The sequence below is a fragment of the Ranitomeya imitator genome, chromosome 3 (assembly GCF_032444005.1).
Source record: "Ranitomeya imitator isolate aRanImi1 chromosome 3, aRanImi1.pri, whole genome shotgun sequence".
In the NCBI taxonomy this organism is placed as follows: Eukaryota; Metazoa; Chordata; class Amphibia; order Anura; family Dendrobatidae; genus Ranitomeya; species Ranitomeya imitator.
This window is the reverse complement of record NC_091284.1, coordinates 25,271,980-25,344,068: the sequence shown is the minus strand read 5'-3', so window position 1 is coordinate 25,344,068 and position 72,089 is coordinate 25,271,980. Positions and strand designations below refer to the sequence as shown.

At 47.2% G+C, this 72,089-nt stretch overlaps 1 protein-coding gene across 1 annotated transcript; it reads right to left on the bottom strand.

The window, feature by feature from the left end:
- Positions 1-28,859: 28,859 nt before the first annotated feature.
- On the bottom strand, positions 28,860-69,673 carry TMEM39A (transmembrane protein 39A). Its single transcript, XM_069760585.1, has 9 exons — positions 69,444-69,673; positions 51,688-51,873; positions 49,634-49,856; positions 36,585-36,668; positions 35,864-36,018; positions 33,567-33,915; positions 33,218-33,405; positions 33,015-33,135; positions 28,860-29,577 (listed from the first exon to the last, which is right to left on the bottom strand). The coding sequence occupies exons 2-9, from the start codon at positions 51,798-51,800 to the stop codon at positions 29,344-29,346; spliced, it is 1,467 nt and encodes a 488-aa protein (XP_069616686.1). The 5' UTR covers positions 51,801-51,873; positions 69,444-69,673; the 3' UTR covers positions 28,860-29,343.
- Between the last annotated feature and the right edge of the window lie 2,416 nt (positions 69,674-72,089).

Genomic DNA, 72,089 nt, shown 5'->3' with positions numbered 1-72,089 from the left:
GCAGAGCAGCAACCGCTCAGTATGAATCCTAACATGCAAGATCCTTCCCCCCAGGAAAAAAGATAAGGGATTTCTCCCCCATCCCCACTCCATTCTTTGCAGACTGTATAAAGGGCATCCACATCAGGGGTCACCATGAGCCCTCTGCCTGCTCTGCACAACCCTATACTCTGCAACCTGCAAAGCTCTGTGTGTCCTGATGCAGAAAAGATATTTATCTTGGTCCCGTGTTGGCCAGTAGATAGAAAAATATTTAGAATTGAGAGTCCTCGGTGGTTGATACCTTTTTAATGGCTAACTGAAAAGATTGTAACAAGTCGCAGCTTTCAAGACCACTCCGGTCCCTTCATCAGGCATAGACATACAAAATCTGAGGAATCACATATTTATTCACAACACAACACAGAACTGTCATTATGGGAGAGTGATAAACAGTTGTGTCCATAAATATTGGAACAGTTCATAGATAAGGAGAGTGAAAGTTTTAGGGTATGTGCACACGATTTGGTGAAATTTGGATCAGAGGTCACAGACAGGTCAGCTATGTTTTTTTTTTTTTTTTTTTTCCCATTGCATGTGGTTTTTTTTCACTTAAAATAAAGCTAATTGAAAGTTGCCTTCTGGGATGGAAAACAATGATTTCCTGATTGCAGATATTTTGGGGTATGTTCCCACGGACAGTAAATGCTGCGGGTTGGACGCTGCGTACATTCCCAGCGACCAACCTGCAGCATCCAGCTGTTGCAAGAAATCCCATACCCACTGTGCGTGCATCGGCGGCCACAGCTCACCTGCAGAGACGGGCATGCGGCTCATCTCTCCAGTCCGCAGCATATCAATTTATGTAGTGGAGATGCTTCGTCTCCGCTGTGTAAATTACCCATACACTTTCGTTAGATGCGGTAATGCAGTTTTATCTTCAAAGTCACAAGCGTATTAAGTGCAGGAACGCAGATTTCTCCACCTGTGTAGTAATTTAAATAATGGTGAATCTTGTGACACAGCCAGAATTACACGACACAGGAAATGGAGGAAAGCACAGAGGGGGACCCCTCCTTTTTACTTTTTAAAAAGTAGCGTTGGGTCTATATATGTCAACCAGCCAGAGTAAAGCAGACTACTGGAACTGGTATTTCAGGCTGGTAAGGATCCAATATCCATGAACCTTACCAGCCTGATAACACCAGACCGCAGCAGTCTACTTACCTTGGCTGATTAGCAAAAATAGTGGGATTCCCTCCAACAACAAAAAAAATAATGGGGGATCCCCCCCTTTTTTTTTTTTAACCAGCCAAGGAAAAAGCAGACAGCTGCGCCCTGGTATTCTCAGGCTGGTGAGGCCCATGGATTTTGCCCCTCACCAGCCTAAAAATAGCAGCCTGCAGCCACCCTACAATTGGCACAGCCAAAGATATGCCAATTGTGGCACTTTACCCGGATCTTCCCACGTGCCTGGAGCCGTGGTAAGCGCGGTAATATTTGTGGGGTTGATGTCACCTGTGTCTTATCCGGTGACATCAAGCCCACATCTTAGTAATAGAGAAGTGTCTAGAAGACACCTATCCATTACAAATCCTATAGTTATATGGTAAATAAACACAGCCAGAGTAAAGTATTTTAATTGAAATATTGACACAGATTCCTCTAATAGATCTTAATTAAGCCATACTTACTGCATTTCCTATTCTATCGATGCTCTCGTTCTCCTGTAAGAGGATTAATATGAAAAAAGCAACATTATCCTTACCTATCCACCGAGAAGATAAACATACCGTCCCATGACATGCCCCGCTCTGCTACATCTGCATGCCGTTGGCTGAACAGTGGCATTATGCCACCATCCAGCCTGACACAATGGAACTTGTAGATGACACCGGAGATGTCCCCGGCGGTCTCGTGCTGAAACAAGGTACACCATTATTTAAATTAGTGCACATGCGTAGTAAGCTGCGTTCTCGCACTTAATATGAATGTGATTAGGAAGATAATGCGGTTTTACCGCATCTAATGAAAGTGTATGGGTAATGTACACAGCAGAGACGGAGCGCCTCCGCTACATAAACAGACATGCTGCAGTCTGGAAAGACGCGCCGCACGTGCATCTCCGCAGGTGGGCATGGGGATTCTAGAAATCCCATCTCCAATATGCTGTAACATCTGGCTGCTGTGGATGTACCGTGGGACCATACCCTTATTGTCAGGATTACAGCACGTCCCAAACATCAGAAAAATGACGCCCCAACCAGGACCATTCATTATTTCCATGTATTGGACGCAGGGAACACATGCGGATTCACCTGCATTCAATCTAATATATAAAGCTGAATGTGTGTATATCCGGGATTGGCATCTGCACCATCGCAGCTACAGCCACAAAATTTTGCACAGTCACACGTCTGGACCCCGAGAGCGTCATAGGCTATGTTGTGAGGTGAAATTTTAACCCCGCGCGTTCCAATTCACCAAACAATTTTGCCCCTATCTACATAATGGGGAAAAAGTGAAAGGAAAAGTGTTGGAGGCAAATTGACAGCTGCCAGATGTGAACAAGGGGGACTTAAAGAGTGAAAGCGATGGCGCCAAAGAGTATATACCGTACAGTTGCTAAGGTGGGGCCTCGACATGGGATACTCACCACACACGGGGATATGAACACACACACAAAATGCGCCACACACTACCACATGCTTGAACACATATCACCCTCAGCACACATTTCACCACACATAGACCAACCTCGCCACATAAAAGTCGAAACACAAGTCGCCGCTCAAAACTCGCCATGCGCAAAACTTGCCACACGCAAAACTTGGCTCACGCAAAACTCGCCACACGTGCAAAACTCACCTCATGGAAAACTCGCCACACGCAAAACTTGCACACGCGGAAAAATTGCCACATGCACAAAAGTTGCAACACATGCAAAAGTTGCCTCACACAAAACTTGCACATACGCAAAACGCACCACAAATGAAACTCGCCACGCACAAAACTCGCCATGCGCAAAACTTGCACACAACTTGCTACACTAACCTGTCACATGCAACTCGACACGAAAAGTTGCTACACGCATGTCGCCACACAAAACTCAACACACACAACTTGACACATGAAACTCGCCCTAAAACACACACAAGTCTGGTATTATCCTTCAAAACTAAACATCTGATTAATAAGCAGACAAACTACAAGAGCAACAACTGTACCATATAGGAAATACGGCAGCTGTCAGTCACATGACCTCTCTATTATGTGTATGTGTGAGCTAATATATACTGCCATGGGGAGGGCTTCCTGTTGGCTGGGGATTTATCAGGCTGCCAATTTAGCTTACAAATACTGAGGTAAAAATACTGACCAAATAACGTGTGAACAAGGCCTAATACAGGAGGAGATGACATACAGATATATACTATATACAGGAGAGATGACACACATGTATGTACTATATACAGAGGAGATGACACAGGTATATACTATATACAGGAGGAGATGACACACAGGTATATACTATATACAGGAGGAGATGACAGGTATATACGGGAGCAGATGACTGACAGGTATATACTATATACAGGAGGAAACAGACAATTAAAAATAGCCAACAGTGCTACAAGTGAGCCAAGAAAACAAAAAAGGCATCACCAATGGATGGGCAAAATAGATCACTACAGGTATATAAGCTACAAATAGATTCCTCAATGCATAAATAACAAGTGCCAGGGAATAGGAACACAGGCTAAGGGTTAGGTTAATAAGGGTCAAGTGAATAAGTAAGTACAAATGAATAATAAACTATAGGCATATAATAACGCCAAGCGATAGGATCACAAAGGATCCATAATCTCAAGAACCCCAAGACCTTTAGTGTAAACCTAAGGAGGAATCATCTAAAAGTAGTAACATAGTATAGTACGCTACTCACCGGCATGGTGATGCCGGTGAGTAGCGTACTATACTATGTTACTACTTTTAGATGATTCCTCCTTAGGTTTACACTAAAGGTCTTGGGGTTCTTGAGATTATGGATCCTTTGTGATCCTATCGCTTGGCGTTATTATATGCCTATAGTTTATTATTCATTTGTACTTACTTATTCACTTGACCCTTATTTACCTAACCCTTAGCCTGTGTTCCTATTCCCTGGCACTTGTTATTTATGCATTGAGGAATCTATTTGTAGCTTATATACCTGTAGTGATCTATTTTGCCCATCCATTGGTGATGCCTTTTTTGTTTTCTTGGCTCACTTGTAGCACTGTTGGCTATTTTTAATTGTCTGTTTTTTACCAATAAATAAAGTTTGTTCTTTGTTCATAAATACGCGTTTCTTCTATTAGCTTAAACTGATTCTTTGCGTAGAACTACGTTTTTTCTTTTGATTTGGGCATAGTTGGACTGCTTTTGAGTTGTTCTATTACCATTTTATAATTATATATATATATGCCCTGTAGCAAGAATTATTTATTACTATATACAGGAGGAGATGACAACCTGGTATATACTATATACAGGAGATGACAACCTGGTATATACTATTTACAGGAGGAGATGACATACAGGTATATACTATATACAGGAGGAGATTACACACAGGTATATACTAATATACGGGAGCAGATGACACACGTATATACTATATACAGGAGGAGTTAATATACAAGTATATACTATATACTGGAGGAGATGATACACAGGTATATACTATATACAGAAGGAGATGACTTACAGGTACATACTATATACAGGAGGAGATGACACGTATATACTATATACTGGAGAAGATGACATACAGGTATATACTATATAAAAGAGATGACATGGGTATATAGAGATGACATACAGCAGGTATATACTATATACAGGAGATGACACATGTATATACTATATATAGGAGGAGATGACACAGGTATATAGTATATACAGAAGAGATGACATACAGGTATATAATATATACAGGAGGAGATGACACATGGGTATATACAATATACAGGAGGAGATGACATACAGCAGGTATATACTATTTACAGGGGAGATGACATACAGGTATATACACTATACAAGAGAAGACATACAGGTATATACTATATATAAGGGAGATGACAAACATGTATATACTGAGGTGAAAATGAGAGGTGTGAGGTGAAAATGAAAAGGTGTGAGTGCAAAATGAGAGGAGTGAGGGAAAATAGTGGAGTGATCAGAAAATGACAGATGTGAGGTCGAAATGACAAGTGTTAGGGGGGAATGAGAGGCGTGATGGGAAAATAAGAGAAGTGAGGTGCTATAACTAACCACAGATATTTACTATGCCCGGGCAACGCCGGGCTCTTCAGCTAGTAGACAATAAAACATTCACACTCCTTATCTATGAACTGTTCCAATCTTTATGGACATTACTGTTTATCCCTCTCCCCTAATGGCAGTTCTGCTTCACGTCACCTGTCTTATCTATCACATTATTTCTCTGCTGTGTTGTGTATAAATATGTGATTCTTCACATTTTGTATTATACACAACACAGCAATGAAATAATGCATAAGATACCGAAGCTGTTCTGCTTCTGATGGCCCCTTGTTACCGGGCTGGACAGCTAATATTGACTGACAGGTGGGCGACAGGAACAAAGAAAAATAGAATAAAATTTTATGCAATAATTTTTTTTATAATTTAGATATTGTTGCTTTATGAACTAAAAAAAAAAGCCATTCTGACGTTGCAATTTATATATAACTATATGGAGTAGAAACCCAGAATCTGACTACACAGGGTCTGTTTGTAGTCTGTAGCCATGGAGACATAGGTCAATCCATCAATTGTGTGTCCTGTGCGCCACCTAGTGGAGAGTCTAAGAAGACATCAGTTTTTCTCATTCCTGGTAGATGTGTAACAGCTGGCGCCTGAATTTTTAGCGGTGGTGACTCTCCTGTAACTTAAATAGCTGCTAATCGTTATTCTCCCGGAGAAAGGAAAACCTTAAATCTATACTTTTTTTTGTGTGTGTGTGTGTGTGTGTATGGGGGAGGGAAACCTTGCAATAGGATATGCCATAAATGTCTGACGAACTGAATATTTACAGCACTGGTGACAGGTACCGAAAGCAGAGGATGGCACCGAGGGGTTAACGACTGATTCTCATGATGTACGCCTTTCCAGCAGCGCCACCTAGTGCTCATCTGCAATTACAGCAAGTCCCAAACTTACAAAAATCAGAAACTGACGCCCCAACCAGAATCCTATGTGCCCCATTCATTATTAGTCCATGGAAGTGCATTGAACAGCAAGGTGGATTGCAGCTGAGGGGAATGAGAAAAAAAAATTCATTAAATCTTCAGTTTCCAAGGGAGGAATTGCTGTCTGTGTTTTATTAATATTTTGTATTTATGTTTTTATTATTTAACTTTTCTGTCTGGTGCAATCCCCATTAGGAAATGTGCTCCACTCTTGTTAATGCCATCCAGTGCACATCTTGCCACATGTAAGCAGTCCTTGATCAGCCGGTCAAGGGTACATACTGCTGTGCGAGATGTGAGCATGTTGTGCAGCTGGCAACACTGAGATCCATAGACAATATGGAGAGGAGTCTTCTGCTCACTGAGCAGGCGCTCAATGGGATAGATGAGGGGGGGGATGGTAGGATGGAGCTGCAGGAGGATGAAGTAGCAAGCTGGGTGACAGAATACCAGGTAGAGGGAAGAGTGCCAGGGAGGCTAGTCCTGATCTGGAACACCCCAATAAGTTTGCTAAGTTGGCAGATGAGGGGGGTGCCAGTACAGGGGTAGCACTGCTGCAGCCAGGCATGTCCTCTGAAAGCCGGAGGAGTGACTGCTCCAGTAAGGAGGGAAATAGGAGAGCAGGGCAGGCCAGACAGGTGCTGGTAGTGGGGGACTCAATTATTAGGGGAACAGATAGGGCAATCTGTCACAAAGACAGGGATCGTCGAACGGTGTGCTGCCTACCTGGCGCTCGAGTCCGACACATCGCTGATCGGGTGGACAGATTACTGGGAGGGGCTGGTGAGGACCCAGCGGTCATGGTGCACATTGGCACAAATGACAAAGTTAGAGGCAGGTGGAAGGTCCTTAAAGATGATTTCAGGGAATTAGGCTGCAAGCTGAAAGCAAGGACCTCCAACGTGGTATTCTCCAAAATACTGCCGGTGCCACGCCAGAGAGGCAACGGGAGATTAGGGAGGTTAATAAGTGGCTCAAGAATTGGTGTAGGAAGGAGGGGTTTGGGTTCCTGCAGAACTGGGCCGACATCTCAGTTGGCTACAGGCTCTACACTAGGGACGGGCTGCACCTCAATGGGGAAGGTGCAGCTGTGCTGGGGGAGAAAATGGCTAGAAGATTGGAGGAGTGTTTAAACTAGGGATTGGGGGGGAGGGTATTCATTTTATAGGAGGGGAAGATAGTGCAGACAGAGACCTGGGCACAAATAAGGAAGTTGGGGGTGACGGTGGCATGGGGGGTGGGGTTAGAACAGTTAATAATTTAAGAAAGAATAGAGGTGCAGAGAGGAACATCAAGTGCATGTATACTAATCCCAGAAGCCTCGCCAACAAAATGGACGAATTAGAATTAATGGTGTTGGAGCATAATTATGACATGTTGGGGATATCTGAGACATGGCTGGATGAGAGCCATGACTGGGCTGTTCAGAAATGACCGTACAGATAAGCGAGGGGGTGGGTGTGTCTATAAGTAAAATCATCCTTAAAACCCATCCTGCGTAATAATATAGGTGAATTTAATGAAACTGTAGAGTCCCTGTGGGTGGAGATAAGGGGAGGGGGGAAAAAATAATAAATTACTGATAGGGGTTTGTTATAAATCTCCAAAAATAATGGAAGCCATGGAGAAGATCCTCGTAAAGCAAATAGATGAAGCTGCGACTCAAGGAGAAGTCATTATTATGGGGGACTTCAACTACCCTGAAATAGATTGGGGAACAGAAACCTGCAGTTCCAGCAAAGGTAATCGGTGTCTGACAACTATGAGAGACAATTACCTCTGACAACTGGTTCAGGACCCAACAAGAAGGGGGGCACTGCTAGACCTAATATTAACCAACAGGCCAGACTGCATATCAAATATAAGGGTTGGGGGTCACTTGGGAAATAGCGATCACAAAACAATAAGTTTTCATGTCTCCTTTAATAAGATTTGTAGTAGAGGGGTGACAAGGACACTAAACTTCAGGAGGGCAAATTTCCAATGGATGAGAGAGGATCTTGGTGCAATTAACTGAGACGATATCCTGAGACACAAAAATACACAAAGAGAATGGGAGATGTTTATTAGCATCCTGGATAGGACCTGTGCACAGTATATACCGTATGGGAACCTGTGCACAGTATATACCGTATGGGAATAAACATGCTAGAAATAGGAGGAAACCAATATGGCTAAATAGAGCTGTAAGGGGCGCAATAAGTGACATAAAGAAAGCATTTAGAGAATTAAAGGAAGTAGGGAGTGATGAGACATTAAATACAGAAAATTAAATAAATTCTGTAAAAGCAAATCAAGGCAGCAAAGATTGAGACAGAGAGACTCATTGCCAGGGAGAGTAAAAATAATCCCAAAATATTCTTTAACTACGTAATTAGTAAGAAACTAAAAAATTATAGTGTTGTCCCCCTTAAAAATAGTCTGGGTGAAATGGTGGATGAGGAAAAAGCCAATATGCTAAATGATTTTTTTTCATCAGTGTCACGGATCCCTTCTCCGTGGTGTCACTTATTCGTCACGTGCCTGCTCTCACACGTGACTTGGGGTTGTGCCTGCAAGGGTTAATCTATCTCCCCACTCTCAGTCCAGCATTCAACCTCTGTCCTATGCTGTAATGGGAGCATAAATCACACACCGACCCAGGCCACACACCCGCTCATACGTGCTGCCACCACTCATCGAATACACGGGCGATGAGTCCCGGAACTAGCAATAATACTTATAAAAACATGTCTATCACTCATAAGGCTCACACACCTTTAGGCTATGGATTCTTTAGAACATTCAAGGTTCAACTTGTTAAAGTTTTATACTTTAATAGCAAAAAGTTCAATGCTTACAATAAGAAAAAGGTATAAAAATGATAATAAAAAGACATACAACTTATGCAAAACAGTGTCAAAATAAACAGGAGAAAACTTACAGAAATCATCTAACTGGTAGTTTGCTTTCTGCTCCCTGAGCTTCTCAGGCTGCCCTCACATGTGAACACAATTCTCTGTCTGCAGCCTAAATTTATAACTATGGTCTGATGTCAGGTTTCTAGACCGGCCCCTCAGGCCAATATCATAACTGCTGCCTGTTTGATTGGGCCACGGCCGCGCCCCCAATGAATTTATTATTTTCTCTTGTGGAGAGGTTCTCAGGGATAGATTCCCTCAGGCCACAATTTAGCATCTCCCCTCCAAGACCTCAGAGGTGTCAAGTGTTCCTTTGTTCTTGGCCTTAGCCAGACCACCTGGTGAGATTTGGAGACAGAGGCCTTACTCATCCCAAGGAAGTACCTATTAACACCTAGGTGCGACTTGCCTTCTGGACAGATGTTACATTATCACTAGTCACACATATAACCCTAGACATATGTCATTACATTATATATATATATATATATATATATATATACACAGTGGGGCAAAAAAGTATTTAGTCAGTCAGCAATAGTGCAAGTTCCACCACTTAAATAGATGAGAGGCGTCTGTAATTTACATCATAGGTAGACCTCAACTATGGGAGACAAACTGAGAAAAAAAAATCCAGAAAATCACATTGTCTGCTTTTTTAACATTTTATTTGCATATTATGGTGGAAAATAAGTATTTGGTCAGAAACAAAATTTCATCTCAATACTTTGTAATATATCCTTTGTTGGCAATGACAGAGGTCAAACATTTTCTGTAAGTCTTCACAAGGTTGCCACACACTGTTGTTGGTATGTTGGCCCATTCCTCCATGCAGATCTCCTCTAGAGCAGTGATGTTTTTGGCTTTTCGCTTGGCAACACGGACTTTCAACTCCCTCCAAAGGTTTTCTATAGGGTTGAGATCTGGAGACTGGCTAGGCCACTCCAGGACCTTGAAATGCTTCTTACGAAGCCACTCCTTCGTTGCCCTGGCGGTGTGCTTTGGATCATTGTCATGTTGAAAGACCCAGCCACGTTTCATCTTCAATGCCCTTGCTGATGGAAGGAGGTTTGCACTCAAAATCTCACGATACATGGCCCCATTCATTCTTTCATGTACCCGGATCAGTCGTCCTGGCCCCTTTGCAGAGAAACAGCCCCAAAGCATGATGTTTCCACCACCATGCTTTACAGTAGGTATGGTGTTTGATGGATGCAACTCAGTATTCTTTTTCCTCCAAACACGACAAGTTGTGTTTCTACCAAACAGTTCCAGTTTGGTTTCATCAGACCATAGGACATTCTCCCAAAACTCCTCTGGATCATCCAAATGCTCTCTAGCAAACTTCAGACGGGCCCGGACATGTACTGGCTTAAGCAGTGGGACACGTCTGGCACTGCAGGATCTGAGTCCATGGTGGCGTAGTGTGTTACTTATGGTAGGCCTTGTTACATTGGTCCCAGTTCTCTGCAGTTCATTCACTAGGTCCCCCCGCGTGGTTCTGGGATTTTTGCTCACCGTTCTTGTGTTCATTCTGACCCCATGGGGTGGGATTTTGCGTGGAGCCCCAGATCGAGGGAGATTATCAGTGGTCTTGTATGTCTTCCATTTTCTAATTATTGCTCCCACTGTTGATTTCTTCACTCCGAGCTGGTTGGCTATTGCAGATTCAGTCTTCCCAGCCTGGTGCAGGGCTACAATTTTGTTTCTGGTGTCCTTTGACAGCTCTTTGGTCTTCACCATAGTGGAGTTTGGAGTCAGACTGTTTGAGGGTGTGCACAGGTGTCTTTTTATACTGATAACAAGTTTAAACAGGTGCCATTACTACAGGTAATGAGAGGAGGAAAGAGGAGACTCTTAAAGAAGAAGTTACAGGTCTGTGAGAGCCAGAAATCTTGATTGTTTGTTTCTGACCAAATACTTATTTTCCACCATAATATGCAAATAAAATGTTAAAAAAACAGACAATGTGATTTTCTGGATTTTTTTTTCTCAGTTTGTCTCCCATAGTTGAGGTCTACCTATGATGTAAATTACAGACGCCTCTCATCTTTTTAAGTGGTGGAACTTGCACTATTGCTGACTGACTAAATACTTTTTTGCCCCACTGTATATATACAGGTCCTTCTCAAAAAATTAGCATATAGTGTTAAATTTCATTATTTACCATAATGTAATGATTACAATTAAATTTTCATATATTATAGATTCATTATCCACCAACTGAAATTTGTCAGGTCTTTTATTGTTTTAATACTGATGATTTTGGCATACAACTCCTGATAACCCAAAAAACCTGTCTCAATAAATTAGCATATTTCACCCATCCAATCAAATAAAAGTGTTTTTTAATAACAAACAAAAAAACCATCAAATAATAATGTTCAGTTATGCACTCAATACTTGGTCGGGAATCCTTTGGCAGAAATGACTGCTTCAATTCGGCGTGGCATGGAGGCAATCAGCCTGTGACACTGCTGAGATGTTATGGAGGCCCAGGATGCTTCAATAGCGGCCTTAAGCTCATCCAGAGTGTTGGGTCTTGCGTCTCTCAACTTTCTCTTCACAATATCCCACAGATTCTCTATGGGGTTCAGGTCAGGAGAGTTGGCAGGCCAATTGAGCACAGTAATACCATGGTCAGTAAACCATTTACCAGTGGTTTTGGCACTGTGAGCAGGTGCCAGGTCGTGCTGAAAAATGAAATCTTCATCTCCATAAAGCATTTCAGCCGATGGAAGCATGAAGTGCTCCAAAATCTCCTGATAGCTAGCTGCATTGAACCTGCCCTTGATGAAACACAGTGGACCAACACCAGCAGCTGACATGGCACCCCACACCATCACTGACTGTGGGTACTTGACACTGGACTTCAGGCATTTTGGCATTTCCTTCTCCCCAGTCTTCCTCCAGACTCTGGCACCTTGATTTCCGAATGACATGCAAAATTTGCTTTCATCAGAAAAAAGTACTTGGGACCACTTAGCAACAGTCCAGTGCTGCTTCTCTGTAGCCCATTTCGGCACCTGTAGCCCATTTCCTGCACACGCCTGTGCACGGTGGCTCTGGATGTTTCCACACCAGACTCAGTCCACTGCTTCCTCAGGTTCCCCAAGGTCTGGAATCGGTCCTTCTCCACAATCTTCCTCAGGGTCCGGTCTCCTCTTCTCGTTGTACAGCGTTTTCTGCCACATTGTTTCCTTCCAACAGACTTACCATTGAGGTGCCTTGATACAGCACTCTGGGAACAGCCTATTTGTTGAGAAATTTCTTTCTGGGTCTTACCCTCTTGCTTGAGGGTGTCAATGATGGCCTTCTTGACATCTGTCAGGTCGCTAGTCTTACCCATGATGGGGGTTTTGAGTAATGAACCAGGCAGGGAGTTTATAAAAGCCTCAGGTATCTTTTGCATGTGTTTAGAGTTAATTAGTTGATTCAGAAGATTAGGGTAATAGGTCGTTTAGAGAACCTTTTCTTGATATGCTAATTTATTGAGACAGGTTTTTTGGGTTATCAGGAGTTGTATGCCAAAATCATCAGTATTAAAACAATAAAAGACGTGACAAATTTCAGTTGGTGGATAATGAATCTATAATATATGAAAGTTTAATTGTAATCATTACATTATGGTAAATAATGAAATTTAACACTATATGCTAATTTTTTGAGAAGGACCTGTATATATATCGGCCTCCCTCTTGCAAAACTCTCCCCGCTCCAATCTGTCCTGAATGCTGCAGCCAGGATCATATTCCTCACCAACCATTACACCGATGCCTCTACCCTGTGCCAGTCATTACACTGGCTACCCATCCACTCCAGAATCCAGTACAAAACTACTACCCTCATCCACAAAGCACTCCATGGCTCAGCACCACCCTACATCTCCTCCCTGGTATCAGTCTACCACCCTACCCGTGCCCTCCGCTCCGCTAATGACCTCAGATTAGCATCCTCAATAATCAGAACCTCCCACTCCCGTCTCCAAGACTTTACACGTGCTGCGCCGATTCTTTGGAATGCACTACCTAGGTTAATACGATTAATCCCCAATCCCCACAGTTTTAAGCGTGCCCTAAAAACTCATTTGTTCAGACTGGCCTACCGCCTCAATGCATTAACCTAACGATCCCTGTGTGGCCTATTTATAATAAAAAAAAAAAACAGGTTCCTCGCATCATGTTCTCATACACTTTATGCAGTATTAGCCCTCTGTGTCTGTACTGCTACATACTCAGGCAGATAACTGGTTCATGCAGCTTTACATGAACACCTGAGCCTTACACTATGGCCGGTCCGAATAACTAAAGCAATTGTTACCATCCACCTCTCGTGTCTCCCCTTTTCCCCATAGTTTGTAGCCTGCGAGCAGCAGGGCCCTCACTCCTCCTGGTATCTGTTTTGAACTGTATTTCTGTTATGCTGTAATGTCTATTGTCTGTACAAGTCCCCTCTATAATTTGTAAAGCGCTGCGGAATATGTTGGCGCTATATAAATAAAAATTATTATTATTATTATTTATATCTATATATATATATATATATATATATATATATATATATATATATATATATATATATATATATATATATATATATAAAGAAAAAAATTAGAACAGCATCATATTACCAAACTTGCGGTGCAAAGCTTTCCAAACCAAAGTCCAAATGGTTCCAAACATATGAGAAAAAAAGGAAAACAGCACACAAAGAAAATAATAGAAAAAAGTGGGCTTTAATGCCTGGACGGCGTGGCAACGTTTCGGATTTCCAATCCTTTTTCAAGCAATGAGTATACAAATGAAGTGGGTATATATAGCTAATACATATGTTTCTTATTAACCATCAATAAAACAGTATTCATTTTTCTAACATTAGTGCTAACATACTCTGAATCCTAATAAAGTGCATCAGTGTCCATGTGCATATTTATACAATTACACCGTAAAACAATATCCAGCATACACAGTAGGCTGCAAATATCACGCAAATATGGTAATGAGCAATTAGAACTAAACAGATGTCCCAATCTAGTATGTAATTAAACAAAAGATACACTTACAGGCATATCGCCGTTTGTGTGCAAATCTCGGCGTCTTCCTGGAGTCACTGCGCATGTCTATAGCTTCTGACCTAAGACGCATAGCATTGTGGTCAGCGCCTGCGCATTCAGGCTCCGAATACAACAACGCCATATTGGAAAAGGGAATGACCTTAATTCCTAATGGAAATGTCGAAAAAACTCTGCAAATTTATAGCGAAACTTTATGTTTAATTCAGCGCTAGCCACATAAGTGTCATATTACCGAAAGACCTTAATAATAATTCAATGGGCTAATTAAGGCGCTAGCAGAAATAGGACGCACTCATACATGTCTAAATGCTACATTATATCATATTAGTATAATGGTCCGGACACTAGCCCATACGGGTCTAGCAAACACAGCCCAACTACGTGGGTATTACGAAACAGGGCTGGAGTACCAAAGAAATAAGAACTCCCCAAAATTCCTGTGTGCCCTTAATAAATGAGACCATATTAAACTTCCATAATGATACTGTAGAGCAAATAACATATAAAGACAAATGAGTGCCATCCAAATATTTATTTCAGCAGAGTATTTATTTCCAAAAACATATTGAGGAAGGAGGACACCATTTTCCATACAAGGAATATCTTTCGCTTTATAGATTGGGACATCTGAAAAAAATGTATATACAAAAAATTAAAAACATATTCCCACATATATATGAAAAGAGGAAAGATACCAAATTCTATAAAACTTGATTAGTTTTGAAATCTACATTTAGTCCATGTGGTTTTAATGTATTCAATTTCACTATCCACTCTAATTCCCTTCTTTTGAGCAGTCGCACACGATCTCCCCCTCTTCTCTGGGGAGGAACCATGTCAATGATACGAAATCGTAATTGTTTTTCTGTATGCGATTTCTCTACAAAGTGCTTGGAGACAGGCAGATCCATACGTCCCTTCCTTATGGTATGTCGGTGTTGGTTAATTCGAGTTTTGAAGTCACAAGTTGTTTCACCGACATACCATAAGGAACAGGGGCACTGTAACAAATACACAGCAAATTCAGAATTACAAGTCAAAAAATGTTGTATCTTAAATTTTTCTTGAGTAGTAGGGTGAACAAAACTAGAACCTTTGAGCATCATGGGACAATTTACGCATGATAAACAGGGGAAACATCCCTTTCTGTTTTGACCAGACATAGTTGTTTGACTGGACCTTTTGAAGGGTCCAATATCAGATTTAATTATAGTGGAACCAATAGTACGGTTACGTTTGTATGAAAACATTGGAGGATTAGAGAATTCTGTCACATATGGTAGACATTTAGACAACATACCCCAATGTTTACAGACAATTTTTGAAATTTTGCTACTCTCCTCACAAAAAGATGTCACAAAAGGTATACGATTCAATTCTTTTTTATAAGGCTTTTTTTGAAGAAGATCATCTCTTTTTAATAAATCCACCTTATTTTTTTGTGTTTTTAGAAGATTTTTAGGATAGCCTCTGTCTGAAATTTTTTTTAGGGTATTTTCCATGGATTCTTTTAAAGAGTCTTCCCTACTCTCAATTCTTTTGACTCTGATTAACTTTTTTTTTTTTTTTTTTTTTTCTCATATGTTTGGAACCATTTGGACTTTGGTTTGGAAAGCTTTGCACCGCAAGTTTGGTAATATGATGCTGTTCTAATTTTTTTCTTTATAACATGTTCTGTGGAAATTTGCATCGGACTATTTTTTCTCCCATTCCTATTTTTGTATTATTCTTTTGGATTTATTTTTTGTGCAACTTTTACTTTATATATTTTGTCTGTGTTTTCACATGGCCTAGATTCATATACATGTGCTGCTGTGTTTCTTTATATCTGATACAGCTTGCAGCTTGCATGTGTTCACATTGGGAGTGCTGGTTGTTTTTTATATATATATATATATATATATATATATATATATATATTAGAATTATTCTTACCGTTAATTCGGTTTCTAGGAACCTTCCACGACAGCTGTACTGGAGGATGTCTCCCCGCCCTAATGGGGGACAGGAAACACAAAGAGGTTAAATACCCTCCCCTTCCTGCCACCTCCAGTGTTTTTTTCTGGACACAGTAGTATGTATAGTTACCACTTAAGTGCAGGAATCATCCAATAAAATTATCAGATAGGGAGGGAAATTAGTGCTGTCGTGGAAGGTTCCTAGAAACCGAATTAACGGTAAGAATAATTCTATTTTCTCCAGTCACCTTCCACGACAGCGGTACTGGAGTAGTACCAACAAATAATTTCTAGGGGGGGATAACCGCCTGCAGAACTGTTCTGCCGAAAGTTAAATCCCGGTTGAAATCAAGCCTGTAGTGCCTGGTGAACGTATGTACTGATGACCAGGTGGCAGCTCTGCAAATCTGCTCCGTAGAAGCGTCACCTCTCTCTGCCCATTATGTTGACACCGACCGTGTAGAATGGGCCTTCAGTGATGGAGGAGGTGGTAGATTCTGGGATGAGTATGCCAGAGATATGGCTTGTTTAATCCAGTTGGCGATAGTATTTTTTGTCGCCTTTCTACCTTTGTTCTTTCCGGAGAGTTGAATAAAGAGATTTTGATCAATCCTCCAACTCTCTGTTTGTGAAAGATAATATAGAACCACTCTGCGGACATCCAGAGTGTGGAAGGACTCTTCTCTCACATTAGAAGGATCCGGGTAGAATGAGGGCAACACTATGTCCTGACCTCTATGAAAGTCTGATGTTACTTTAGGTAAGAAGGTAGGGTCTAGACGAAGGATTATACTATCCGATGTTACCCTCAAGTAAGGCTCTTTTATGGATAGGGCATGTAGTTCTCCTATCCGTCTGGCAGAGGTAATAGCCACTAAAAAGACCGTTTTTAGGGTAAGAACCTTTAATGAAGACTGAGATAAAGGTTCGAAAGGGTCCCGAGTTAGACTATTAAGGACCAAATTAAGGTCCCAAGGAGGAGTATTGTTGAGAACTCTGGGACGGATTCTACTTGCGGAAGTTATAAAACGCCTGATCCACCGATGTTTGGCTAGTTCTTGGTCAAAATAGGAGCTAAGTGCTGAAATTTGTACTTTTAAGGTATTGGGCCTAAGACCCAACTCTAGACCCCTTTGCAGAAAGTCCAGAATTTTGGCAATATTTGGATAAAATGGGTCTGGAATATCTGGAAGATACCATGAAGAAAACTTCTTCCAGATTTTGGCATAAATGGCATTTGTTACGGGTTTTCTACTGTTTTGGAGAGTATGAATTACTTCATCTGAGAGACCTCTTGCCTTTAGTATTTCGGCCTCAGAAGCCATGCTGAAAGATTTAACCTGTGAAGGTTTGGATGCAGCAAAGGTCCTTGATGAAGAAGATTCTCCTTCTGAGGTAGACATACTGGACCTTCCTGAGCCATGTCTAACAGGGCGCTGTACCAACTCCTCCCCAGCCATGTTGGCGCGATTAGAATCGCCGTAACTCGCTCCGATCGGATCTTCTGTAGAGTTTTTGATAGCAATGGGATCGGAGGAAAGGCATAGACGAGGTTGAACCTCCACAGGTGAGAGAACGCATCCATGCCCAGTGCTCTGTCTGCCATATTTAGGGAGAAATAAGTTTGCAGCTTGGCATTCTGACTGTTGGCAAAAAGGTCCACTTCTGGGATCCCCCATCTGGAAATCAGGGAGAGGAAGACCTCCTGGTCCAGACACCATTCCCCTGGATGTACATCCCTTCTGCTCAGGAAATCTGCCTGGGTATTGGCTGACCCCTTCAGGTGAACTGCCGAAATAGAGAGGAGATGCCTCTCTGCCCAGAAAAAAATGTTTGAGGCTAAGGTTTTTAGTTTCTTGAATCTTGTGCCTCCCTGATGACGAAGGTATGCTACTGTGGTCATATTGTCGGAATATATCCTGACATGGTGTCCCTGAACAATAAAGGATGCGGCTTTTAACGCCTCTTCCACCGCCTTCAGTTCTCTGAAGTTTGAAGAGCTTGCTCTGATGTCTGGGGCCCAGGTGCCCTGGAAATGGGTTCCTTCGACTATAGCTCCCCATCCCCTTTGACTGGCGTCCGATGTGAGTGTCTTTAGCGGGATCTGGTCCCAACTGACCCCCCGTTGGAGGTTTCGGAGCCGTAGCCACCATGCCAGGGATGCCCTGACATGATTGGGGAGGGAAATCCTTTTGGAAAGAGAACTCTGCTGTCCGTCCCAGGATGATAGGACATGGGTTTGGAGGACTCTCGTGTGGGCTTGGGCCCAAGATACCATCTGGATACAAGATGTTAGGTAACGTTCACACTAGCGTTATGCTAGTTTGCGTCGGGCGACGCAGCGGCGACGCATGCGTCATGCGCCCCTATATTTAACATGGGGGACACATGAGTTTTTTTGTGATGCGTTGTGCGACGCATGCGTCTTTTTTGCCGCTAGCGTCGGACCAAGAAAACGCAACAAGTTGCATTTTTCTTGCATCCAAATTTCGGCAAAAACCGACGCATGCGTCGCAAAACGCAGCGTTTTTGCGTGCGTTTTGCGGCGTTTTTGCGTGCGTTGTGCGTTACATCGCCGACGCAGCGGCGCACAACGCTAGTGTGAACGTAGCCTTAGAGATCCCAGAATAGACATGGAATGTCAGAGTAGGAGCCTTCAGGGTTCTGAATGCAGTTATCTTCTGTACCAGATCGAGTTGACGTTCTCTGGGCAGAAAGGAACTCCTCACCTCCGAGTCCAGAAGGACCCCTAGGAACTTCTTCCTCCTGGAGGGAAGTAGGTCCGATTTCTCTAGATTCGGGATCCAACCCAACGACTTTAGGATTTCTAGAGATTTTGTTAAGTCCGCCCTGAGGTGGGAGACTGAAGGAGCGACAATGAGTAGATCGTCTAGATAGGGTACTATGCAGATCCCCTGAAGACGGATGAATATAATGGCTTCTGTCATGATCTTTGTAAAGACTCTGGGAGCTGAGGCGATTCCGAAGGGAAGGGAGTTGAACTGGTAGTGTACTATCTCCCGATCCTGAGATATTGCAAATCTTAGGTATTTCCGGAATTCTGGATGGATTGGGACGTGGTAATAAGCGTCCCTCAGATCCACCGTAGCCATCGCCCAGTCCTGTCCTATCAGAGGGATCGCTGTTTTGACCGACTCCATCTTGAACCTCCTGTAGGTTATTACTCGATTCAGGGGTTTCAAGTTGATTATTATTCGGTGCTTTCCCGAAGGTTTCTTGATCAGAAACAGGTGGGAATAGTGTCCTCTGCCTATTTCTTGCTGAGGTACTGGGGAAATTACTCCTTCCTGGAGTAACTCTTGAAGGCCGGAAAGGAATGCGCCCTGAGGGCTGAGACTCTGCAATGAGGTTATCCTTATGTGATGAGGGGGAGGGCTCTCGAACTCTAATTTTAGTCCATTCTGAATAGTGTCGATTACCCACTGGTTCGACGAAATGGAACTCCACTGGTTGATGAAGCTCGAGAGACGACCCCCAACGCCCTGGGCGTAGTCACTGCTTGTCCGGGGTCTGCTGGGACCGGGGAACCAGGATGTTCCTACCCTTCCCCCCTTTAGGATAGCTCCAGCGTCCTGATTTGCCTTTCCTTTTGAACTCTCGTTGGAAGGGTTGTTCTTTTGAGGGACAAAAAAAACGTTTCTTCGGATTCCTCTGTTTCGGAAGCGCTTTCTTCTTGTCCGTTGCTTTTTCCAGAATATCGTCCAGGGCCTGCCCAAACAGATAGCGGCCCTGAAAGGGAATGGCACAGAGCTTTGTTTTGGACGTTATGTCCCCACTCCAAGACTTCAGCCATAGAGCTCTTCTGGCTGAGTTAGGCTGGTTTCACATTGGCGTTTTTTCGGGTGCGTTTTTGCGGTAAAAAACGCAAAAAAACGCATGGTGAAAAAACGCATGTAAACGCGTGTAAACGCTGCGTTTTTTTGACGCATGCGTTTTTGCATGTGGTGAAAAAAACGCAGCGTTTTACCGCGTTTACATGCGTTTTTTCATGCGTTTGCGTTTTTTAAACGCATGCAGAAAAATGTGTGACAACTGCCAATCATCAAAATAAAGTAAAAAACCCACTATAAACAGAAATAGTTAGGGGTAGGGTTAGGGGTAGGGATCCTACCCCTAACCCTACCCCTAACCCTACCCCTAACCCTAAGGGATCCTAACCCTACCCCTAACCCTACCCCTAACACTAACCCTAAAGGGATCCTACCCCTAACCCTACCCCTAACCCTAAGGGATCCTAACCCTACCCCTAACCCTACCCCTAACCCTAACCCTAAGGGATCCTACCCCTAACCCTACCCCTAACACTAACCCTAAAGGGATCCTACCCCTAACCCTACCCCTAACACTAACCCTAAAGGGATCCTACCCCTAACCCTACCCCTAACCCTACCCCTAACACTAACCCTAAGGGATCCTACCCCTAACCCTAACCCTACCCCTAACCCTAAGGGATCCTAACCCTAACCCTAACCCTACCCCTAACCCTAAGGGATCCTAACCCTAACCCTACCCCTAACCCTAACCATAAAGGGATTAGGGTTAGGGTTAGGATCCCTTAGGGTTAGGGGTAGGGTTAGGGGTAGGGTTAGGTTCCCTTTATCACCTTTATGCTTGGGGGTGGCATATCAGTATGTTTTCTGGTTTTTTAATAAAAAAACGCATGCGTTTTTTACCGCAAAAAACGCATGCACCAAAAAACGCATGAGTCCCCATTGACTCCAATGTATTTTTTGACCCAAAAAAAACGCATGAAAACGCATGCGTTTTTTTTTGGTCCAAAAAACGCTTCTAAAAATACTACAAGTAGCATTTCAGAAAATGAACGCATGCAGTAAAAAAACGCATGCGTCAAAAAACGCGACTAAACGCGTACACAAAAAAACGCATGCGTTTTCAATGTTAAAGATAGGAAAAAAAAAAACGCATGCGTTTTTTTGAAAAAAAACGCTGCAGACAAAAACGCAAGTGTGAAACCACCCTTAGAGAGAACTGCAGATTTGGCAGCCACTCTTACGGACTCTGCCGAAGCATCGGCCAGGAAGCCCGTAGCTTTCTGGAGAAGCGGGAGGGAATCTAAGATTACTTCCCTAGATGTTCCCTGGGTAAGGTGGTCTTCAAGCGTGCGGAGCCAACGGAATAAGGATCTAGCCACGCAGGTGGACGCAATGTTTGTTTTAAGGAGATTGGTGGAAGTCTCCCAAGATCTTCTTAGTAAACTCTCCATCTTGCGGTCCATAGGGTCTCTGAGTTGGGAAGAATCCTCAAAAGGGAGGGTTGTCTTTTTTGATACTCTAGAGACCTGCATATCTACCTTAGGAGTATCCCACAGAGAGACGTCTCCATCGAGAGAGAAACGATTTTTTAGCTCAGAGGGAACAGTAAGTCCCTTTTCGGGCGATTCCCATTCATGAAGAATGACATTCTGTACATTCTCGTGTATAGGAAACCCCTTTAATTTTTTAGGCTTTAACCCACCGAACATCTCATCCTGCACTGATGGTTTCTCCTCCTCCTCCTCAACGCCCATTGTCCCCCTGACCATACTAATTAATTCATGTATGTCTTCTGAGGAAAAATAGTATTTTTTACTTTCCTCTTTGGGGGTGGAAGTGGAGCCCTCATTCTCCCACAAATCCTCCGAGCCAGAGGAATGAATTTCACCAGAGTCTGAATCAGACGTAACCGTTGCCATCTTCCTTTTTTTAGGAGGAGGTGGCGGAGGTAACAGAGACTGGGAAAGGGCCGATACCGAGGACTGAACTTCCTGTTTAATGAGGGATTTAATGCTCTCAAACAAGGATGGCTGTTCTGAGCGAATTATTTCATCAGTGCAGGGCTGGCACAGTCTCTTCTTGTAAGAAGAAGGTAGCTTTGATGCACAAACACCACATTTTCGATCTTCCGATTTTGTCTTGGAAGATCTGTCCTTCCTAGGGGCAGAGGCCTTGTCTCCCTAAAAGAGAGAAGGGGGACTAAGTATATAGCACCCTAAGGAATACAGGGATAAAGGGACCTTAACCCACTACTCACGGTAGGAGGGAGGACGCACGGCTCGGCAGAAGCAGAGACAGGTCTGTCACCTTCCATGGTCAGTCAGTACTGCAGTCCAGTCAGACAGACAGGGGGGCCTTACCTGGAGGTGATTCCAGGGTTAAATACCGTGGAGCTGCGTCCAATCTTGTGCTCCTCCTCCCGGTCCCAGGCGTAGGGGAAAAAAACGCTATGCCGCCATCAACTGTAGTCCGACGCGCGTGCGTTCCACCGCTGGAACGCACAAGCCGTGAACCGGAAGCTCGGGTACTTCCGGTTCGCGCGTCCACCGTTTCCGGCCATGCAAGAGAGGAGGAATGCCGGGGAGCCGCGCGGGACCCCGGCCGCACCACACCGCTCCGCTTTACTCCCGAAGGAGCGTGGGAGGAGCGGAGGAGGGGTCCCGAGTCCGCACATTGTGAGGAGACGGGAGCAGCGCCGCAGGGAGGAGAAACATCCCGACCCAGGCTGCCCGGCTAGGTAAGATCTTGAGTGCTCCGATCGCCGGCCACGGCAGCACTACCGCAAGACCTCTTCATGCCCCATAGGGGACAGGAAAAACACTGGAGATCGCAGGAAGGGGAGGGTATTTAACCTCTTTGTGTTTCCTGTCCCCCATTAGGGCGGGGAGACATCCTCCAGTACCGCTGTCATGGAAGGTGACTGGAGATTATATATATATATATATATATATATATATATATATATATATATATATATATATATATATATATATATATATATATATATATACATACACACACATATATTTCACCACAATCAGTATTTACACAAGAAAATCCCATGGCAGACAAAATGACTAGTGATAAAAATTCCCCATTAAATGTCACCTGCTTAACCCAGCAGGAAGTACGTTGGTGTCTAAAAATCACTAAAATTGACAAATCTCCAGGCCCGGATGGGATACACCCCCGAGTACTGCAGGAACTAAGTTCAGTCATTGATAGACCATTATTATTAATCTTTAGAGACTCCATAATAACAGGGTCTGTACCACAGGACTGGCGTATAGCAAATGTGCTGCCAATATTCAAAAAGGGGACAAAACCTGAACTCGGTAATTATAGGCCAGTAAGCTTAACCTCTACTGTGGGTAAAATCCTGGAGGGCATTCTAAGGGATGCTATACTGGAGTATCTGAAGAGGAATAACCTCATGACCCAGTATCAGCACGGGTTTACTAGGGACCGTTCATGTCAGACTAATCTGATCAGCTTCTATGAAGAGGTAAGTTCCAGACTGGACCAAGGGAACCCAGTGGATGTAGTGTATATGGACTTTTCAAAAGCTTTTGATACGGTGCCACACAAAAGGTTGATACATAAAATGAGACTAATGGGGACAGGGGAAAATATGTGTAAGTGGGTTGAGAGCTGGCTCAGGGATAGGAAACAAAGGGTGGTTATTAATGGAGCACACTCGGACTGGGTAGCGGTTAGCAGTGGGGTACCACAGGGGTCAGTATTGGGCCCTCTTCTATTTAACATATTTATTAATGACCTTGTAGGGGGCATTCAGAGTAGAATTTCAATATTTGCAGATGACACTAAACTCTGCAGGGTAATCAATACAGAGGAGGACAATTTTATATTACAGGATGATTTATGTAAACTAGAAGCTTGGGCTGATAAATGGCAAATGAGCTTTAATGGGGATAAATGTAAGGTCATGCACTTGGGTAGAAGTAACAAGATGTATAATTATGTGCTTACCGTATATACTCGAGTATAAGCCGAGATTTTCAGCCCAAATTTTTGGGCTGAAAGTGCCCCCCTCGGCTTATACTCGAGTCACGGTAGCGGTGGGGTCGGCAGGTGAGGGGGTGAGGGCGCTGAGGCATACTTACCTAGTCCCAGCGATCCTCGCGCTGTCCCTGCCGTCCCACGGGCTTCGGCGCTGCAGCTTCTTCCTCTCTTCAGCGGTCACGTGGGACCGCTCATTACAGAAATGAATAAGCGGCTCCACCTCCCATAGGGGCGGAGCCGCTTATTCATTTCTCTAATCAGCGGTGCCGGTGACCGCTGATAGAGAAAGAAGCTGCGGCACCGAAGACAGGAGGGGACAGCGCGAGGATCGCCAGGACTAGGTGAGTATAGCATATTCACCTGTCCTCGTTCCAGCCGCCGGGCGCCGATCCATCTTCCCGGCCGGCGCCTCCATCTTCCCGGCGTCTCTGCTCTCTGACTGATCAGGCAGAGGGCGCGATGACGCATATAGTGTGCGCGGCGCCCTCTGCCTGATCAGTCAGAGCAGAGACGCCGGGAAGATGGAGGCGCCGGAACGAGACGCCGGGAGCTGCAATCAAGGGAGGTGAGTATGTGTTTTTTTTTCTTTATTGCGGCAGCGGCGGCACAAATTTATGTGGAACATCTATGGGGCACAGTGAACGGTGCAGAGCACCGTATATGGCACAGCTAGGGGGCACAATGAACGGTGCAGAGCACCGTATATGGCACAGCACAGCTATGGGGCACAGTGAACGGTGCAGAGCACCGTATATGGCACAGCTATGGGGCACAGTGAACGGTGCAGAGCACCGTATAAGGCACAGCTAGGGGGCACAATGAACGGTGCAGAGCACCGTATATGGCACAGCTAGGGGGCACAATGAACGGTGCAGAGCACCGTATATGGCACAGCACAGCTATGGGGCACAGTGAACGGTGCAGAGCACCGTATATGGCACAGCACAGCTATGGGGCACAGTGAACGGTGCAGAGCACCGTATATGGCACAGCACAGCTATGGGGCACAGTGAACGGTGCAGAGCACCGTATATGGCACAGCACAGCTATGGGGCACAGTGAACGGTGCAGAGCACCGTATATGGCACAGCACAGCTATGGGGCACAGTGAACGGTGCAGAGCACCGTATATGGCACAGCACAGCTATGGGGCACAGTGAACGGTGCAGAGCACCGTATATGGCACAGCACAGCTATGTATGGGGCACAGTGAACGGTGCAGAGCACCGTATATGGCACAGCACAGCTATGGGGCACAGTGAACGGTGCAGAGCACCGTATATGGCACAGCACAGCTATGGGGCACAGTGAACGGTGCAGAGCACCGTATATGGCACAGCACATCTATGGGGCACAGTGAACGGTGCAGAGCACCGTATATGGCACAGCACAGCTATGGGGCACAATGAACGGTGCAGAGCACCGTATATGGCACAGCTATGGGGCACAGTGAATGGTGCAGAGCACCGTATATGGCACATCTATGGGGCACAATGAACGGTGCAGAGCACCGTATATGGCACAGCTAGGGGGCACAATGAACGGTGCAGAGCACTATATGGTTCACACCTATGGGGAAATATGAACGGTGCAGAGCACTATATGGCACAGCTATGGGGAAATAATGATCTATTTTTATTTTTGAAATTCACCGGTAAATGCTGCATTTCCACCCTAGGCTTATACTCGAGTCAATAAGTTTTCCCAGTTTTTTGTGGCAAAATTAGGGGGGTCGGCTTATACTCGGGTCGGCTTATACTCGAGTATATACGGTAATTCTAAAAACTCAGGGCAAAACCGTCAATGAAAAAGACCTGGGTGTATGGGTGGATGACAAACTCATATTTAGTGGCCAGTGTCAGGCAGCTGCTACAAAGGCAAATAAAATAATGGGATGCATTAAAAGAGGCATACAGGTCCTTCTCAAAAAATTAGCATATAGTGTTAAATTTCATTATTTACCATAATGTAATGATTACAATTAAACTTTCATATATTATAGATTCATTATCCACCGACTGAAATTTGTCAGGTCTTTTATTGTTTTAATACTGATGATTTTGGCATACAACTCCTGATAACCCCAAAAACCTGTCTCAATAAATTAGCATATTTCACCCATCCAATCAAATAAAAGTGTTTTTTAATAACAAACAAAAAAACCAACAAATAATAATGTTCAGTTATGCACTCAATACTTGGTCGGGAATCCTTTGGCAGAAATGACTGCTTCAATGCGGCGTGGCATGGAGGCAATCAGCCTGTGACACTGCTGAGATGTTATGGAGGCCCAGGATGCTTCAATAGCGGCCTTAAGCTCATCCAGAGTGTTGGGTCTTGCGTCTCTCAACTTTCTCTTCACAATATCCCACAGATTCTCTATGGGGTTCAGGTCAGGAGAGTTGGCAGGCCAATTGAGCACAGTAATACCATGGTCAGTAAACCATTTACCAGTGGTTTTGGCACTGTGAGCAGGTGCCAGGTCGTGCTGAAAAATGAAATCTTCATCTCCATAAAGCATTTCAGCCGATGGAAGCATGAAGTGCTCCAAAATCTCCTGATAGCTAGCTGCATTGACCCTGCCCTTGATGAAACACAGTGGACCAACACCAGCAGCTGACATGGCACCCCACACCATCACTGACTGTGGGTACTTGACACTGGACTTCAGGCATTTTGGCATTTCCTTCTCCCCAGTCTTCCTCCAGACTCTGGCACCTTGATTTCCGAATGACATGCAAAATTTGCTTTCATCAGAAAAAAGTACTTGGGACCACTTAGCAACAGTCCAGTGCTGCTTCTCTGTAGCCCAGGTCAGGCGCCTCTGCCGCTGTTTATGGTTCAAAAGTGGCTTTACCTGGGGAATGCGGCACCTGTAGCCCATTTCCTGCACACGCCTGTGCACGGTGGCTCTGGATGTTTCCACACCAGACTCAGTCCACTGCTTCCTCAGGTTCCCCAAGGTCTGGAATCGGTCCTTCTCCACAATCTTCCTCAGGGTCCGGTCTCCTCTTCTCGTTGTACAGCGTTTTCTGCCACATTGTTTCCTTCCAACAGACTTACCATTGAGGTGCCTTGATACAGCACTCTGGGAACAGCCTATTTGGTGAGAAATTTCTTTCTGGGTCTTACCCTCTTGCTTGAGGGTGTCAATGATGGCCTTCTTGACATCTGTCAGGTCGCTAGTCTTACCCATGATGGGGGTTTTGAGTAATGAACCAGGCAGGGAGTTTATAAAAGCCTCAGGTATCTTTTCAATGTGTTTAGAGTTAATTAGTTGATTCAGAAGATTAGAGTAATAGGTCGTTTAGAGAACCTTTTCTTGATATGCTAATTTATTGAGACAGGTTTTTTGGGTTATCAGGAGTTGTATGCCAAAATCATCAGTATTAAAACAATAAAAGACCTGACAAATTTCAGTTGGTGGATAATGAATCTATAATATATGAAAGTTTAATTGTAATCATTACATTATGGTAAATAATGAAATTTAACACTATATGCTAATTTTTTGAGAAGGACCTGTAGATGCTCATGAGGAGAACATAATTTTTCCTCTATACAAGTCACTAGTTCGACCACACTTAGAATACTGTGCACAGTTCTGGTCTCCGGTGTATAAGAAAGACATAGCTGAACTGGAGCGGGTGCAGGAAGAGCGACCAAGGTTATTAGAGGACTGGGGGGTCTGCAATACCAAGATAGGTTATTACACTTGGGGCTATTTAGTTTGGAAAAACGAAGACTAAGGGGTGATCTTATGTTAATGTATAAATATATGAGGGGACAGTACAAAGACCTTTCTGATGATCTTTTTAATCATAGACCTGAGACAGGGACAAGGGGGCATCCTCTGCGTCTGGAGGAAAGAAGGTTTAAGCATAATAACAGACACGGATTCTTTACTGTAAGAGCAGTGAGACTATGGAACTCTCTGCCGTATGATGTGTAATGAGTGATTCATTACTTAAATTTAAGAGGGGACTGGATGCCTTTCTGGAAAAGTATAATGTTACAGGGTATATACACTAGATTCCTTGATAGGGCGTTGAACTAGATGGACTTATAGTCTTCCTTCAACCTTAATAACTATGTTACTATGTGTTGGACGCGGTGAATCCGACCGGTTCAGTGATCACATGCGGATTCATCTGCGTTCAATTAACGGCAGCTCTTGGACGCAGCGGACATGCGCTGCTAGGACTGGATCGTGGGCAGCCGGCCTTAAATGTTTCTGGCAAGGGATTTTTTTTTTTTTTTTTTTTTAAGGTCGTGCAAAAATTCAGGGTGTATGTGTCGTATTTAAAAATTTGTTGCAAAAAAACAACTAATATCACAAGAAAAAATGCTGAACTGGGTCCTAGTGCCCAGAAGGATCAGATAACAGATCCATGGGAGGGTTTGTCCAGTCCTAACATTGATCACGTCTATATAACGGACACGCGGCGCACCTTTAACTGCTATAAACTAGTGCTCAGTTTCCCTGCAGCGCCACCACTGGACAGATAAAGTACTGCACCGAGATATCTGGACTCTGCACACTTTTTAGCGCTCCTATGGGTAACAGACGATTGCTGCTCCAACATTGTCCCCTGTATGAATGTTCTGCCACGTAATCATCAGACACCTCACCTCAAAATAGCAAATTACCTCTCTGTCCAGGCGGTAATCACTTCTTCTCAGGATTGCAGACCCCCAGCAATAAGGCTCGAGTCCAGTCCCCACATATTCAACCTCCGCTCCCATCATGGTCTATGGGACTGATGGAAATATCCACTTTCTCCTGTGGCCCAACGGGCAATAAATGGAGGAGCTCCACTTCCCGGGGCCCCTCAGCGATCACAAATAATGACGACCCCCCAGAAAAGACAACACAATTATGAAAATGAAGGTTTTTTTTATTCGTATTTTCTTTTCAATACTATTAAGCTCTGCGATAACACAGGCAAGTGGCACTGAAATCTGCTGAACACTGGGAGGGCCTCCGGGGGGCGCTGATCACACCCGCGGGGTGGACGCCCCTGATCACATAATACACGGGAGCGCTACCGCTCTCTTTGGGACATGCACGTCGATAGAGAATTCCTGCAATTTTTTTTTGGTTTTCCCCGGTGACAGCTTATTCCCGACAAAGTGAACACAAAAAAAAAAAAAAAGAAAACAAATTGTATACAAAATATAAAATATCTTAAATATTTATAAACATTGGCAGAAAAAAATAGAAGTGTATGAAAATATTTTTAGATTTTTCTCCTCCTTGCTCATCTCTTCCACCGCACTTGCTCCCTTTTCCTCTGCTGCCCCCCAGTCTGTCCACTATGGCGTGGCCGTGCGAGCGGCGGTGGCGTCAGCCGTGGGCCGTCAGTGGGGTTTGAGTCCGTAGCTGTTCAGGGGGTGAGAATACGCTTTCCCCAATACTATTCTGTCCCGGAGGAGTTTAAACAAGACGTAATAGTTGCAGAAGAGGATGAGCGCCATCGACAGGGTGTGGTTCCACTTCTCGGCGCGGAGCAGAGAGTAAAGCTGATACATCACCAGGCTACCCTCCAGCACCACCAGCACGTTCAGTAGTCGTAATGGCCGGTGGAACAAGAACTGCCGGACAGAAAAGCAACAGACACACAGTCAGAGAAACTTTTACTTTTCATCATGGGTCACAAATATCTTTATTCACGGCATCATTCAGGCTTTCACTTTGTACATAGAGAGCTCCCCCTAGTGGTGACTGCAGACAGGGTCTTATGTATCTCTGTATACAGGGAGCTCCCCCTAGTGGTGACTGCAGACAGGATCTTATCATGTATCTCTGTATACAGGGAGCTCCCCCTAGTGGTGACTGCAGACAGGATCTTATCATGTATCTCTGTATACAGAGAGCTCCCCTAGTGGTGACTGCAGACAGGATCTTATCATGTATCTCTGTATACAGGGAGCTCCCCCTAGTGGTGGCTGCAGACAGGATCTTATCATGTATCTCTGTATACAGGGAGCTCCCCCTAGTGGTGGCTGCAGGCAGGATCTTATGTATCTCTGTATACAGGGAGCTCCCCCTAGTGGTGGCTGCAGACAGGGTCTTATGTACCTCTGTATACAGGGAGCTCCCCTAGTGGTGACTGCAGACAGGATCTTATCATGTATCTCTGTATACAGGGAGCTCCCCCTAGTGGTGGCTGCAGACAGGATCTTATCATGTATCTCTGTATACAGGGAGCTTCCCCTAGTGGTGGCTGCAGGCAGGATCTTATCATGTATCTCTGTATACAGGGAGATCCCCCTAGTGGTGGCTGCAGACAGGATCTTATCATGTATCTTTGTATACAGGGAGCTCCCCCTAGTGGTGGCTGCAGACAGGATCTTATCATGTATCTCTGTATACAGGGAGCTCCCCTTAGTGGTGGCTGCAGACAGGATCTTATCATGTATCTCTTTATACAGGGAGCTCCCCCTAGTGGTGTCTGCAGACAGGATCTTATGTACCTCTGTATACAGGGAGCTCCCCCTAGTGGTGGCTGCAGACAGGATCTTATCATGTATCTCTTTATACAGGGAGCTCCCCCTAGTGGTGTCTGCAGACAGGATCTTATGTACCTCTGTATACAGGGAGCTCCCCCTAGTGGTGGCTGCAGACAGGATCTTATCATGTATCTTTGTATACAGGGAGCTCCCCCTAGTGGTGGCTGCAGACAGGATCTTATCATGTATCTCTTTATACAGAGAGCTCCCCCTAGTGGTGGCTGCAGACAGGGTCTTATGTACCTCTGTATACAGGGAGCTCCCCCTAGTGGTGACTGCAGACAGGATCTTATGTATCTCTGCATACAGAGAGCTCCCCTAGTGGTGACTGCAGACAGGATCTTATCATGTATCTCTGTATACAGGGAGCTCCCCCTAGTGGTGGCTGCAGACAGGATCTTATCATGTATCTCTGTATACAGGGAGCTTCCCCTAGTGGTGGCTGCAGGCAGGATCTTATGTATCTCTGTATACAGGGAGATCCCCCTAGTGGTGGCTGCAGACAGGATCTTATCATGTATCTCTTTATACAGGGAGCTCCCCCTAGTGGTGGCTGCAGACAGGATCTTATCATGTATCTCTGTATACAGGGATCTCCCCCTAGTGGTGTCTGCAGACGGGATCTGATCATGTATCTCTGTATACAGGGAGCTCCCCCTAGTGGTGGCTGCAGACAGGATCTTATCATGTATCTCTGTATACAGGGAGCTTCCCCTAGTGGTGGCTGCAGACAGGATCTTATCACGTATCTCTGTATACAGGGAGCTTCCCCTAGTGGTGGCTGCAGACAGGATCTTATCACGTATCTCTGTATACAGGGAGCTCCCCCTAGTGGTGGCTGCAGGCAGGATCTTATGTATCTCTGTATACAGGGAGCTCCCCCTAGTGGTGGCTGCAGACAGGATCTTATCATGTATCTCTGTATACAGGGAGCTCCCCCTAGTGGTGACTGCAGACAGGATCTTATCATGTATCTCTTTTTACAGGGAGCTCCCCCTAGTGGTGACTGCAGACAGGCTTTTATGTATCTCTGCATACAGAGAGCTCCCCTAGTGGTGACTGCAGACAGGATCTTATCATGTATCTCTGTATACAGGGAGCTCCCCCTAGTGGTGGCTGCAGACAGGATCTTATCATGTATCTTTGTATACAGGGAGCTCCCCCTAGTGGTGGCTGCAGACAGGATCTTATCATGTATCTCTGTATACAGGGAGCTTCCCCTAGTGGTGGCTGCAGGCAGGATCTTATGTATCTCTGTATACAGGGAGCTCCCCCTAATGGTGGCTGCAGACAGGATCTTATCATGTATCTTTGTATACAGGGAGCTCCCCCTAGTGGTGGCTGCAGGCAGGATCTTATGTATCTCTGTATACAGGGAGCTCCCCCTAATGGTGGCTGCAGACAGGATCTTATCATGTATCTTTGTATACAGGGAGCTCCCCCTAGTGGTGGCTGCAGACAGGATCTTATCATGTATCTCTGTACACAGGGAGCTCCCCCTAGTGGTGGCTGCAGACAGGATCTTATGTATCTCTGCAGCCACCACTAGGGGGAGCTCCCTGTATACAGAGATACATAAGATCCTGCCTGCAGCCACCACTAGGGGGAGCTCCCTGTAAAAAGAGATACATGATAAGATCCTGTCTGCAGCCACCACTAGGGGGAGCTCCCTGTATACAGACAGGATCTTATCATGTATCTCTGTATACAGGGAGCTCCCCCTAGTGGTGGCTGCAGACAGGATCTTATCATGTATCTCTTTTTACAGGGAGCTCCCCCTAGTGGTGGCTGCAGACAGGATCTTATCATGTATCTCTTTTTACAGGGAGCTCCCCCTAGTGGTGTCTGCAGACAGGATCTTATCACGTATCTCTGTATACAGGGAGCTCCCCCTAGTGGTGTCCGCAGACAGAATCTTATCTATCTCTGTATACAGTGAGCTCCCCCTAGTGGTGGCTGCAGACACAATCTTATCATGTATCTCTGTATACAGGGAGCTCCCCCTAGTGGTGGCTGCAGACAGGATCTTATCATGTATATCTGTATACAGACAGCTCCCCCTAGTGGTGGCTGCAGACAGGATCTTATCATGTATCTCTGTATACAGGGAGCTCCCCCTAGTGGTGGCTGCAGACAGGATCTTATGTATCTCTGTATACAGGGAGCTCCCCCTAGTGGTGGCTGCAGACAGGATTTTATGTATCTCTGTATACAGGGAGCTCCCCCTAGTGGTGGCTGCAGACAGGATCTTATCATGTATCTCTGTATACAGGGAGCTCCCCCTAGTGGTGGCTGCAGACAGGATCTTATCATGTATCTCTGTATACAGGGAGCTCCCCCTAGTGGTGGCTGCAGGCAGGATCTTATCATGTATCTCGGTATACAGGGAGCTCCCCCTAGTGGTAGCTGCAGGCAGGCAGCCCAAGAAATTAATTATCTAATTAATTAAGGAAGTGGAAAGACTGGTCATGACTGGAACCAAATAAAAAATGACTGATGTGCAGACTGTATTTACTCACATAAAATCTGGCGTGTGAGATATCTGAAGGCACTGCTACATTATACGGCCCCACAGCTTTGTATAAACTCCGGCTGTGCCGTACGAGGACGCCCTGCGGCCATACTGTGTTGTCTGACCAGCTGTAAATGGAGAGAGGACCCATTAGACGGAGATATAACAGGAGGAACATACGATGCACACGCAGCGCGGCGCTCCACTCACATATGTTGCGGTGCGTTGCTGTACGACCCGGGCTCTAATTTCTGCCACCGGCCGAGATGTGACGCAGACCTGTGCAGCAAGTCGCAATATCTGGGCGGCAGCAGCTGCGTGGTCAACATGACGAAGGCATTGATCCACACCATGATCAGGTGCTCACACGACCAGCGCATGTCGTAATACTGAGTGCTCTGCAACAGAAGACAACGGCTTAAAGGACAACTCCACCTCTTCTACAAACTGCTTGACCTATGCTGTGAAAGAGCTCAGATGTGAGACTCTTGCTGCAGCTTGGGTGGTGTTTGGAGCAAAAGGACGTAGAGATAATTATCTAAACATTACAGGAACTTACTTTTACGAAGCACAGCGGCAGAAAAGCCACGTAGTAGGCACTGAATAAAGAGTTGAAGAGGACCTCCTTGATCCTGCGATTGAAGTCCGCTTTTAAGCACTCTACTTCGTTACGTATGAGGTCCGGAGACAGCGGACAGCTGTGAGAGGGGATGGTAGGGGGCGAATTAAACTGCTCCCTCAAAGACTCGCGTAGGAGAGAGAGGAAGTCTTTGGGTCTGACGAGGGTGGCCACGCCATTAGCACCGTCCTCCACTAAAGAGTCCTGGACGAGGTATCCACAGTCTGTGGGCAAAGGCTGGGATCGGTTGTCTTGGTGAAAGCAGCAGAGGGGTACATAAACACCAAATCTGGGGAGGAGGGGGCAACAAACAAGATCAAATCTATAACAATAAGTCAGATCATTAATGGAAGCTGTATACATCTGAACTTAGTGAGCTCCCCCTAGTGGTGGCTGTATAAATCTGAACCTAGTGAGCTCCCCTAGTGGTGGCTGTATAAATCTGAACCTAGTGAGCTCCCCCTAGTGGTGGCTGTATAAATCTGAACCTAGTGAGCTCCCCTAGTGGTGGCTGTATAAATCTGAACCTAGTGAGCTCCCCCTAGTGGTGGCTGTATAAATCTGAACCTAGTGAGCTCCCCCTAGTGGTGGCTGTATAAATCTGAACTTAGTGAGCTCCCCCTAGTGGTGGCTGTATAAATCTGAACCTAGTGAGCTCCCCCTAGTGGTGGCTGTATAAATCTTTATATAGTGAGCTTCCTCTAATGAAGACTTTATAAACCTGTATGTAGTGAGCTCCTCCTAATGATGGCTGCATAAATCTGTATAATAAGATACTCGTAGGGGTGGCTATAAATCTGTATGCAATAAGCTCCCACTAGTGCTGGCTGTATAAATCTGTAAGTAGATAGCTCCCTCTAGTGGTGGTTGAATAAAATCTGTATGTACGGAGCTCCTCCTAGTGGTGGTTGAATAAATTTGTACATAGTGAGATCCCCTAGTAGTGGCTGTATAAATCTGTATGTAGTGAACTCTCCCTAATGGTGGCTGTGTAAATCTGTATGTAGGTAGCTCCCTCTAGTGGTGGCTGTAAAAATCTGTATGTAGTGAACTCCCCCCAGTAGTGGCTGTATAAATTTGTATGTAGGTAGCTCCCTCTAGTGGTGGCTGTATAAATCTGTATGTAGTGAGCTCCCCCTAGTGGTGACTGTATATATCTGTATGTGGTGAGCTCCCTCTGGTGGTGACTGTATATATATCTGTATGTAGTGAGCTTCCTCTAGTGGTGACTGTATAAATCTGTATGTAGTGAGCTCCCCCTAGTGGTGACTGTATATATATCTGTATGTAGTGAGCTCCCTCTAGTGGTGGCTGTATAAATTTGTATGTAGGTAGCTCCCTCTAGTGGTGGCTGTATAAATCTGTATGTAGTGAGCTCCCCCTAGTGGTGACTGTATATATCTGTATGTGGTGAGCTCCCTCTGGTGGTGACTGTATATATATCTGTATGTAGTGAGCTTCCTCTAGTGGTGACTGTATAAATCTGTATGTAGTGAGCTCCCCCTAGTGGTGACTGTATATATATCTGTATGTAGTGAGCTCCCTCTAGTGGTGACTGTATATATCTGTATGTAGTGAGCTCCCCCTAGTGGTGACTGTATATATCTGTATGTAGTGAGCTCCCTCTAGTGGTGACTGTATATATATCTGTATGTAGTGAGCTCCCTCTAGTGGTGACTATATATCTGTATGTAGTGAGCTCCCTCTAGTGGTGACTGTATATATATCTGTATGTAGTGAGCTCCCCCTAGTGGTGGCTGTATAAATCTTTATGTAGTGAGCTCCCCCTAGTGGTGGCTGTATAAATCTGTATGTAGTGAGCTCCCCCTAATGGTGGCTGTATAAATCTGTATGTAGTGAGCTCCCCCTAATGGTGACTGTATATATCTGTGGTGAGCTCCCTCTGGTGGTGACTGTATATATATGTATGTAGTGAGCTCCCCCTAGTGGTGGTTGTATATATCTGTGGTGAGCTCCCTCTGCTGGAGACTGTAAATTTTTATGTATTGAGCTCCCCCTAGTGGTGGCTGTATATATCTGTATGTGGTGAGCTCCCCCTAGTGGTGACTGTATATATCTGTATGTGGTGAGCTCCCTCTGCTGGAGACTGTAAATCTTTATGTATTGAGCTCCCCCTAGTGGTGGCTGTATAAAGTTAGTGTTTTATTTAAGATTCACTGGTACCAATTTTTAAAAGGAGCAATTCAATATGCAGAAAGAGAATAGAGGACACTTACGGGTAGCCCAGGAAGAGCAGGTTCAGAACTGAATGGTTGCGGAACAGATTAACCAGGGTCCAGCAGAAAACCCACCCGCACATAGTGAGGAGGACCAGGCGGGCGGTGATCAGGGCGCTGTACTGTACCATGGACGCTGATCCTACCTGAGAGGCCTAAGAAGAGAGAAGTTCAGGGGTTCGGCTGTTAGAAATCTCTCATACTGACTTCTTACAGAATGGGAACACAGAAACCATTAAACTCTCCAATCAAAAACATCAATGATGCAAGTCACACAGGTCAGTAATTTGTGGGTTTTTGGGTACAGATGTAAGGGTAGTAGCGCCACACCTGCCCACAGGTTGTGTCTGGTACTGCAGCTCAGCTAAGTTGAAGTGCCACAAAATACTGTGGATGGTTGGGACGTGGTTTTTGGAAGAGAGTAGCCGCGTTTTTCAACAACCCCTTTAAATCACCCCTCAAAAGTTTTCACTTTCAGGATAGAGCGTTCAAAAGTTAATCAAGAAAGATTCTCTTAATAAAAACACTTTTTTTCTGATTTAGTCTCCATTTCTGGGAACGCCGGGTGACGGCACAGTTGATATTAAACAAGGTGTCATTAATATGATAAGTGCAAGTCTATGTGTAGAGAATTCCCTATACCTGATCATTATACCCTGCAGTGCCCCTACAGGAGAAATGCAGAACTGCATCAAAGCCAAACTGCCGGAGGAGCACCTACCTGAGAAATGAGGGCCCAGACCAGGCGCCGGGCCAACATCACCGTGATAAAAGCTGCCAGGTGATAGTCAATGAGGTGGAAATTCTGCAAGACAAAGAGTCCACGTCATCTGTCTGGACCCCAAATATCCAGAGACAAAGCGACGAGACATCAGCAACAATAACAAGAGGACAATGTGTGATATTCTCCCAGCTGAAGTTTTGTTACAATTGTATCACTCTACACATCGCTTTATGGCACAAACGCAGCAGTAGCACAAATGTATCCGACCGTCGACAATCATCGAAAGCGGCCGACCGCGCGTCAACTACATCATTGGTATCAGATATGGAGGATGGAGGGGGCGGGCGGCCACCAGAGATACTGATGATGGAGGGGACGGGAGGCCACCAGAGATACTGATGATGGAGGGGACGGGAGGCCACCAGAGATACTGATGATGGAGGGGACAGGAGGCCACCAGAGATACTGATGATGGAGGGGACAGGAGGAGACCAGAGATACTGATGATGGAGGGGACAGGAGGCCACCAGAGATACTGATGATGGAGGGGACGGGAGGCCACCAGAGATACTGATGATGGAGGGGACGGGAGGAGACCATAGATACTGATGATGGAGGGGACAGGAGGCCACCAGAGATACTGATGATGGAGGGGACGGGAGGAGACCAGAGATACTGATGATGGAGGGGACAAGAGGCCACCAGAGATACTGATGATGGAGCGGACGGGAGGAGACCAGAGATACTGATGATGGAGGGGACAGGAGGCCACCAGAGATACTGATGATGGAGGGGGCGGGCAGCCACCAGAGATACTGATGATGGAGGGGACGGGAGGCCACCAGAGATACTGATGATGAAGGGGACGGGAGGAGACCAGAGATACTGATGATGGAGGGGACGGGAGGAGACCAGAGATACTGATGATGGAGGGGACGGGAGGAGACCAGAGATACTGATGATGGAGGGGACGGGCGGCCACCAGAGATACTGATGATGGAGGGGACGGGAGGAGACCAGAGATACTGATGATGGAGGGGACGGGCGGCCACCAGAGATACTGATGATGGAGGGGACGGGCGGCCACCAGAGATACTGATGATGGAGGGGACAGGAGGAGACCATAGATACTGATGATGTAGGGGACAGGAGGCCAGCAGAGATACTGATGATGGAGGGGACGGGAGGAGACCAGAGATACTGATGATGACGGGGACAAGAGGCCACCAGAGATACTGATGATGGAGGGGACGGGAGGCCACCAGAGATACTGATGATGGAGGGGACGGGCAGCCACCAGAGATACTGATGATGGAGGGGACAGGAGGCCACCAGAGATACTGATGATGGAGGGGACGGGCAGCCACCAGAGATACTGATGATGGAGGGGACAGGAGGCCACCAGAGATACTGATGATGGAGGGGACGGGCAGCCACCAGAGATACTGATGATGGAGGGGACAGGAGGCCACCAGAGATACTGATGATGGAGGGGACGGGCAGCCACCAGAGATACTGATGATGGAGGGGACGGGCGGCCACCAGAGATACTGATGATGGAGGGAACGGGCGGCCATCAGAGATACTGATGATGGAGGGGACGGGAGGAGACCAGAGATACTGATGATGGAGGAGTTGGGTGGCCACCAGAAATACTGATGATGGAGGGGACGGGCGGCCACCAGAGATACTGATGATGGAGGGGACGGGCAGCCATCAGAGATACTGATGATGGAGGGGACGGGAGGAGACCACAGATACTGATGATGGAGGGGTCGGGCGGCCACCAGAGATACTGATGATGGAGGGGACGGGCAGCCACCAGAGATACTGATGATGGAGGGGACGGGCAGCCACCAGAGATACTGATGATGGAGGGGACGGGCAGCCACCAGAGATACTGATGATGGAGGGGACAGGAGGCCACCAGAGATACTGATGATGGAGGGGACGGGCGGCCACCAGAGATACTGATGATGGAGGGGACGGGCGGCCACCAGAGATACTGATGATGGAGGGGACGGGCGGCCACCAGAGATACTGATGATGGAGGGGACGGGAGGAGACCAGAGATACTGATGATGGAGGGGACGGGAGGAGACCAGAGATACTGATAATGGAGGGGACAGCTAGCCACCAGAGATACTGATGATGGAGGGGACGGGAGGAGACCAGAGATACTGATGATGGAGGGGACAGGAGGTCACCAGAGATACTGATGATGGAGGGGACAGGCAGCCACCAGAGATACTGATGATGGAGGGGACGGGAGGAGACCAGAGATACTGATGATGGAGGGGACGGGAGGAGACCAGAGATACTGATGATGGAGGGGACAGGAAGCCACCAGAGATACTGATGATGGAGGGGACGGGAGGAGACCAGAGATACTGATGATGGAGGGGGCGGGCAGCCACCAGAGATACTGATGATGGAGGGGACGGGCGGCTACCAGAGATACTGATGATGGAGGGGACGGGAGGAGACCAGAGATACTGATGATGGAGGGGACGGGCGGAGACCAGAGATACTGATGATGGAGGGGACGGGAGGAGACCAGAGATACTGATGATGGAGGGGACGGGAGGCCACCAGAGATACTGATGAAGGAGGGGACGGGCGGCCACCAGAGATACTGATGATGGAGGGGACGGGAGGCCACCAGAGATACTGATGATGGAAGGGACGGGAGGCCACCAGAGATACTTATGATGGAAGGGACAGGAGGCCACCAGAGATACTTATGATGGAGGGGACGGGAGGAGACCAGAGATACTGATGATGGAGGGGACAAGAGGCCACCAGAGATACTGATGATGGAGGGGACAGGAAGCCACCAGAGATACTGATGATGGAGGGGACGGGAGGAGACCAGAGATACTGATGGAGGGGACGGGAGGAGACCAGAGATACTGATGGAGGGGACGGGAGGGGACCAGAGATACTGATGATGGAGGGGGCGGGCAGCCACAAGAGATACTGATGATGGAGGGGACAGCTAGCCACCAGAGATACTGATGATGGAGGGGACGGGAGGAGACCAGAGATACCGATGATGGAGGGGGCGGGCAGCCACCAGAGATACCGATGATGGAGGGGACGGGAGGAGACCAGAGATACCGATGATGGAGGGGACGGGAGGAGACCAGAGATACTGATGATGGAGGGGACGGGCGGCTACCAGAGATACTGATGATGGAGGGGACGGGAGGAGACCAGAGATACTGATGATGGAGGGGACGGGAGGCCACCAGAGATACTGATGATGGAAGGGACAGGAGGCCACCAGAGATACTGATGATGGAGGGGACGGGAGGAGACCAGAGATACTGATGATGGAGGGGACGGGAGGAGACCAGAGATACTGATGATGGAGGGGACGGGAGGGGACGGGAGGAGACCAGAGATACTGATGATGGAGGGGACGGGAAGAGACCAGAGATACTGATGATGGAGGGGACAAGAGGCCACCAGAGATACTGATGATGGAGGGGACAGGAGGCCACCAGAGATACTGATGATGGAGGGGACGGGAGGCCACCAGAGATACTGATGATGGAAGGGACAGGAGGCCACCAGAGATACTTATGATGGAGGGGATGGGAGGAGACCAGAGATACTGATGATGGAGGGGACAAGAGGCCACCAGAGATACTGATGATGGAGGGGACGGGAGGAGACCATAGATACTGATGATGGAGGGGACAGGAAGCCACCAGAGATACTTATGATGGAGGGGACGGGAGGAGACCAGAGATACTGATGGAGGGGGCGGGAGGGGACCAGAGATACTGATGATGGAGGGGGCGGGCAGCCACAAGAGATACTGATGATGGAGGGGTCGGGAGGAGACCAGAGATACTGATGATGGAGGGGACGGGAGGAGACCATAGATACTGATGATGGAGGGGACAGGAAGCCACCAGAGATACTGATGATGGAGGGGACGGGAGGAGACCAGAGATACTGATGGAGGGGACCAGAGATACTGATGATGGAGGGGGCGGGCAGCCACAAGAGATACTGATGATGGAGGGGTCGGGAGGAGACCAGAGATACTGATGATGGAGGAGACCAGAGATACTGATGGAGGGGACGGGAGGAGACCAGAGATACTGATGATGGAGGGGGCGGGCAGCCACCAGAGATACCGATGATGGAGGGGACGGGAGGAGACCAGAGATACCGATGATGGAGGGGACGGGAGGAGACCAGAGATACTGATGATGGAGGGGACGGGCGGAGACCAGAGATACTGATGGAGGGGACGGGAGGAGACCAGAGATACTGATGATGGAGGGGGCGGGCAGCCACCAGAGATACTGATGATGGAGGGGACAGGAGGCCACCAGAGATACTGATGATGGAGGGGACGGGAGGAGACCAGAGATACTGATGATGGAGGGGACAGGAGGCCACCAGAGATACTGATGATGGAGGGGACGGGAGGAGACCAGAGATACTGATGATGGAGGGGACGGGAGGAGACCAGAGATACTAATGATGGAGGGGACAAGAGGCCACCAGAGATACTGATGGAGGGGACAGGAGGCCACCAGAGATACTGATGATGGAGGGGACGGGAGGCCACCAGAGATACTGATGATGGAAGGGACAGGAGGCCACCAGAGATACTTATGATGGAGGGGACGGGAGGAGACCAGAGATACTGATGATTGAGGGGACAGGAGGCCACCAGAGATACTGATGATGGAGTGGACGGGAGGAGACCAGAGATACTGATGAAGGAGGGGACGGGCGGCCACCAGAGATACTGATGATGGAGGGGACGGGAGGCCACCAGAGATACTGATGATGGAAGGGACAGGAGGCCACCAGAGATACTTATGATGGAGGGGACGGGAGGAGACCAGAGATACTGATGATGGAGGGGACAAGAGGCCCCCAGAGATACTGATGATGGAGGGGACGAGAGGAGACCATAGATACTGATGATGGAGGGGACAGGAAGCCACCAGAGATACTGATGATGGAGGGGACGGGAGGAGACCAGAGATACTGATGGAGGGGACGGGAGGGGACCAGAGATACTGATGATGGAGGGGGCGGGCAGCCACAAGAGATACTGATGATGGAGGGGTCGGGAGGAGACCAGAGATATTGATGATGGAGGGGACGGGAGGAGACCATAGATACTGATGATGGAGGGGACAGGAAGCCACCAGAGATACTGATGATGGAGGGGACGGGAGGAGACCAGAGATACTGATGGAGGGGACGGGAGGGGACCAGAGATACTGATGATGGAGGGGGCGGGCAGCCACAAGAGATACTGATGATGGAGGGGTCGGGAGGAGACCAGAGATAATGATGATGGAGGGGACGGGAGGAGACCAGAGATACTGATGGAGGGGACGGGAGGAGACCAGAGATACTGATGATGGAGGGGGCGGGCAGCCACTAAAGATACTGATGATGGAGGGGACGGGCGGCTACCAGAGATACTGATGATGGAGGGGACGGGAGGAGACCAGAGATACTGATGATGGAGGGGACGGGAGGCCACCAGAGATACTGATGATGGAGGGGACGGGCGGCCACCAGAGATACTGATGATGGAGGGGACGGGCGGCCACCAGAGATACTGATGATGGAGGGGACAGGAGGCCACCAGAGATACTGATGATGGAGGGGACGGGAGGAGACCAGAGATACTGATGATGGAGGGGACGGGAGGAGACCAGAGATACTGATAATGGAGGGGACAAGAGGCCACCAGAGATACTGATGATGGAGGGGACGGGAGGAGACCAGAGATACTGATGATGGAGGGGACAGGAGGCCACCAGAGATACTGATGATGGAGGGGACGGGAGGAGACCAGAGATACTGATGATGGAGGGGACAAGAGGCCACCAGAGATACTGATGATGGAGGGGACAGGAGGCCACCAGAGATACTGATGATGGAGGGGACGGGAGGAGACCAGAGATACTGATGAAGGAGGGGACGGGCGGCCACCAGAGATACTGATGATGGAGGGGACGGGAGGCCACCAGAGATACTGATGATGGAGGGGACGGGAGGCCACCAGAGATACTGATGATGGAAGGGACAGGAGGCCACCAGAGATACTCATGATGGAGGGGACAAGAGGCCACCAGAGATACTGATGATGGAGGGGACGGGAGGAGACCATAGATACTGATGATGGAGGGGACAGGAAGCCACCAGAGATACTGATGATGGAGGGGACGGGAGGAGACCAGAGATACTGATGGAGGGGACGGGAGGGGACCAGAGATACTGATGATGGAGGGGGCGGGCAGCCACAAGAGATACTGATGATGGAGGGGACGGGAGGAGACCAGAGATACTGATAATGGAGGGGACAAGAGGCCACCAGAGATACTGATGATGGAGGGGACAGGAGGCCACCAGAGATACTGATGATGGAGGGGACGGGAGGAGACCATAGATACTGATGATGGAGGGGACAGGAAGCCACCAGAGATACTGATGATGGAGGGGACGGGAGGAGACCAGAGATACTGATGATGGAGGGGACAGGCGGCCACCAGAGATACTGATGATGGAAGGGACAGGAGGCTACCAGAGATACTGATGATGGAGGGGACGGGAGGAGACCAGAGATACTGATGATGGAGGGGACAAGAGGCCACCAGAGATACTGATGATGGAGGGGACGGGAGGAGACCATAGATACTGATGATGGAGGGGACAGGAAGCCACCAGAGATACTGATGATGGAGGGGACGGGAGGGGACCAGAGATACTGATGATGGAGGGGGCGGGCAGCCACAAGAGATACTGATGATGGAGGGGTCGGGAGGAGACCAGAGATACTGATGATGGAGGGGACGGGAGGCCTCCAGAGATACTGATGATGGAGGGGACGGGAGGAGACCATAGATACTGATGATGGAGGGGACAGGAAGCCACCAGAGATACTGATGATGGAGGGGACGGGAGGAGACCAGAGATACTGATGGAGGGGACGGGAGGGGACCAGAGATACTGATGATGGAGGGGGCGGGCAGCCACAAGAGATACTGATGATGGAGGGGTCGGGAGGAGACCAGAGATAATGATGATGGAGGGGACGGGAGGAGACCAGAGATACTGATGGAGGGGACGGGAGGAGCCCAGAGATAATGATGATGGAGGGGGCGGGCAGCCACTAAAGATACTGATGATGGAGGGGACGGGCGGCTACCAGAGATACTGATGATGGAGGGGACGGGAGGCCACCAGAGATACTGATGATGGAGGGGACGGGCGGCCACCAGAGATACTGATGATGGAGGGGACAGGAGGCCACCAGAGATACTGATGATGGAGGGGACGGGAGGAGACCAGAGATACTGATGATGGAGGGGACGGGAGGAGACCAGAGATACTGATAATGGAGGGGACAAGAGGCCACCAGAGATACTGATGATGGAGGGGACGGGAGGAGACCAGAGATACTGATGATGGAGGGGACAGGAGGCCACCAGAGATACTGATGATGGAGGGGACGGGAGGAGACCAGAGATACTGATGATGGAGGGGACGGGAGGAGACCAGAGATACTGATGATGGAGGGGACAAGAGGCCACCAGAGATACTGATGATGGAGGGGACAGGAGGCCACCAGAGATACTGATGATGGAGGGGACGGGAGGAGACCAGAGATACTGATGAAGGAGGGGACGGGCGGCCACCAGAGATACTGATGATGGAGGGGACGGGAGGCCACCAGAGATACTGATGATGGAGGGGACGGGAGGCCACCAGAGATACTGATGATGGAAGGGACAGGAGGCCACCAGAGATACTCATGATGGAGGGGACAAGAGGCCATCAGAGATACTGATGATGGAGGGGACGGGAGGAGACCATAGATACTGATGATGGAGGGGACAGGAAGCCACCAGAGATACTGATGATGGAGGGGACGGGAGGAGACCAGAGATACTGATGGAGGGGACGGGAGGGGACCAGAGATACTGATGATGGAGGGGGCGGGCAGCCACAAGAGATACTGATGATGGAGGGGTCGGGAGGAGACCAGAGATACTGATGATGGAGGGGGCGGGCAGCCACCAGAGATACCGATGATAGAGGGGACGGGAGGAGACCAGAGATACTGATGATGGAGGGGACGGGCGGAGACCAGAGATACTGATGATGGAGGGGACGGGAGGAGACCACAGATACTGATGATGGAGGGGGCGGGAGGAGACCAGAGATACTGATGATGGAGGGGACGGGAGGCCACCAGAGATACTGATGATGGAGGGGACGGGCGGCCACCAGAGATACTGATGATGGAGGGGACGGGCGGCCACCAGAGATACTGATGATGGAAGGGACAGGAGGCCACCAGAGATACTGATGATGGAGGGGACGGGAGGAGACCAGAGATACTGATGATGGAGGGGACGGGAGGAGACCAGAGATACCGATGATGGAGGGGGCGGGCAGCCACCAGAGATACCGATGATGGAGGGGACGGGAGGAGACCAGAGATACCGATGATGGAGGGGACGGGAGGAGACCAGAGATACTGATGATGGAGGGGACGGGCGGAGACCAGAGATACTGATGATGGAGGGGACGGGCGGAGACCAGAGATACTGATGATGGAGGGGGCGGGCAGCCACCAGAGATACTGATGATGGAGGGGACGGGCGGCTACCAGAGATACTGATGATGGAGGGGACGGGAGGAGACCAGAGATACTGATGATGGAGGGGACGGGCTGCCACCAGAGATACTGATGATGGAGGGGACGGGCGGCCACCAGAGATACTGATGATGGAGGGGACGGGCGGCCACCAGAGATACTGATGATGGAGGGGACGGGCGGCCACCAGAGATACTGATGATGGAAGGGACAGGAGGCCACCAGAGATACTGATGATGGAGGGGACGGGAGGAGACCAGAGATACTGATAATGGAGGGGACGGGAGGAGACCAGAGATACTGATAATGGAGGGGACAAGAGGCCACCAGAGATACTGATGATGGAGGGGACGGGAGGAGACCAGAGATACTGATGATGGAGGGGACAGGAGGCCACCAGAGATACTGATGATGGAGGGGACGGGAGGAGACCAGAGATACTGATGATGGAGGGGACGGGAGGAGACCAGAGATACTGATAATGGAGGGGACAAGAGGCCACCAGAGATACTGATGATGGAGGGGACAGGAGGCCACCAGAGATACTGATGATGGAGGGGACGGGAGGAGACCATAGATACTGATGATGGAGGGGACAGGAAGCCACCAGAGATACTGATGATGGAGGGGACGGGAGGAGACCAGAGATACTGATGATGGAGGGGACAGGCGGCCACCAGAGATACTGATGATGGAAGGGACAGGAGGCCACCAGAGATACTGATGATGGAGGGGACGGGAGGAGACCAGAGATACTGATGATGGAGGGGACAAGAGGCCACCAGAGATACTGATGATGGAGGGGACGGGAGGAGACCATAGATACTGATGATGGAGGGGACAGGAAGCCACCAGAGATACTGATGATGGAGGGGACGGGAGGGGACCAGAGATACTGATGATGGAGGGGGCGGGCAGCCACAAGAGATACTGATGATGGAGGGGTCGGGAGGAGACCAGAGATACTGATGATGGAGGGGACGGGAGGCCTCCAGAGATACTGATGATGGACGGGACGGGAGGAGACCATAGATACTGATGATGGAGGGGACAGGAAGCCACCAGAGATACTGATGATGGAGGGGACGGGAGGAGACCAGAGATACTGATGGAGGGGACGGGAGGGGACCAGAGATACTGATGATGGAGGGGGCGGGCAGCCACAAGAGATACTGATGATGGAGGGGTCGGGAGGAGACCAGAGATACTGATGATGGAGGGGACGGGAGGAGACCAGAGATACTGATGATGGAGGGGGCGGGCAGCCACCAGAGATACCGATGATGGAGGGGACGGGAGGAGACCAGAGATACCGATGATGGAGGGGACGGGAGGAGACCAGAGATACTGATGATGGAGGGGACGGGAGGAGACCAGAGATACTGATGATGGAGGGGACGGGCGGCCACCAGAGATACTGATGATGGAGGGGACGGGCGGCCACCAGAGATACTGATGATGGAGGGGACGGGCGGCCACCAGAGATACTGATGATGGAAGGGACAGGAGGCCACCAGAGATACTGATGATGGAGGGGACGGGAGGAAACCATAGATACTGATGATGGAGGGGACGGGCGGAGACCAGAGATACTGATGATGGAGGGGACGGGCGGAGACCAGAGATACTGATGATGGAGGGGACAAGAGGCCACCAGAGATACTGATGATGGAGGGGACGGGCGGCTACCAGAGATACTGATGATGGAGGGGACGGGAGGAGACCAGAGATACTGATGATGGAGGGGACGGGCTGCCACCAGAGATACTGATGATGGAGGGGACGGGCGGCCACCAGAGATACTGATGATGGAGGGGACGGGCGGCCACCAGAGATACTGATGATGGAGGGGACGGGCGGCCACCAGAGATACTGATGATGGAAGGGACAGGAGGCCACCAGAGATACTGATGATGGAGGGGACGGGAGGAGACCAGAGATACTGATAATGGAGGGGACGGGAGGAGACCAGAGATACTGATAATGGAGGGGACAAGAGGCCACCAGAGATACTGATGATTGAGGGGACGGGAGGAGACCAGAGATACTGATGATGGAGGGGACGGGAGGAGACCAGAGATACTGATAATGGAGGGGACAAGAGGCCACCAGAGATACTGATGATGGAGGGGACGGGAGGAGACCAGAGATACTGATGATGGAGGGGACAGGAGGCCACCAGAGATACTGATGATGGAGGGGACGGGAGGAGACCAGAGATACTGATGATGGAGGAGACGGGAGGAGACCAGAGATACTGATGATGGAGGGGACAGGAAGCCACCAGAGATACTGATGATGGAGGGGACGGGAGGAGACCAGAGATACTGATGATGGAGGGGACGGGAGGAGACCAGAGATACTGATGATGGAGGGGACAGGCGGCCACCAGAGATACTGATGATGGAAGGGACAGGAGGCCACCAGAGATACTGATGATGGAGGGGACGGGAGGAGACCAGAGATACTGATGATGGAGGGGACAAGAGGCCACCAGAGATACTGATGATGGAGGGGACGGGAGGAGACCATAGATACTGATGATGGAGGGGACAGGAAGCCAACAGAGACACTGATGATGGAGGGGACGGGAGGGGAGCAGAGATACTGATGATGGAGGGGACGGGCAGCCACAAGAGATACTGATGATGGAGGGGTCGGGAGGAGACCAGAGATACTGATGATGGAGGGGACGGGCGGCCACCAGAGATACTGATGATGGAGGGGACGGGCAGCCACCAGAGATACTGATGATGGAAGGGACAGGAGGCCACCAGAGATACTGATGATGGAGGGGACGGGCAGCCACCAAAGATACTGATGATGGAGGGGACGGGCGGCCACCAGAGATACTGATGATGGAGGGGACGGGCGGCCACCAGAGATACTGATGATGGAAGGGACAGGAGGCCACCAGAGATACTGATGGAGGGGACGGGAGGAGACCAGAGATACCGATGATGGAGGGGACGGGAGGAGACCAGAGATACCGATGATGGAGGGGACGGGAGGAGACCAGAGATACTGATGATGGAGGGGACGGGAGGAGACCAGAGATACTGATGATGGAGGGGACGGGCGGCCACCAGAGATACTGATGATGGAGGGGACGGGCGGAGACCAGAGAGACTCCTGTACCGATGTTATGATATCGGTACAGGAGGTGAGTATAAGTGTTTTTATTTTAACAGGACCAAACCTGAGGAATGAGAAGTAGTTGTCCAAGTAATGAACAACCCCTTTAAAGATAAAAAATCCCCCACACACAGGGAAAAGCCATTATTATACCTAGAGTGTGAAAAAATAATTGCTGGAAAGTCATATTGTCTTGACCATCAAAAATAACTCATATGGGGAGAAAATATATGTTATTGACAAATTGTGCAAAAACATATAACAGACAGTCACATAATTAAATAAGAGCGGGCCATTATTTTACCATTCAATGTACTTTTAGCATGAAAATACTTTCTAGTAGGTGAGTGACTCTTATAGACTGGAGGCAGCTACAGACGAGAACGCTGAGGCAGTGTCCTTCCTGATCACTGAGAACTGCTCTCTCCTTCAGCCCCACATTTATCTGATTGGTGCAGAGCAGGAAAGGAAGATATCGGGACCTGCACAGAGGCTGCACGTCCTGAGGGAGCAGGAACCTTTCAGATCATATAATCAATCACATGACCTGGAACGAACTGAAAAATGGGGTATTCTATGTACAGTGTATGTGTATGCAAATGTGTATATGTAGCAGAACTGTGTGTATGTAAACATGAATATGTAGCAGAACTGTGTGTATGTAAACATGAATATGTAGCAGAACTGTGTGTATGTAAACATGAATATGTAGCAGAACTGTGTGTATGTAAATGTTCGTATGTCTCCTTCCACATAATCCTGTGGAATGTAAGCCTGCAAGGGTCCTCTTCCCTCTGTATCAGTCTACCATTGTTACTTTGTCTACTGTTAGTGACATTTGTGTTTTGACGTTAATCCTTGGAATCAATAGTTCTATATAAACAAATAATAATAATACTACCGATGATGGAGGTGAACAGCAGTCACCAGATACTGATGGGATTTATATTTTTCTTTTCTTCATTCATTCTGCATTTTGATAATTGGTAAAAATAAACAAATTTATTGCGTTCTTACTTTGCAGCACTTTTTCCACGCCTGCCTAAATCTTTTGCACAGTACCATATCTATTCACACAATTAATGTTTCCATTCACTGACTGATGGTCTCCAGTCCTCTGGTCTCACATAGTGTGGTTGCCACCCCTCCATCCATTACCTGCCTGGATTCTGGGGAGGACGGGAGTTAAACAGCCCAGCACTTGGCAGACATCTTGCGAAGTCTCTCTTTAAACAAAATGCTCAAGTCTCTTACTCACCAAGGAAGTGCAGGAGGCCGGGTGATTGTACGGATACCACCAAACCGTCTTGTATATGTTTATGTATTGGATGAAGAGCGACACGAGAAGGTAGATGAAAAAGAGGAACTCAAAGAGAAGACTCCCGTCCAGCGGCAGGTCAGGAATGCGGCAGTGACGCACCGGCTCTGGGGTGATCAAGGCAGTAATCGGAGGGGCAGAAAGGCCAACGGCACTGCAATTCCTACAAGTGGGAGAGAGAACAGGGGTTTTATCAAACAGGAAGTGATAAAAATGTCAGAGGTCTAAGACTGAAAAAGAGAGCACGGACGACGACGAAGCCGAGAGGGCAGAGAGGACGACGACGAAGCCGAGAGGGCAGAGAGGACGACGACGAAGCCGAGAGGGCAGAGAGGACGACGACGAAGCCGAGAGGGCAGAGAGGACGACGACGAAGCCGAGAGGGCAGAGAGGACGACGACGAAGCCGAGAGGGCAGAGAGGACGACGACGAAGCCGAGAGGGCAGAGAGGACGACGACGAAGCCGAGAGGGCAGAGAGGACGACGACGAAGCCGAGAGGGCAGAGAGGACGACGACGAAGCCGAGAGGGCAGAGAGGACGACGACGAAGCCGAGAGGGCAGAGAGGACGACGACGAAGCCGAGAGGGCAGAGAGGACGACGACGAAGCCGAGAGGGCAGAGAGGACGACGACGAAGCCGAGAGGGCAGAGAGGACGACGACGAAGCCGAGAGGGCAGAGAGGACGACGACGAAGCCGAGAGGGCAGAGAGGACGACGACGAAGCCGAGCGGGCAGAGAGGACGACGACGAAGCCGAGCGGGCAGAGAGGACGACGACGAAGCCGAGCGGGCAGAGAGGACGACGACGAAGCCGAGCGGGCAGAGAGGACGACGACGAAGCCGAGCGGGCAGAGAGGACGACGACGAAGCCGAGCGGGCAGAGAGGACGACGAAGCCGAGCGAGCAGAGAGGACGACGAAGCCGAGCGAGCAGAGAAGACGACGAAGCCGAGCGAGCAGAGAAGACGACGAAGCCGAGCGAGCAGAGAAGACGACGAAGCCGAGCGAGCAGAGAAGACGACGAAGCCGAGCGAGCAGAGAAGACGACGAAGCCGAGCGAGCAGAGAAGACGACGAACCCGAGCGAGCAGAGAAGACGACGAACCCGAGCACCCGAACATTTAGAAACAGTGCGCTATGCAAGCAAAAAGAAAGAAGATATCGATGGAGAGTAAAAAGTAGAAATGAGCAAGAACAGACAAATAGAAAACAAGAGCCGTGATACGGTGAAGGTAAAAGGGGAAGATGTGAATGCAGAAAATCGTAAACGAGCACAAAAAAGTGAGAAGATAAAAACGCGTGGGGCGAGCAAAAAGAAAGGCGATATTGATATGAAGAGGAAAAATGAAAGTGCGCAAACATGGAAAAAAAAGAAAACAAGAGGCGTGATACACAGAGCAACAGTGAAGGTAAAGGAGGAAGAAGACAAGGTAGCAGAAAAGAATAAACGAGCAAGAGCAGCTTAAAAAGGTAAAAACAGCTGCACAAAGGTAAGTGAGCAACAGGGAACAAACGAGAGAGAAAGTGAGCAAAAAAGCCGCTAAGGAAATGTGTAAGAGAGCGCAAGAGTGGGTGTAAAGAGAGGAGGCAGCAAGAGTGTCAAGTAAAAACGGAGCTAAAATCTGAAATATTTCCTGGATGCAGCGTTTTAATAGTGGAACTGTTGTTGTTGTTTAGGAACTGAAAGCCGTTCTCCACTCGCTGCGGATCACCCGTGCCATTTAACAAGCAAACACCGGAAACTCCCGTTTGGCTTTAATGGCGACCGTGATCCGGAGCGAGCGGAGGCTACACTTTCGGCTACTAAATTACTAAGCAACAAAGTTCCTATAAAATCAGACAGATGAGGATCCTTTCGGATATCGGCCGATCATGCAGCTGATGTGATGCACAATGGCACCAGCTAGTGGCACCAGGACATTATTTGCATTAATATATATATTTTTTTGCCTTAATATATTTTTTTCCCCAAGGGTGGGTTCTTTAAGGCTCTGACCTGTTTCTCAGCCCTGTGCCATTGCCACAAGTCCCACCAACCAAAGTTTGCAGTGAGGGCAAAGCGGAACGGCTCAATTGCTGCCGGCTAGGACCCCTTCTTCCGCCGGGCATGACAAGGTACCGGTACACATCCAACAGTCAGCTCCACTCCGAGGCCTACGAGACAGCGAGCGGGAATTTTCAGCTGTTAGGAAAAGAAAGAGAAAATTAGAAGATTTATACAACCCTGCGAAGAGCGGCTTATACAAAACATCAGAGGAGACTATGGAGGCGGCCAAAAAAGTGCAGAGGGGTGAGGTGACCTCGTTATCATGGGGGCAAACATGTCTGTAGACTTCCTGACAATCACCTCACTGAAAATCACTGCATTCTGCCTCTGATGGCAGAAAAGAAATAGCGCTCAATACCCTCACAGCAAAGAGAGGTGGTCCTTACAACCTGCTCTCTGAGGTCACTGCACGAAGGGTGGAGCTCACAGTTACCGCTGGTGATGTCACTGCACCAAGGGTGGAGCTCAGTTACCGCCGGTGATGTCACTACACGAAGGGTGGAGCTCGGTTACCGCCGGTGATGTCACTGCACGAAGGGTGGAGCTCAGTTACCGCCGATGAGGTCACTGCACAAAGGGTGGAGCTCGGTTACCGCCGATGAGGTCACTGCACCAAGGGTGGAGCTCGGTTACCGCCGATGAGGTCACTGCACCAAGGGTGGAGCTCACAGTTACCGCCGGTGATGTCACTGCACGAAGGGTGGAGCTCACAGTTACCGCCGGTGATGTCACTGCACGAAGGGTGGAGCTCACAGTTACCGCCGGTGATGTCACTGCACGAAGGGTGGAGCTCACAGTTACCGCCGGTGATGTCACTGCACCAAGGGTGGAGCTCACAGTTACCGCCGGTGATGTCACTGCACCAAGGGTGGAGCTCACAGTTACCGCCGGTGATGTCACTGCACCAAGGGTGGAGCTCACAGTTACCGCCGGTGATGTCACTGCACCAAGGGTGGAGCTCACAGTTACCGCCGGTGATGTCACTGCACCAAGGGTGGAGCTCACAGTTACCGCCGGTGATGTCACTGCACCAAGGGTGGAGCTCACAGTTACCGCCGGTGATGTCACTGCACCAAGGGTGGAGCTCACAGTTACCGCCGGTGATGTCACTGCACCAAGGGTGGAGCTCACAGTTACCGCCGGTGATGTCACTGCACCAAGGGTGGAGCTCAGTTACCGCCGATGAGGTCACTGCACGAAGGGTGGAGCTCAGTTACCGCCGGTGATGTCACTGCACGAAGGGTGGAGCTCAGTTACCGCCGGTGATGTCACTGCACGAAGGGTGGAGCTCACAGTTACCGCCGGTGATGTCACTGCACGAAGGGTGGAGCTCACAGTTACCGCCGGTGATGTCACTGCACGAAGGGTGGAGCTCACAGTTACCGCCGGTGATGTCACTGCACGAAGGGTGGAGCTCAGTTACCGCCGGTGATGTCACTGCACCAAGGGTGGAGCTCACAGTTACCGCCGGTGATGTCACTGCACCAAGGGTGGAGCTCACAGTTACCGCCGGTGATGTCACTGCACCAAGGATGGAGCTCACAGTTACCGCCGGTGATGTCACTGCACCAAGGGTGGAGCTCACAGTTACCGCCGGTGATGTCACTGCACCAAGGGTGGAGCTCACAGTTACCGCCGGTGATGTCACTGCACCAAGGGTGGAGCTCACAGTTACCGCCGGTGATGTCACTGCACCAAGGGTGGAGCTCAGTTACCGCCGATGAGGTCACTGCACCAAGGGTGGAGCTCAGTTACCGCTGGTGATGTCACTGCACGAAGGGTGGAGCTCATAGTTACCGCCGATGAGGTCACTGCACGAAGGGTGGAGCTGAGAGTTACCGCTGGTGAGGTCACATGGTAAAGTGTGGGGCTTGTCGGTACAGCTGGTGATGTCACTGCACGTGTCATGTTCTCTCCCTGTCCGCTCTTCTCAGCCGGAGAGATCTACTTTCACTGGAACATGGCGTGTAGTGGAATCACCATTCACACTGTCGCGCTCCACCCTTCACCCTGTGACACCAGATGTATCTTGGGGCTCCATCTTGTGACACAGCAGCTGTACCAAGCTGGGCGCCACCTTTCATCCCTTTACATCACCAGCTCTTTCTGAAGAGCTCCATCCCCTCCATCATGGGTGAACCCAGATAACTCCAACAACTATGAATTCTGCTCTGTTCACGCATATGGGTGACAATGTACGTTTGGGCCACGGGCGTTAATAGCGTGGGAATTTGTGAAAAATGCAGTTTCACATCACCTCTTCTTTTTTAGGGGGGGGAGAGGGGTTACGACATTTTTTGGAGGCAAGCAGTCATACTTTGTAGAAAGATAAAAGAAGTTTCCCAGAATTGGAAAAACATAAGGGTGACGTTAAATTTCACAGCAAGATGTAAAGCGAAACGTTTTCGGTGTCCTTGTTTGGCCACTAGAGGACAGCACAGGCTTCTATACTTGGCACAAGGACATCAAATGGGTCAGTGCTTCCCGAAGAAGTGTGGACACAACTTTCCGTGTCAGCAAAGAACGCATATAGTGGGAAATTAGAAGGAAGAAAAGCTGGATCCCGACCAAGGAGGAGTCTCAGCTCAACTCAAGAACTTTATGTCTTCAGCAACCCATCGTGTAGGTACGAATGGCCAATCAGACCCAAAATAATGGGTGGAACAATTGGACGGGAGAAAATCTGAGATTCCCAGGATAGAGGGCACAGCTCATCAGCAATCAGTTAGCGGCCACCCGGCCACCAGAAAAGTGAATTTTCCAAAAACGTTTGCAGGTGAAAAATAATAATGTCTTTTCTTAGTTTTTCCTGACGTTCCAGTGAGTTGTCAATATCCAACTAGTGGACAACCCCTTAAAATTTCCATGCAGTTATGGCTCAGATTTTCAGTAATTGACATTTATTTAGGGTTGAGAAGTTAGCTACTTCCTTCCGTACACACCGATTATACAGAAAAGTTATATACATTACCAATGAAATCTAGGAAGAAGTTAGCTACTTCCTCTTCCACTATTTTCACCAATGATTTACACGCCCCAGATATTGAATTACTTGTCACGTTTCCTACTGCTGTCTCCAGCTATATTAACCCCTTCCCGACCCATAACGCCACGTAGGCGTCATGAAAGTCGGTGCCAATCCGACCCATGACGCCTATGTGGCGTCATGGAAAGCTCGTGTCCCTGCAGGCCGGGTGAAAGGGTTAACTCCCATTTCACCCGATCTGCAGGGACAGGGGGAGTGGTAGTTTAGCCCAGGGGCTAAACCCCCTCGTGGCTACGATCGCTCTGATTGGCTGTTGAAAGTGAAACTGCCAATCAGAGCGATTTGTAATATTTCACCTATTATAACGGGTGAAATATTACAATCCAGCCATGGCCGATGCTGAAATATCATCGGCCATGGCTGGAAACACTAATGTGCCCCCACCCCACCCATCGCCCCCCCAGCCCCCCGATCTGGCCGGTACACTGCTCCGGCTCCCCTCCGTCCTGTGCTCCGCTCCCCCCGTGCTCTTGTCCGCTCCCCCCGTGCTCCAATCACTCCGATCCACCCCCCCCCCCCCCCCGGTGCTCCGTTCCACCCCCCCGTGCTCCATTCCAGCCCCCCCGTGCTCCGTTCCACGACCCCCGTGCTCCGTTCCACTTCTCCCGCGCTCCGATTCCCCCCCCCCCCATCCCATCATACTTACCGATCCAGCCGGGGTTCCGTCCGTCTTCTCCCTGGGCGCCGCCATCTTCCAAAATGGCCGGCAGATTCGTTCCAAAGTGCATTTTGATCACTGAGATATAATCTATCTCAGTGATCAAAATAAAAAAAAATAATAAATGACCCCCTCCCCTTTGTCACCCCCATAGGTAGGGACAATAAAAAAATAAAGAAATTTTTTCTTCCACTAATGTTAGAATAGGGTTAGGGTTAGGGGTAGGGTTAGGGTTAGGGCTAGGGTTAGGGCTAGGGTTAGGGCTAGGGTTAGGGTTTCGGTATGTGCACACGTATTCTGGTCCTCTGCGGATTTTTCCGCTGCGGATTTGATAAATCCGCAGTGCTAAACCGCTGCGGATTTATGGCGGATTTACCGCGTTTTTTTCTGCGCATTTCACTGCGGTTTTACAACTTCGATTTTCTATTGGAGCAGTTGTAAAACCGCTGCTGAATCCGCACAAAGAAGTGACATGCTGCGGAATGTAAACCGCTGCGTTTCCGTGCAGTTTTTCCGCAGCATGTGTACAGCGATTTTTGTTTCCCGTAGGTTTACATTGAACTGTAAACTCATGGGAAACTGCGTTTTCCGCAGCGTGTGCACATACCTTTAGAATTAGGCTATGTGCACACTGTGCGGATTTGGCTGCGGATTGGCCGCTGCGGATTCGCAGCAGTGTTCCATCAGGTTTACAGTACCATGTAAACATATGAAAAACCAAATCCGCTGTGCCCATGGTGCGGAAAATACCGCGCGAAAACGCTGCGTTGTATTTTCCGCAGCATGTCAATTCTTTGTGCGGATTCCGCAGCGTTTTACACCTGTTCCTCAATAGGAATCCGCAGGTGAAATCCGCACAAAAAACACTGGAAATCCGCGGAAAATCCGCAGGTAAAACGCAGTGCCTTTTACCCGCGGATTTTTCAAAAATGGTGCGGAAATATCTCACACGAATCCGCAAAGTGGGCACATAGCCTTAGGGTTAGGGTTGGAATTAGGGTTGTGGTTAGGGTTGTGATTAGGGTTACGGCTACAGTTGGGATTAGGGTTAGGGGTGTGGGGGGGTTAGTGTTGGAGGTAGAATTGAGGGGTTACCACTGTTTAGGCACATCAGGGGTCTCCAAACGCAACATGGCGCCACCATTGATTCCAGCCAATCTCGTATTCAAAAAGTCAAATGGTGCTCCCTCACTTCCGAGCCCTGACGTGTGCCCAAACAGTGGTTTACCCCCACATATGGGGTACCAGCATACTCAGGACAAACTGCGCAACAATTACTGGGGTCCAATTTCTCCTGTTACCCTTGTGAATCTAAAAAAATGCTTGCTAAAACATCATTTTTGAGGAAAGAAAAATGATTTTTTATTTTCACGGCTCTGCGTTGTAAACGTCTGTGAAGCACTTGGGGGTTCAAAGTGCTCACCACATATCTAGATAAGTTCCTTGGGGGGTCTAGTTTCTAAAATGGGGTCACTTGTGGGGGTTTCTACTGTTTAGGCACACCAGGGGCTCTGCAAACGCAACGTGACACCCGTAGACCATTCCATCAAAGTCTGCATTTCAAAAGTCACTACTTCCCTTCTGAGCCCCGGCATGTGCCCAAACAGTGGTTTACCTCCACACATGGGGTATCGGCGTACTCAGGAGAAACTGGACAACAACTTTTGGGGTCCAATTTCTTCTGTAACCCTTGGGAAAATAAAAAATTCTGGGCTAAATAATTATTTTTGAGGAAAGAAAACGTATTTATTATTTTCACGGCTCTGCATTATAAACTTCTATGAAGCACTTGGGGGTTCAAAGTGCTCACCACACATCTAGATAAGTTCCTTTCGGGGTCTAGTTTCCAAAATGGGGTCACTTGTGGGGGGTTTCTACTGTTAAGCCACATCAGGGGCTCTGCAAACGCAACGTGACGCCCACAGAGCATTCCATCAAAGTCTGCATTTCAAAACGTCACTACTTCACTTCCGAGCCCCGGCATGTGCCCAAACAGTGATTTACCCCCACATATGGGGTATCAGCGTACTCAGGAGAAACTGGACAACAACTTTTGGGGTCAAATTTCTCCTGTTACCCTTGGGAAAATAAAAAATTGCAGGCTAAAAGATCATTTTTGAGAAAATAATTTTTTATTTTTATTTTCATGGCTCTGCGTTATAAACTTCTGTGAAGCACTTGGGGGTTCAAAGTCCTCACCACACATCTAGATTAGTTCCTTTGGGGGTCTAGTTTCCAAAATGGTGTCATTTCTGGGGGATCTCCAATGTTTAGGCACACAGGGGCTCTCCAAACGTGACATGGTGTCCGTTAATGATTGGAGCTAATTTTCCATTTAAAAAGCCAAATGGCGTGCCATCCCTTCCGAGCCCTGCCGTGCGCCCAAACAGTGGTTTACCCCCACATATGGGGTATCAGCGTACTCAGGACAAACTGGACAACAATATTTGGGGTCCAATTTATCCTGTTATCCTTAGCAAAATAGGAAATTCCAGGCTAAAAAATCATTTTTGAGGAAAGAAAAAATATTTTATATTTTCATGGCTCTGCGTTATAAACTTCTGTGAAGCACCTGGGGGTTTAAAGTGCTCAATATGCATCTAGATAAGTTCCTTGGGGGGTCTACTTTCCAAAATGGGGTCACTTGTGGGGGAGCTCCAATGTTTAGGCACACAGGGGCTCTCCAAACGCGACATGGTGTCCGCTAACAATTGGAGCTAATTTTCCATTCAAAAAGTCAAATGGCGCGCCTTCCCTTCCGAGCCTTACCATGTGCCCAAACAGTGGTTTACCCCCACATATGAGGTATCGGCGTACTCAGGAGAAATTGCCCAACACATTTTAGGATCCATTTTATCCTGTTGCCCATGTGAAAATGAAAAAATTGAGGCTAAAAGAATTTTTTTGTGAAAAAAAAAGTACTTTTTCATTTTTACGGATCAATTTGTGAAGCACCTGGGGGTTCAAAGTGCTCACTATGCATCTAGATAAGTTCCTTGGGGCGTCTAGTTTCCAAAATGGGGTCACTTGTGGGGGAGCTCCAATTATTAGGCACACGGGGGCTCTCCAAACGTGACATGGTGTCCGCTAAAGAGTGGAGCCAATTTTTGATTCAAAAAGTCAAATGGCGCTCCTTCCCTTCCAAGCCCTGCCGTGCGCCCAAACAGTGGTTTACCCCCACATGTGAGGTATCAGCGTACTCAGGACAAATTGGACAACAACTTTCGTGGTTCAGTTTCTCCTTTTACCATTGGGAAAATAAAAAAATTGTTGCTAAAAGATAATTTTTGTGACTAAAAAGTTAAATGTTCATTTTTTCCTTCCAGCACCTGAAGGGTTAATAAACTTCTTGAATGTGGTTTTGAGTACCTTGAGGGGTGCAGTTTTTAGAATGGTGTCACTTTTGGGTATTTTCAGCCATATAGACCCCTCAAACTGACTTCAAATGTGAGGTGGTCCCTAAAAAAAATGGTTTTGTAAATTTCATTGTAAAAATGAGAAATCGCTGGTCAAATTTTAACCCTTATAACTTCCTAACAAAAAAAAATTTTGTTTCCAAAATTGTGCTGATGTAAAGTAAACATGTGGGAAATGTTATTTATTAACTATTTTGTGTCACATATCTCTCTGGCTTAACAGAATAAAAATTCAAAATGTGAAAATTGCGAAATTTTCAAAATTTTCGCCAAATTTCCGTTTTTATCACAAATAAACGCAGAATTTATTGACCTAAATTTACCACTAACATGAAGCCCAATATGTCACGAAAAAACAATCTCAGAACCGCTAGGATCCGTTGAAGCGTTCCTGAGTTATTACCTCATAAAGGGACACTGGTCAGAATTGCAAAAAACAAAAAGGTCTTTAAGGTCAAAATAGGCTGGGTCATGAAGGGGTTAAGACATAGGTGCAGAAGTTAGCTACGTCCTGATTATTTGTTTTTACAGATTGAGCTTACATAAAGGTAGGTAGGAGAAGTTAGCGGCCCTCCTCTTCCTTTCTGATCTCTTAACTTTACTGAATTCACGTCTCATCCTTCAAACTTTAGGATATATGCAGGTGAAGTTAGCTACTTCCTTCCGTTTTTTTGTTTTTTTTAAGAGAGCAGTTAGATTTCTGTTGAATTCTACTTAGAAGTTGACAATTCCACATTTTACTCACTAACAAACTGCATACCCCAATTATAAACTTGTGTTGGTTTTTCTGCAGTTCTGTCTCAGGCCTCCAAATGCACATATGTGAATTACGTGTACATTTAGGTGGAGAAGTTAGCTACTTCCTGTTACTCTGCCACCAGTGTCCTGCATCTGTCAGTGATCAATTTATTTTCATTTCTTTAGACCTCCAGCTGTATTAATGTGTATTATGGATACATTTAGCTGGAGGAGTTAGCTACTTCCTAATTTCTTCTGCATCACACACACACAGGTGGAGGAGTTAGCTACTTCCTAATTTCTTCTGCATCACACACACACAGGTGGAGGAGTTAGCTACTTCCTAATTTCTTCTGCATCACACACACACAGGTGGAGGAGTTAGCTACTTCCTAATTTCTTCTGCATCACACACACACACAGGTGGAGGAGTTAGCTACTTCCTAATTTCTTCTGCATCACACACACACAGGTGGAGGAGTTAGCTACTTCCTAATTTCTTCTGCATCACACACACACAGGTTGAGGAGTTAGCTACTTCCTAATTTCTTCTGCATCACACACACACACACACACAGGTGGAGGAGTTAGCTACTTCCTAATTTCTTCTGCATCACACACACAGGTGCAGGAGTTAGCTACTTCCTAATTTCTTCTGCATCACACACACACACACACACACAGGTGGAGGAGTTAGCTACTTCCTAATTTCTTCTGCATCACACACACACAGGTGGAGGAGTTAGCTACTTCCTAATTTCTTCTGCAACACACACACACATAGGTTGAGGAGTTAGCTACTTCCTAATTTCTTCTGCATCACACACACACAGGTGGAGGAGTTAGCTACTTCCTAATTTCTTCTGCATCACACACACACACACAGGTGGAGAAGTTAGCTACTTCCTAATTTCTTCTGCATCACACACACACACACACACAGGTGGAGGAGTTAGCTACTTCCTAATTTCTTCTGCATCACACACACAGGTGGAGGAGTTAGCTACTTCCTAGTTTCTTCTGCATCACACACACACACACACAGGTGGAGGAGTTAGCTACTTAATTCCTCGCTTATTTTTCAATCAAGCCCATCTCAGCACAGTGAGATGAATTGAAGAGTGATCTCTGACTGTGACTGACCAGGAAAGAATAACAGGAATTGAAAAGATTCTCTGGGTGACAAAAGGAGATTCCTAGGATATCTATCATGGTGGACAATCGCAGCCATAATACTGCTACATCCTGTCCCCAAAAGTAGATACCTAGCTCTATGATATACTTATGTCCCGAAAGTTCACACAAGAAAGGCCCTTTAAACGACATTGTTTTCTTAGCTGTCTATTGGAAAACAAACCATTGCTCTCTGTTACCAGCCATTTCAAATTGGGAGAGGCTGACAAGTATTCTTCAGAAGAGAAGAGATTCAGAAAGTAAAAGAAAACTCCCTGTCACTGAAGATAACTACCGTATGTGTCATTTGTCAGTGCTGAGAACCTCCAGAGACATTTACTGAGAAAAACAGAAAGTGTGACCGATAGCAGAAACCGCTGGAGATTACAGGATTACTGTCTCTATAATACAGGATGTAACGCAGGATCAGTAATGTAATGTATGTACACAGTGACTGCACCAGCAGAATAGTGAGTGCAGCTCTGGAGTATAATACAGGAGGTAACTCAGGATCAGTAATGTAATGTATGTACACAGTGACTGCACCATCAGAATAGTGAGTGCAGCTCTGGAGTATAATACAGGAGGTAACTCAGGATCAGTAATGTAATGTATGTACACAGTGACTGCACCATCAGAATAGTGAGTGCAGCTCTGGAGTATAATACAGGATGTAACTCAGGATCAGTAATGTAATGTATGCACACAGTGACTGCACCAGCAGAATAGTGAGTGCAGCTCTGGAGTATAATACAGAATGTAACTCAGGATCAGTAATGTAATGTATGTACACAGTGACTGCACCCGCAGAATAGTGAGTGCAGCTCTGGATTATAATACAGGAGGTAACTCAGGATCAGTAATGTAATGTATGTACACAGTGACTGCACCATCAGAATAGTGAGTGCAGCTCTGGAGTATAATACAGAATGTAACTCAGGATCAGTAATGTAATGTATGTACACAGTGACTGCACCCGCAGAATAGTGAGTGCAGCTCTGGGGTATAATACAGGATGTAACTCAGGATTAGTAATGTAATGTATGTACACAGTGACTGCACCAGCAGAATAATGAGTGCAGCTCTGGAGTATAATACAGGATGTAACTAAGGATCAGTAATGTAATGTATGTACACAGTGACTGCACCAGCAGAATAGTGAGTGCAGCTCTGGAGTATAATACAGGATGTAACTCAGGATCAGTAATGTAATGTATGTACACAGTGACTGCACCAGCAGAATAGTGAGTGCAGCTCTGGAGTATAATACAGGAGGTAACTCAGGATCAGTAATGTAATGTATGTACACAGTGACTGCACCAGCAGAATAGTGAGTGCAGCTCTGGGGTATAATACAGGATGTAACTCAGGATCAGTAATGTATGTACACAGTGACTGCACCAGCAGAATAGTGAGTGCAGCTCTGGAGTATAATACAGGATGTAACTCAGGATCAGTAATGTAATGTATGTACACAGTGACTGCACCCGCAGAATAGTGAGTGCAGCTCTGGGGTATAATACAGGATGTAACTCAGGATCAGTAATGTAATGTATGTACACAGTGACTGCACCATCAGAATAGTGAGTGCAGCTCTGGAGTATAATACAGAATGTAACTCAGGATCAGTAATGTAATGTATGTACACAGTGACTGCACCATCAGAATAGTGAGTGCAGCTCTGGAGTATAATACAGAATGTAACTCAGGATCAGAAATGTAATGTATGTACACAGTGACTGCACCAGCAGAATAGTGAGTGCAGCTCTGGAGTATAATACAGGATGTAACTCAGGATCAGTAATGTAATGTATGTACACAGTGACTGCACCAGCAGAATAGTGAGTGCAGCTCTGGAGTATAATACAGGAGGTAACTCAGGATTAGTAATGTAATGTATGTACACAGTGACTGCACCCGCAGAATAGTGAGTGCAGCTCTGGAGTATAATACAGGATGTAACTCAGGATCAGTAATGTAATGTATGTACACAGTGACTGCACCATCAGAATAGTGAGTGCAGCTCTGGAGTATAATACAGAATGTAACTCAGGATCAGTAATGTAATGTATGTACACAGTGACTGCACCCGCAGAATAGTGAGTGCAGCTCTGGAGTATAATACAGGATGTAACTCAGGATCAGTAATGTAATGTATGTACACAGTGACTGCACCAGCAGAATAGTGAGTGCAGCTCTGGAGTATAATGCAGGATGTAACTCAGGATCAGTAATGTAATGTACACAGTGACTGCACCAGCAGAATAGTGAGTGCAGCTCTGGAGTATAATACAGGATGTAACTCAGGATCAGTAATGTATGTACACAGTGACTGCACCAGCAGAATAGTGAGCGCAGCTCTGGAGTATAATACAGAATGTAACTCAGGATCAGTAATGTAATGTATGTACACAGTGACTGCACCAGCAGAATAGTGAGTGCAGCTCTGGAGTATAATACAGGATGTTACTCAGGATCAGTAATGTAATGTATGTACACAGTGACTGCACCATCAGAATAGTGAGTGCAGCTCTGGGGTATAATACAGGATGTAACTCAGGATCAGTAATATAATGTATGTACACAGTGACTGCACCCGCAGAATAGTGAGTGCAGCTCTGGAGTATAATACAGGATGTAACTCAGGATCAGTAATGTAATGTACACAGTGACTGCACCAGCAGAATAGTGAGTGCAGCTCTGGAGTATAATACAGGATGTAACTCAGGATCAGTAATGTAATGTATGTACACAGTGACTGCACCAGCAGAACAGTGAGTGCAGCTCTGGAGTATAATACAGGATGTAACTCAGGATCAGTAATGTAATGTATGTACACAGTGACTGCACCAGCAGAATAGTGAGCGCAGCTCTGGAGTATAATACAGAATGTAACTCAGGATCAGTAATGTAATGTATGTACACAGTGACTGCACCAGCAGAATAGTGAGTGCAGCTCTGGAGTATAATACAGGATGTAACTCAGGATCAGTAATATAATGTATGTACACAGTGACTGCACCCGCAGAATAGTGAGTGCAGCTCTGGAGTATAATACAGGATGTAACTCAGGATCAGTAATGTAATGTATGTACACAGTGACTGCACCAGCAGAATAGTGAGTGCAGCTCTGGGGTATAATACAGGATGTAACTCAGGATCAGTAATGTAATGTATGTACACAGTGACTGCACCAGCAGAATAGTGAGTGCAGCTCTGGAGTATAATGCAGGATGTAACTCAGGATCAGTAATGTAATGTACACAGTGACTGCACCAGCAGAATAGTGAGTGCAGCTCTGGAGTATAATACAGGATGTAACTCAGGATCAGTAATGTAATGTATGTACACAGTGACTGCACCAGCAGAATAGTGAGTGCAGCTCTGGGGTATAATACAGGATGTAACTCAGGATCAGTAATGTATGTACACAGTGACTGCACCAGCAGAATAGTGAGTGCAGCTCTGGAGTATAATACAGGATGTAACTCAGGATCAGTAATGTAATGTATGTACACAGTGACTGCACCCGCAGAATAGTGAGTGCAGCTCTGGGGTATAATACAGGATGTAACTCAGGATCAGTAATGTAATGTATGTACACAGTGACTGCACCAGCAGAATAGTGAGTACAGCTCTGGGGTATAATACAGGATGTAACTCAGGATCAGTAATGTAATGTATGTACACAGTGACTGCACCAGCAGAATAGTGAGTGCAGCTCTGGAGTATAATGCAGGATGTAACTCAGGATCAGTAATGTAATGTACACAGTGACTGCACCAGCAGAATAGTGAGTGCAGCTCTGGAGTATAATACAGGATGTAACTCAGGATCAGTAATGTAATGTATGTACACAGTGACTGCACCAGCAGAATAGTGAGTACAGCTCTGGGGTATAATACAGGATGTAACTCAGGATCAGTAATGTAATGTATGTACACAGTGACTGCACCAGCAGAATAGTGAGTGCAGCTCTGGAGTATAATACAGGATGTAACTCAGGATCAGTAATGTAATGTATGTACACAGTGACTGAACCAGCAGAATAGTGAGCACAGCTCTGGAATAATGTATGTATGGTGAAGATCCAGGAAAGCGCAGTGAAATTTGCAGCCTATCAGGTCCAATCTTAAAGACATATTACAGGTCTGGTTGGGGATGATTACGTGCTAATGTCTGTGCAGTGAGAACCACATTCAGTGTAGAACTGATGCCGGGAATACAGAATTAGCTTTCTGCATTAAACCATTCAGGACACCAGTAATAAGGTAACCGCTCCTCTTCTTAAAGGGATTTTACTATCTGCAGCTCCGGCAGTGAGTACAGTATAGACACACATAACACTATATGAAGATGTGAGTCCGTGCCTTCGGTCTCCTGTGACTAATTGTAGATTATTTAGGAAGTGAATGCTCCGGTCGCTGAGATCATAATCCTTAATAATTCGATAATTCCCCTTTAAGTCGTGAGAAGAGGTAAATACATGAGGTCACAAGTGACTCCCAAAGCAAATATCCATTGTGTGTGAATAAGAGGAGCATTGTGTGACGATGGGCAGCGCAGCGGCGAGGGGAGACCTACAGGTACTAGTGGGGTCCACACAGCCCACCCCAAAAATACCGAGCAGATATGACAAAAGGAAATGCTCTGCTTCCTGGAGGGAAGACCCAGAATTTCATTTTTTATATCCATGACTTAAAAAAAAAAAAAAAAAATCCAATACTCACCCTATAGACCCCGGCTGACAGTGATGACATCACATACACGCATGTGACCGCTGCAGCCAATCACAGACCTCATCAGTGATGCTTCATTGGACAGCAAGAAACTGCAAAGGCCAGTGATTGGCTGCAGCAGTCACTGCTGAAAAAAAAAAAAAAAAATTTAACCTCTTCAATGCCAGTCCATTATTTGTTTTGGCCTCTTTTCCCCCCCAAGAGCCAATTTGTTTTTGTTTTTTATCGACACCATTTATTTTACCAGATAAAAGGATCACAAAATGGTGAAGTTAAGCAATAAAAAAAACGAATAAACAAATAAAGCAGTTTCTTTTTATTCACTTTAGATTTTTAGTACTTTGGACTTTTAAGGAAGCGACGATAATTTTTTTTATTTTTTTTGGATTGGCAGAAAATAAAGGAGGGCGGGTGAAGCTTTTAGATTTTTTTTTTCTCATTTGTAAAAACATTAATTTTCGAGTCCCAATTTGATCACTCGGACTATATACTGCAATACTATGGTAAGCGCCATTTACATGATCATTGGTTGGACTCCCAGGGATCGGATACTTATCACTTGTCATGTGGATAGGTTTTGATTATGGGAAAAACCCCTTTAAGAGGCTTTTTTTTTTTTTTTGTAATTTAACCCATTTAATTGTATCCTGGATCACTGCCCTTTAAACAATACAATCACCACTAGGGGGAGCTCTGTGCAGACAACTCGGCAAGATTCCAATTCAGAACGATAATCAGCGCAGAAAAGAAAACAAAAAACGTTGAAACTTGGAAACCATCAGCAAGCAGGCTGACGGATAGAATACTCTGTGTAATCAGCTGCTCGGGCATTATGACGGGCGGCCATATATTCATGGTCAGGGAGAGGCCGAATCCTTGGAAATCTCTGCGTCCTAGTGATAATCACATGTCGTCAGATGGTAGATATCTGTCCAGGCTGTTTGCTATCGAGGAGCTTCCAGCACATCACTATTTGGAAGCATCGGCTCTGTTCATCCAGTGCCTCCTGATTCATGAATAGAATGCAAGAAACGCAATGAAGACCAAAATTCCGGTAAACGCTTAATTATTTTCTCGGGAATTGCCTTTTAAGCAACGTAAAGTGTTAGTTTTGTGATTGATTGTGCCCTCCCCCCCCCATCACAGGGTGATAAAAGGGAACATGAAGGGCGACGGATGGGACGATTGCCCGGCTGATATAACTGCAGGGACGGCTTGGGTTCAGGGTTTATTTGCTTGGCGCGCAGGGCACCATGCCACAAGTGAGGGGAAGCAGGGGCCCGGGGGTCACAGAAAAGAAATCCATTCTTTCATGACGTTTAACCCCTTCCCTCCGCAGCCAATTTTCAATGTTTGGATTCAGGTCTGATTATTGTAAGATCTCTGCTGCTGTCAGTGAACGGACGGCTCGGCAGCGCAGACTGGACACAACCTCATCGGAGGGATAATAGGAGGCAGAATGTTCTGATCTCCCGTCACCACCGGAGCAGAAATCACAATTCAGCTCACAACGCCATCTCCTCCAACAGCGGCAGTGATTAGTATGGATGGGACGCCCCGGAGGACAGGTTTAAGGATCTAAAAATGAAGTAACGTGACAAAGATGAATGAGACGTTAAAAAAAAAAAAAAAAAAAAGTTGTCAGCACTACAACTCCCAGCAATTCCCAACGCTGCTGAATAGGAACCTGAATCTGGGAACATGACTCTGCAGCGCTCATCCTGGGCCTCCTAGTTCATGAAGTCTGACTCAGGTTACAGGTACCACACGGGAGCAGCACGAAACTTGGGGGTCGGCAGAGACTCGAACGTCGTCATGACATGCTGGGACTTGCAGTCCTACAGGAATCAGATGGCCTCATGTTGCGGAGTACTGCTGGTCATCGTTGCATCCCTCTGCTATAATGCAACATGAGTGGTCTGTGGCACTCCAGGACAAAACTACAACTCCCAGCATGTCCACACAGGAGCCAGGAGGTGTGATCATGAATTGTATTGCTCTGTCGTGTGCAGACGTATATGTGTATGAACTACAACTCCCAGCATGTCCACACAGGAGCCAGAAGGTGTGATCATGAATTGTATTGTTCTGTCGTGTGCAGACGTATATGTGTATGAACTACAACTCCCAGCATGTCCACACAGGCGGCAGGAGATGTGATCATGAATATTATTGCTTTGTCGTGTGCAGACGTATATGTGTATGAACTACAACTCCCAGCATGTCCACACAGGCGGCAGCAGATGTGATGATGAATTTTATAGCTCTGTCATGTGCAGATATATGTGTATGAACTACAACTCCCAGCATGTCCACACAGGAGCCAGGAGGTGTGATCATGAATTGTATTGCTCTGTCATGTGCAGACGTATATGTGTATGAACTACAACTCCCAGCATGTCCACACAGGAGCCAGAAGGTGTGATCATGAATTGTATTGTTCTGTCGTGTGCAGACGTATATGTGTATGAACTACAACTCCCAGCATGTCCACACAGGCGGCAGGAGATGTGATCATAAATATTATTGCTTTGTCGTGTGCAGACGTATATGTGTATGAACTACAACTCCCAGCATGTCCACACAGGCGGCAGCAGATGTGATGATGAATTTTATAGCTCTGTCATGTGCAGATATATGTGTATGAACTACAACTCCCAGCATGTCCACACAGGCGGAAGAATGTATGATCATGAATTTTATAGCTCTGTCATGTGCAGATATATGTGTATGAACTACAACTCCCAGCATGTCCACACAGGCGGAAGAATGTACGATCATGAATTTTATAGCTCTGTCATGTGCAGATATATGTGTATGAACTACAACTCCCAGCATGTCCACACAGGCGGAAGAATGTATGATCATGAATTTTATAGCTCTGTCATGTGCAGATATATGTGTATGAACTACAACTCCCAGCATGTCCACACGGGCGGAAGAATGTATGATCATGAATTTTATAGCTCTGTCATGTGCAGATATATGTGTATGAACTACAACTCCCAGCATGTCCACACAGGCGGAAGAATGTATGATCATGAATTTTATAGCTCTGTCATGTGCAGATATATGTGTATGAACTACAACTCCCAGCATGTCCACACGGGCGGAAGAATGTATGATCATGAATTTTATAGCTCTGTCATGTGCAGATATATGTGTATGAACTACAACTCCCAGCATGTCCACACAGGCGGAAGAATGTATGATCATGCATTTTATAGCTCTGTCATGTGCAGACGTATATTTGCATGAACTACAACTCCCAGCATGTCCACACAAGCGGCAGGAGATGTGATCATGAATTTTATTGCTTTGTCATGTGCAGACCTATATGTGTATGAACTACAACTCCCAGCATGTCCACACAGGCCGCAGAATGTATGATTGTGCATTTTATTGTTCTGTCTTGTGCAGACGTAAGTGTATGAACTACAACTCCCAGCATGTTCAGTTTGCAGCTTCAGGAGCATCCAGGGATCGGATACATCCTGTTGGTAAACTACAACTCCCAGCATGCCCTGGCAGCTTGCATCTGATGCTACGCGATAATAATGGCATGCACATACGCATGCATTCTGCAACCCAACCATAGCAGGACTACAACTCCCAGCACGTCCTCACAATCTGCAGCAAAACTATAACTCCCATCGTGCCCTGAGTAAGGAGGACTGAACGTGTGGGACACTACAAGTCCCAGCGGATGACACCGTGTATATAGCGGGGGAGCACTGTGTGCATATATAGGGGTATACAGCAGTAATCTGCAACCTGTGGCTGCACAGCTGTTGGGGAACTACAAGTCGCAGCATGCCCTGGCAGGTGAGGAATGTCAGAGCATGCTGGGAGTAGTAGTTCCACAGCAGCTGGGCAGCCACAGGTTGCAGGGAGCCGCGGTGACACACTGCAGCACCGGAGCGGGCTGTACTCACACATGGAAGGGCAGCTGCAGCAGCTCAGTCATCGGTCGGGGCTGGTCTCCGGCGCGGGGCTGCCTGCCGCATAGTGAGCCCATGCAGGGTGCACGTCCTGGGGGAGGGTGCAGGGGAGCGGACACCCCTCTTCCTGCAGCCGCTGCCTCCCCAGCTCTCTTCTTCCCTTTACTCTCCGCCGCTGCCCAGGAGAGACGTGGCAGAGCGAATCGGTGGCGTCATCACCGAGCGACGCTTGGCGCATGCTCCGTGAGTAGGTGAGGCTCCGTTGCGCGGAAGCGTAAAGCGAGAGGGGAATTCCGGCGGCCATGTTGGTGGTGGCACATCTGGATGAGTGTATAAAACATGATGAACTAAAATATCATTTTGTTTTTTACATATTTTTTTTATTAAAAATCAATGACAAATACAAAGATAAATAGTAATCTCTCTATATCTATACCGATATACTGAGTGGGATGCGCAAATCTCCTAACGTGTATTTGCTTAGGTCCAAATAAAAAACAAACATTATATCCGGCTGTTATAATGCAGTTTTCCTTTCTTCTCAAATGAGGGCCATGTGGTTATGTGAGGGGTGACAGTCATTAACGTCAACGATGTGTGTCGCCCCCATGTGACCGTGTGAGAACTGAAGCGGAGGGCCGGGAAGCTGCGGCAGAGGAGGCTTATGGGGGTATTCATGTCTCCAAGGTCCTATCCCAATATGTAGTAGGTGCAATAATATTATTATTAGCAAATCCCTCCAATTAGAAATGTAGGATAGTTCTTCTGATTCGCTATGTCACTTACCCCCATGTGCAGGCATTGCAGGACCTTAGGTCTCCATGGTTATGACCACTAACAACTAACTAACTGTCACTATATGGGTAAGTTCTCACTCACTGGGCGTTTTTGCTACTTTTTTTCTGCATCAAAACCTGATAATCTTGGCAGGAAAGAAGCTGCGGCAAAAACGCAGGTTTTGGTGCGTTTTATGTTGCGTTTTTGGTGTGGTTTTTTTTAATGCGTTTTTTTTCCCTTTGTGCATGCCACTAAAGTTGAGTACACACAGAGAAAAAAAAACAACTTCCTGTAGATAGAATGAATAGATAGAATGAATGAATAGATTGATAGAATGAATTGATTGATAGAATGAATAGATAGGATAGATAGATAGATAGATAGATAGATAGATAGATAGATAGATAGATAGATAGAATAGATAGATAGAATGAATAGATAGATTGATAAAATAAATAGATAGAATAGATAGATTGATAGAATAGATAGAATGAATAGATAGATAGAATAGATAGATTGATAGAATGAATAGATAGATAGAATGAATAGATAAATAGAATAGAATAGATACATTACCTGCGGTATCCTCTTCCCCGGCATTTTCCCACGGTCCAGAGGTTACCTCCGGTCAGGCAGTGAGGGAGCACAGGCTCGGTGACGTCACCGCTAGTTCCTGAGCCTGCGCCCGCTCCACCTCATTCATTCCCCAGTCGCTTACAGCCGGGAGCTGTCGCTTTAGCAGCGGTCGCATTAGCATCGCTCCCAGCTGTTAGCTTGATCTCCCCCAGATACTGCGTGGGACACTCGTTATATCGGACTATGAGGGATCAGGGAGTAGTTCTGTTGGTTTATTATTTTATTTTTATTACAGAAGATTGAGGGCTTCGCTTTGGAATGGCAGAATAATGAAATGGTAAAACTGTGTGGTGTTTTATTTCATTAAAATAATTTTTCTGCATGTGTGTGTTTATTTAACGCCTCTCCATTACTAAGCCGGGCTTAATGTCACCTTACAAAAGGAAGATTACATTAACCCTTCATTACCCCGCTTGCCACCGCTATAGGGCAAGTGGGAAGAGCCGGGCAAAGCGCCAAAATTGGCGCATCTAATAGATGTGCCTTTTCTGGGCAGCTGCGGGCTGCTATTTTTAGGCTGGGGGGGACTATATCAATGGCCCCTTACCAGCCTGAGAACATCAGCCCCCAGCTGTGAGCTTTAGCAGGACTGGTTGTCAAAAATAGGGGGGACTGCACTCCAATTTTTTATATTATTTTTTTTTAAAAGCGTGAGGACCCCTCTATTCTTGAGGTGCACTCTGTCCGCATCTATTCCCCCTCCAACCTCCAGCTGGCTGTCATCTACCGCCCTCCAGAACTAGCCATCTCCACCTTTCTCGACCACTTCACCACCTGGCTACTTCATTTCCTCTCTGTCGACATCCCCACTATCATCATGGGTGACTTCAATATCCCCATTGACACTTCCACCTCAGCTGCCTCTAAACTTCTATCACTGACTGCCTCCTTTGGCCTCACTCAATGGTCCTCTGAGGCCACTCACAAAGAAGGCCACACGCTAGACCTCATCTTCACCCGCCTCTGCTCCCTTACTAATCTCACTAACACATCCCTCCCCCTGTCTGACCACAACCTACTGACATTCTCTTCCCTCTCCTCTCCTAATGTGCAACCCCCACTCCACAAACTCCCTCGCAGAAATCTCAAACATCTCAACTTACAATCACTCTCGGAGTACCTTCTCCCTCTCACAGACATAGCCTCCCTTCATGACACAGATGCTGCTGCCACTTTTTATAACACCACAATAACAGCAACACTCAATTCAGCTGCCCCGCTCATGCA

What these genes read in the sequence shown, in the direction of transcription:
- TMEM39A (XM_069760585.1), bottom strand. Translation starts at nt 51,800, where the DNA reads ATGCCCGGCGGAAGAAGGGGTCCTAGCCGGCAGCAATTGAGCCGTTCC. An exon ending in GGCACAGGGCTGAGAAACAG is followed by an intron (nt 49,857 to 51,687) that starts GTCAGAGCCTTA and finishes TCCCACTTGTAG; the next exon opens with GAATTGCAGTGCCGTTGGCC. An exon ending in TCTCACACGCCAGATTTTAT is followed by an intron (nt 29,578 to 33,014) that starts GTGAGTAAATAC and finishes TCTGTCCGGCAG; the next exon opens with TTCTTGTTCCACCGGCCATT.